Source organism: Pseudorca crassidens (assembly GCF_039906515.1).
Source record: "Pseudorca crassidens isolate mPseCra1 chromosome 1 unlocalized genomic scaffold, mPseCra1.hap1 SUPER_1_unloc_5, whole genome shotgun sequence".
Taxonomy (NCBI): Eukaryota; Metazoa; Chordata; class Mammalia; order Artiodactyla; family Delphinidae; genus Pseudorca; species Pseudorca crassidens.
In genome coordinates, this window is record NW_027135942.1 from 145048 (window position 1) to 217136 (window position 72089).

Consider the following 72089-nt stretch of genomic DNA (forward strand, 5'->3'; position numbering starts at 1 on the left):
CTATGTCATCAGACCAGTAGCAGCATAATGAGTGGATTCAGGTACGATGATTCTAAGTGAAATAAGTCACACAGAAAAAGAAACATCATAAGATATCACTAATACACGGAATGTAAACTTGGCTACACAGGAACTGAATTACAAAACAGAATAGGGTCTCAAATGCAGAAAACCAACTTATGCTTGCTTAAGGGGAAAGGTGAGTTGGGGTGCTGCATAAAACCAGAGATTGAAATTAGCACAGATACCTTTCCATAAGCCAAATACGTAATAGACAAGAGCTACTGCTTGCTCAACGAAGTGGATTCAACACCCCATATTAAACGCCTAAGAATATACCTGACTAGTAAAATCTTAAAACCTATGGATTTATACGTCTCCGAAAGAGAATCAAGCGTGTGTACAACGGCATAAACGCAGCAGTGATAGGATTGGTGAGGTTCGGTGAGCAAATGCAGACCCTTTGAAGTCATATTGCATGGTACCCATTCCATGGTTCTCAACTCTCCAGGTTTAAGGGATTCTTCCTTCAGCTAAAACATGCATGTGGAACCCAGAGGATGATCCACCGTGTGATCGGGAAACGTGTTCAAATGTGTCTCAGTTTTTGTCCCCTGGTACTCGGGTGCAACATTCCAGACGCTTTACTAACACTCTCCCCACTTGGAGAGTCAGTGCCTTTAACCTCCTGTTTGGCCCAGTTTGCAATTTCTGCGGAAAATGAACAGGAATAGGGAGAACCAATGAGAGACTAGCTGGAGGAGTCTGGATGGGTAAATTTAACTCTCATTTCCCACCAGGAAGAGGAATTAACCAAAGGCTCAGCGAGCCATGCCGGAACCACACTAGGGCCTGAAGCAATCCTGCGGTGTTGCGGCCAGCTCACAAGAAAGCGAGTTGAAGAAAGGAGCTCAGGGGCCCTGTAACTCACACACCTGCAGAGTTATACATGACAGCTATCGTCCAAAAATATATTGAAGTAAGGCTGCCAAGAGGACTTGAAAGCGGGGCAGAATTGCAGGAAACCGATTTCAGGAGGTAGACTGGAATTGCATGTAAAGCATAGGAAAAGAGGCAGAACGTCCACAATGATGCACTTGGCCAAAAAGGGCGTATGCGTTTTTTCCTGAATATATTCAGGAAAAAACGCATACGCCCTTTTTGGCCAACCAAGCAAGCTTGCAAAGGAAATCTGCACTACAATGAAGTCTCACTGCCCCCCGGTCAAAAGGGCCATCTGAAAAAAGTGTAAAATCCAGAAAGGCAGGACAGGCCATGGAGAACTGGGAGCCTTGTTATGCTGATGGGCGTGATGTAAATTGCCAACAGCCACTCTGGAGAAGTGTATGGTGTTTCCTGAAACATCTAAAAAACAAAGCAACAGAGCCTAGGGCACTTCCACTTATGGTCCTATAGCTTAGGGAAATTAAAATAAAGACACAGCCACCCCAAAGTTTGGGACAGCTCTGTTTACAAGAACCTCGTTTACGGTACAAGTTCAATATCGCAGAAAGCAAAAAATGGATAAAGAAGTTGTGGTACTTACGTACAATGCAATATCACTCAGCAATGAAATCTATGTCATCAGGCCAGTAGCAGCATAATGAGTGGATTCAGGTACGATGATTCTAAGTGAAATAAGTCACACAGAAAAAGAAACATCATAAGATATCACTAATACACGGAATGTAAACTTGGCTACACAGGAACTGAATTACAAAACAGAATAGGGTCTCAAATGTAGAAAACCAACTTATGCTTGCTTAAGGGGAAAGGTGAGTTGGGGTGCTGCAGAAAACCAGAGATTGACATTAGCACAGATACCTTTCCATAAGCCAAATATGTAATAGACAAGAGCTACTGCTTGCTCAACGAAGTGGACTCAACACCCCATATTAAACGCCTAAGAATATACCTGACTAGTAAGAATCTTAAAACCTATGGATTTATATGTCTCTGAAAGAGAATCAAGCGTGTGTACAGCGGCATAAACGCAGCAGTAATAGGATTGGTGAGGTTCGGTGAGCAAATGCAGACCCTTTGAAGTCGTATTGCATGGTACCCATTCCATGGGTGTCAACTCTCCAGGTTTAAGGGATTCTTCCTTCAGCTAAAACATGCATGTGGAACCCAGAGTATGATCCACCGTGTGATCGGGAAACGTGTTCAAATGTGTCTCAGTTTTCATCCCCTGGTACTCGGGTGCAACATTCCAGACGCTTTACTAACACTCTCCCCACTTGGAGAGTCAGTGCCTTTAACCTCCTGTTTGGCCCAGTTTGCAATTTCTGCGGAAAATGAACAGGAATAGGGAGAACCAATGAGAGACTAGCTGGAGGTGTCTGGACGGGTAAATTTAACTCTCATATCCCACCAAGAAGAGGAATTAACCAAAGGCTCAGCGAGCCATGCCGGAACCACACTAGGGCCTGAAGCAATCCTGCGGTGTTGCGGCCAGCTCACAAGAAAGAGAGTTGAAGAAAGGAGCTCAGGGGCCCTGTAATTCACACACCTGCAGAGTTATAAATGACAGCTATCATCCAAAAATATATTGAAGTAAGGCTGCCAAGAGGACTTGAAAGCGGGGCAGAATTGCAGGAAACCGATTTCAGGAGGTAGACTGGAATTGCATGTAAAGCATAGGAAAAGAGGCAGAACGTCCACAATGATGCACTTGGCCAAAAAGGGCGTATGCTTTTTTTCCTGAATATATTCAGGAAAAAAAGCATACGCCCTTTTTGGCCAACCAAGCAAGCTTGCAAAGAAATCTGCACTACAATGAAGTCTCACTGCCCCCCGGTCAAAAGGGACATCTGAAAAAAGTGTAAAATCCAGAAAGGCAGGACAGGCCATGGAGAAATGGGAGCCTTCTTATGCTGATGGGCGGGATGTAAATTGCCAACAGCCACTCTGGAGAAGTGTATGGTGTTTCCTGAAACATCTAAAAAACAAAGCAACAGAGCCTAGGGCACTTCCACTTATGGTCCTATAGATTAGGGAAATTAAAATCAAAAAGACACAGCCACCCCAAAGTTTGGGACGGCTCTGTTTACAAGAACCTCGTTTATGGTACAAGTTCAATATCGCAGAAAGCGAAAAATGGATAAAGAAGTTGTGGTACTTACGTACAATGCAATATCACTCAGCAATGAAATCTATGTCATCAGGCCAGTAGCAGCATAATGAGTGGATTCAGGTACGATGATTCTAAGTGAAATAAGTCACACAGAAAAAGAAACATCATAAGATATCACTAATACACGGAATGTAAACTTGGCTACACAGGAACTGAATTACAAAACAGAATAGGGTCTCAAATGTAGAAAACCAACTTATGCTTGCTTAAGGGGAAAGGTGAGTTGGGGTGCTGCATAAAACCAGAGATTGAAATTAGCACGGATACCTTTCCATAAGCCAAATATGTAATAGACAAGAGCTACTGCTTGCTCAACGAAGTGGACTCAACACCCCATATTAAACGCCTAAGAATATACCTGACTAGTAAGAATCTTAAAACCTATGGATTTATATGTCTCCAAAAGAGAATCAAGCGTGTGTACAGCGGCATAAACGCAGCAGTGATAGGATTGGTGAGGTTCGGTGAGCAAATGCAGACCCTTTGAAGTCATATTGCATGGTAACCATTCCATGGTTCTCAACTCTCCAGGTTTAAAGGATTCTTCCTTCAGCTAAAACATGCATGTGGAACCCAGAGTATGATCCACCGTGTGATCGGGAAACGTGTTCAAATGTGTCTCTGTTTTCGTCCCCTGGTACTCGGGTGCAACATTCCAGACGCTTTACTAACACTCTCCCCACTTGGAGAGTCAGTGCCTTTAACCTCCTGTTTGGCCCAGTTTCCAATTTCTGTGGAAAATTAACAGGAATAGGGAGAACGAATGACAGACTAGCTGGAGGAGTCTGGACGGGCAAATTTAACTCTCATTTCCCAACAGGAAGAGGAATTAACCAAACGCTCAGCGAGCCATGCCGGAACCACACTAGGGCCTGAAGCAATCCTGCGGTGTTGCAGCCAGCTCACAAGAAAGCGAGTTGAAGAAAGGAGCTCAGGGGCCCTGTAATTCACACACCTGCAGAGTTATAAATGACAGCTATCGTCCAAAAATATATTGAAGTAAGGTTGCCAAGAGGACTTGAAAGCGGGGCAGAATTGCAGGAAACCGATTTCAGGAGGTAGACTGGAATTGCATGTAAAGCATAGGAAAAGAGGCAGAACGTCCACAATGATGCACTTGGCCAAAAAGGGCGTATGCATTTTTTCCTGAATATATTCAGGAAAAAACGCATACGCCCTTTTTGGCCAACCAAGCAAGCTTGCAAAGGAAATCTGCACTACAATGAAGTCTCACTGCCCCCCGGTCAAAAGGGACATCTGAAAAAAGTGTAAAATCCAGAAAGGCAGGACAGGCCATGGAGAACTGGGAGCCTTGTTATGCTGATGGGCGTGATGTAAATTGCCAACAGCCACTCTGGAGAAGTGTATGGTGTTTCCTGAAACATCTAAAAAACAAAGCAACAGAGCCTAGGGCACTTCCACTTATGGTCCTATAGATTAGGGAAATTAAAATCAAAAAGACACAGCCACCCCAAAGTTTGGGACGGCTCTGTTTACAAGAACCTCGTTTACGGTACAAGTTCAATATCGCAGAAAGCAAAAAATGCATAAAGAAGTTGTGGTACTAACGTACAATGCAATATCACTCAGCAATGAAATCTCTTTCATCAGGCCCATAGCAGCATAATGAGTGGATTCAGGTACTATGATTCTAAGTGAAATATGTCACACAGAAAAAGAAACATCATAAGATATCACTAATACATGGAATGTAAACTTGGCTACACAGGAACTGAATTACAAAACAGAATAGGGTCTCAAATGTAGAAAACCAACTTATGCTTGCTTAAGGGGAAAGGTGAGTTGGGGTGCTGCATAAAACCAGAGATTGAAATTACCACAGATACCTTTCCATAAGCCAAATATGTAATAGACAAGAGCTACTGCTTGCTCAACGAAGTGGACTCAACACCCCATATTAAACGCCTAAGAATATACTTGACTAGTAAGAATCTTAAAACCTATAGATTTATATGTCTCCGAAAGAGAATCAAGCGTGTGTACAGCGGCATAAACGCAGCAGTGATACGATTGGTGAGGTTCGGTGAGCACATGCAGACCCTTTGAAGTCATATTGCATGGTACCCATTCCATGGGTCTCAACTCTCCAGGTTTAAGGGATTCTTCCTTCAGCTAAAACATGCATGTGGAACCCAGAGGATGATCCACCGTGTGATCGGGAAACGTGTTCAAATGTGTCTCAGTTTTCGTCCGCTGGTACTCGGGTGCAACATTCCAGACGCTTTACTAACACTCTCCCCACTTGGTGAGTCAGTGCCTTTAACCTCCTGTTTGGCCCAGTTTGCAATTTCTGCGGAAAATGAACAGGAATAGGGAGAACCAATGAGAGACTAGCTGGAGGTGTCTGGACGGGTAAATTTAACTCTCATTTCCCACCAAGAAGAGGAATTAACCAAAGGCTCAGCGAGCCATGCCGGAACCACACTAGGGCCTGAAGCAATCCTGCGGTGTTGCGGCCAGCTCACAAGAAAGCGAGTTGAAGAAAGGAGCTCAGGGGCCCTGTAATTCACACACCTGCAGAGTTCTAAATGACAGCTATCGTCCAAAAATATATTGAAGTAAGACTGCCAAGAGGACTTGAAAGCGGGGCAGAATTGCAGGAAACCGATTTCAGGAGGTAGACTGGAATTGCATGTAAAGCATAGGAAAAGAGGCAGAACGTCCACAATGATGCACTTGGCCAAAAAGGGCGTATGCGTTTTTTCCTGAATATATTCAGGAAAAAACGCATACGCCCTTTTTGGCCAACCAAGCAAGCTTGCAAAGGAAATCTGCACTACAATGAAGTCTCACTGCCCCCCGGTCAAAAGGGCCATCTGAAAAAAGTGTAAAATCCAGAAAGGCAGGACAGGCCATGGAGATCTGGGAGCCTTCTTATGCTGATGGGCGGGATGTAAATTGCCAACAGCCACTCTGGAGAAGTGTATGGTGTTTCCTGAAACATCTAAAATACAAAGCAACACAGCCTAGGGCACTTGCACTTATGGTCCTATAGCTTAGGGAAATTAAAATTAAAAAGACACAGCCACCCCAAAGTTTGGGACGGCTCTGTTTACAAGAACCTCGTTTCCGGTACAAGTTCAATATCGCAGAAAGCGAAAAATGGATAAAGAAGTTGTGGTACTAACGTACAATGCAATATCACTCAGCAATGAAATCTCTTTCATCAGGCTCATAGCAGCATAATGAGTGGATTCAGGTACGATGATTCTAAGTGAAATAAGTCACACAGAAAAAGAAACATCATAAGATATCACTAATACACGGAATGTAAACTTGGCTACACAGGAACTGAATTACAAAACAGAATAGGGTCTCAAATGTAGAAAAACAACTTATGCTTGCTTAAGGGGAAAGGTGAGTTGGGGTGCTGCATAAAACCAGAGATTGAAATTAGCACAGATACCTTTCCATAAGCCAAATATGTAATAGACAAGAGCTACTGCTTGCTCAACGAAGTGGACTCAACACCCCATATTAAACGCCTAAGAATATACCTGACTGGTAAGAATCTTAAAACCTGTGGATTTATATGTCTCCAAAAGAGAATCAAGCGTGTGTACAGCGGCATAAACGCAGCAGTGATAGGATTGGTGAGGTTCGGTGAGCAAATGCAGACCCTTTGAAGTCATATTGCATGGTAACCATTCCATGGTTCTCAACTCTCCAGGTTTAAAGGATTCTTCCTTCAGCTAAAACATGCATGTGGAACCCAGAGTATGATCCACCGTGTGATCGGGAAACGTGTTCAAATGTGTCTCTGTTTTCGTCCCCTGGTACTCGGGTGCAACATTCCAGACGCTTTACTAACACTCTCCCCACTTGGAGAGTCAGTGCCTTTAACCTCCTGTTTGGCCCAGTTTCCAATTTCTGTGGAAAATTAACAGGAATAGGGAGAACGAATGACAGACTAGCTGGAGGAGTCTGGACGGGCAAATTTAACTCTCATTTCCCAACAGGAAGAGGAATTAACCAAACGCTCAGCGAGCCATGCCGGAACCACACTAGGGCCTGAAGCAATCCTGCGGTGTTGCAGCCAGCTCACAAGAAAGCGAGTTGAAGAAAGGAGCTCAGGGGCCCTGTAATTCACACACCTGCAGAGTTATAAATGACAGCTATCGTCCAAAAATATATTGAAGTAAGGTTGCCAAGAGGACTTGAAAGCGGGGCAGAATTGCAGGAAACCGATTTCAGGAGGTAGACTGGAATTGCATGTAAAGCATAGGAAAAGAGGCAGAACGTCCACAATGATGCACTTGGCCAAAAAGGGCGTATGCGTTTTTTCCTGAATATATTCAGGAAAAAACGCATACGCCCTTTTTGGCCAACCAAGCAAGCTTGCAAAGGAAATCTGCACTACAATGAAGTCTCACTGCCCCCCGGTCAAAAGGGACATCTGAAAAAAGTGTAAAATCCAGAAAGGCAGGACAGGCCATGGAGAACTGGGAGCCTTGTTATGCTGATGGGCGTGATGTAAATTGCCAACAGCCACTCTGGAGAAGTGTATGGTGTTTCCTGAAACATCTAAAAAACAAAGCAACAGAGCCTAGGGCACTTCCACTTATGGTCCTATAGATTAGGGAAATTAAAATCAAAAAGACACAGCCACCCCAAAGTTTGGCACGGCTCTGTTTACAAGAACCTCGTTTACGGTACAAGTTCAATATCGCAGAAAGCAAAAAATGCATAAAGAAGTTGTGGTACTAACGTACAATGCAATATCACTCAGCAATGAAATCTCTTTCATCAGGCCCATAGCAGCATAATGAGTGGATTCAGGTACGATGATTCTAAGTGAAATATGTCACACAGAAAAAGAAACATCATAAGATATCACTAATACACGGAATGTAAACTTGGCTACACAGGAACTGAATTACAAAACAGAATAGGGTCTCAACTGTAGAAAACCAACTAATGCTTGCTTAAGGGGAAAGGTGAGTTGGGGTGCTGCATAAAACCAGAGATTGAAATTACCACAGATACCTTTCCATAAGACAAATATGTAATAGACAAGAGCTACTGCTTGCTCAACGAAGTGGACTCAACACCCCATATTAAACGCCTAAAAATATACCTGACTAGTAAGAATCTTAAAACCTATGGATTTATATGTCTCCGAAAGAGAATCCAGCGTGTGTACAGCGGCATAAACGCAGCAGTGATAGGATTGGTGAGGTTCGGTGAGCAAATGCAGACCCTTTGAAGTCGTATTGCATGGTACCCATTCCATGGTTCTCAACTCTCCAGGTTTAAGGGATTCTTCCTTCAGCTAAAACATGCATGTGGAACCCAGAGTATGATCCACCGTGTGATCGGGAAACGTGTTCAAATGTGTCTCAGTTTTCGTCCCCTGGTACTCGGGTGCAACATTCCAGACGCTTTACTAACACTCTCCCCACTTGGAGAGTCAGTGCCTTTAACCTCCTGTTTGGCCCAGTTTGCAATTTCTGCGGAAAATGAACAGGAATAGGGAGAACCAATGAGAGACTAGCTGGAGGTGTCTGGACGGGTAAATTTAACTCTCATTTCCCACCAAGAAGAGGAATTAACCAAAGGCTCAGCGAGCCATGCCGGAACCACACTAGGGCCTGAAGCAATCCTGCGGTGTTGCGGCCAGCTCACAAGAAAGCGAGTTGAAGAAAGGAGCTCAGGGGCCCTGTAATTCACACACCTGCAGAGTTGTAAATGACAGCTATCGTCCAAAAATATATTGAAGTAAGGCTGCCAAGAGGACTTGAAAGCGGGGCAGAATTGCAGGAAACCGATTTCAGGAGGTAGACTGGAATTGCATGTAAAGCATAGGAAAAGAGGCAGAACGTCCACAATGATGCACTTGGCCAAAAAGGGCGTATGCGTTTTTTCCTGAATATATTCAGGAAAAAACGCATACGCACTTTTTGGCCAACCAAGCAAGCTTGCAAAGGAAATCTGCACTACAATGAAGTCTCACTGCCCCCCGGTCAAAAGGGCCATCTGAAAAAAGTGTAAAATCCAGAAAGGCAGGACAGGCCATGGAGAACTGGGAGCCTTCTTATGCTGATGGGCGGGATGTAAATTGCCAACAGCCACTCTGGAGAAGTGTAAGGTGTTTCCTGAAACATCTAAAAAACAAAGCAACAGAGCCTAGGGCACTTCCACTTATGGTCCTATAGCTTAGGGAAATTAAAATCAAAAAGACACAGCCACCCCAAAGTTTGGGACGGCTCTGTTTACAAGAAGCTCGTTTATGGTACAAGTTCAATATCGCAGAAAGCGAAAAATGGATAAAGAAGTTGTGGTACTTTGGTACAATTCAATATCACTCAACTATGAAATCTATGTCATCAGGCCAGTAGCAGCATAATGAGTGGATTCAGGTACGATGATTCTAAGTGAAATAAGTCACACAGAAAAAGAAACATCATAAGATATCACTAATACACAGAATGTAAACTTAGCTACACAGGAACTGAATTACAAAACAGAATAGGGTCTCAAATGTAGAAAACCAACTTATGCTTGCTTAAGGGGAAAGGTGAGTTGGGGTGCTGCATAAAACCAGAGATTGAAATTAGCACAGATACCTTTCCATAAGCCAAATATGTAATAGACAAGAGCTACTGCTTGCTCAACAATGTGGACTCAACACCCCATATTAAACGCCTAAGAATATACCTGACTAGTAAGAATCTTAAAACCTATGGATTTATATTTCTCCGAAAGAGAAGGATGTGTGTGTACAGTGGCATAAACGCAGCAGAGAAAGGGTTGGTGATGTTCGGTGAGCAAATGCAGACCCTTTGAAGTCATATTGCATGGTACCCATTCCATGGTTCTCAACTCTCCAGGTTTAAGGGATTCTTCCTTCAGCTAAAACATGCATGTGGAACCCAGAGTATGATCCTCCGTGTGATCGGGAAACGTGTTCAAATGTGTCTCAGTTTTCGTCCCCTGGTACTCAGGTGCAACATTCCAGACGCTTTACTAACACTCTCCCCACTTGGAGAGTCAGTGCCTTTAACCTCCTGTTTGGCCCAGTTTGCAATTTCTGCGGAAAATGAACAGGAATAGGGAGAACCAATGAGAGACTAGCTGGAGGTGTCTGGACGGGCAAATTGACCTCTCATTTCCCACCAAGAAGAGGAATTAAGCAAAGGCTCAGCGAGCCATGCCGGAACCACACTAGGGCCTGAAGCAATCCTGCGGTGTTGCGGCCAGCTCACAAGAAAGCGAGTTGAAGAAAGGAGCTCAGGGGCCCTGTAATTCACAAACCTGCAGAGTTATACATGACAGCTATCGTCCAAAAATACATTGAAGTAAGGCTGCCAAGAGGACTTGAAAGCGGGGCAGAATTGCAGGAAACCGATTTCAGGAGGTAGACTGGAATTGCATGTAAAGCATAGGAAAAGAGGCAGAACGTCCACAATGATGCACTTGGCCAAAAAGGGCGTATGCGTTTTTTCCTGAATATATTCAGGAAAAAACGCATACGCCCTTTTTGGCCAACCAAGCAAGCTTGCAAAGGAAATCTACACTACAATGAAGTCTCACTGCCCCCCGGTCAAAAGGGCCATCTGAAAAAAGTGTAAAATCCAGAAAGGCAGGACAGTCCATGGAGAACTGGGAGCCTTGTTATGCTGATGGGCGAGATGTAAATTGCCAACAGCCACTCTGGAGAAGTGTATGGTGTTTCCTGAAACATCTAAAAAACAAAGCAACAGAGCCTAAGGCACTTCCACTTATGGTCCTATACCTTAGGGAAATTAAAATCAAAAAGACACAGCCACCCCAAAATTTGGGACGGCTCTGTTTACAAAACCTCGTTTACGGTAAAAGTTCAATATCACAGAAAGCGAAAAATGGATAAAGAAGTTGTGGTACTAATGTACAATGCAATATCACTCAGCAATGAAATCTATGTCATCAGGCCAGTAGCAGCATAATGAGTGGATTCAGGTACGATGATTCTAAGTGAAATAAGTCACACAGAAAAAGAAACATCATAAGATATCACTAATACACGGAATGTAAACTTGGCTACACAGGAACTGAATTACAAAACAGAATAGGGTCTCAAATGTAGAAAACCAACTTATGCTTGCTTAAGCGGAAAGGTGAGTTGGGGTGCTGCATAAAACCAGAGATTGAAATTAGCACAGATACCTTTCCATTAGCCAATTATGTAATAGACAAGAGCTACTGCTTGCTCAACGAAGTGGACTCAACACCCCATATTAAACGCCTAAAAATATACCTGACTAGTAAGAATCTTAAAACCTATGGATTTATATGTCTCCGAAAGAGAATCAAGCGTGTGTACAGCGGCATAAACGCAGCAGTGATACGATTGGTGAGGTTCGGTGAGCAAATGCAGACCCTTTGAAGTCATATTGCATGGTACCCATTCCATGGGTCTCAACTCTCCAGGTTTAAGGGATTCTTCCTTCAGCTAAAACATGCATGTGGAACCAAGAATATGATCCAACGTGTGATCGGGAAACGTGTTCAAATGTGTCTCAGTTTTCGTCCCCTGGTACTCGGGTGCAACATTACAGACGCTTTACTAACACTCTCCCCACTTGGAGAGTCAGTGCCTTTAACCTCCTGTTTGGCCCAGTTTGCAATTTCTGCAGAAAATGAACAAGAATAGGGAGAACCAATGAGAGGCTAGCTGGAGGTGTCTGGACGGGAAAATTTAACTCTCATTTCCCACCAGGAAGAGGAATTAACCAAAGGGTCAGCGTGCCATGCCGGTACCACACTAGGGCCTGAAGCAATCCTGCAGTGTTGCGACCAGCTCACAAGAAAGCGAGTTGAAGAAAGGAGCTCAGGGGCCCTGTAATTCACAAACATGCAGAGTTCTAAAAGACAGCTATCGTCCAAAAATATATTGAAGTAAGGCTGCCAAGAGGACTTGAAAGTGGGGCAGAATTGCAGGAAACTGATTTCAGGAGGTAGACTGGAATTGCATGTAAAGCATAGGAAAAGAGGCAGAACGTCCACAATGATGCACTTGGCCAAAAAGGGCGTATGCGTTTTTTCCTGAATATATTCAGGAAAAAACGCATATGCACTTTTTGGCCAACCAAGCAAGCTTGCAAAGGAAATCTGCACTACAATGAAGTCTCACTGCTCCCCGGTCAAAAGGGCCATCTGAAAAAAGAGTAAAATCCAGAAAGGCAGGACAGGCCATGGAGAACTGGGAGTTTTGTTATGCCAATGGGCGTGATGTAAATTGCCAACAGCCACTCTGGAGAAGTGTATGGTGTTTCCTGAAACATCTAAAAAACAAAGCAACAGAGCCTAGGGCACTTCCACCTATGGTGCTATAGCTTAGGGAAATTAAAATAAAAAAGACACAGCCACCCCAAAGTTTGGGACGGCTCTGTTTACAAGAACCTCGTTTACGGTACAAGTTCAATATCGCAGAAAGCGAAAAATGGATAAAGAAGTTGTTGTACTTACGTACAATGCAATATCACTCAGCAATGAAATCTATGTCATCAAGCCAGTAGCAGCATAATGAGTGGATTCAGGTACGATGATTCTAAGTGAAATAAGTCACACAGAAAAAGAAACATCATAAGATATCACTAATACACAGAATGTAAACTTGGCTACACAGGAACTGAATTACAAAACAGAATAGGGTCTCAAATGTAGAAAACCAACTTATGCTTGCTTAAGGGGAAAGGTGAGTTGGGGTGCTGCATAAAACCAGAGATTGAAATTAGCACAGATACCTTTCCATAAGACAAATATGTAATAGACAAGAGCTACTCCCTGCTCAACGAAGTGGACTCAACACCCCATATTAAACGCCTAAGAATATACCTGACTAGTAAGAATCTTAAAACCTATGGATTTATATGTCTCCGAAAGAGAATCAAGCGTGTGTACAGCGGCATAAACGCAGCAGTGAAAGGATTGGTGAGGTTCGGTGAGCAAATGAAGACCCTTTGAAGTCATATTGCATGGTTCCCATTCCATGGTTCTCAACTCTCCAGATTTAAGGGATTCTTCCTTCAGCTAAAACATGCATGTGGAACCCAGAGTATAATCCACCGTGTGAACGGGAAACGTGTTCAAATGTGTCTCAGTTTTCGTCCCCTGGTACTCGGGTGCAACATTCCAGACGCTTTACTAACACTCTCCCCACTTGGAGAGTCAGTGCCTTTAACCTCCTGTTTGGCCCAGTTTGCAATTTCTGCAGAAAAGGAACAGGAATAGGGAGAACCAATGAGAGACTAGCTGTAGGTGTCTGGACGGGCAAATTTAACTCTCATTTCCCACCAGGAAGAGGAATTAACCAAAGGCTCAGCGAGCCATGCCGGAACCACACTAGGGCCTGAAGCAATCCTGCGGTGTTGCGGCCAGCTCACAAGAAAGCAAGTTGAAGAAAGGAGCTCAGGGGCCCTGTAATTCACACACCTGCAGAGTTCTAAATGACAGCTATCGTCCAAAAATATATTGAAGTAAGGCTGCCAAGAGGACTTAAAAGCGGGGCAGAATTGCAGGAAACCAATTTCAGGAGGTAGATTGGAATTGCATGTAAAGCATAGGAAAAGAGGCAGAACGTCCACAATGATGCACTTGGCCAAAAAGGGCGTATGCGTTTTTTCCTGAATATATTCAGGAAAAAACGCATATGCACTTTTTGGCCAACCAAGCAAGCTTGCAAAGGAAATCTGCACTACAATGAAGTCTCACTGCTCCCCGGTCAAAAGGACCATCTGAAAAAATAGTAAAATCCAGAAAGGCAGGACAGGCCATGGAGAACTGGGAGTTTTGTTATTCCAATGGGCGTGATGTAAATTGCCAACAGCCACTCTGGAGAAGTGTATGGTGTTTCCTGAAACATCTAAAAAACAAAGCAACAGAGCCTAGGGCACTTCCACTTATGGTGCTATAGCTTAGGGAAATTAAAATCAAAAAGACACAGCCACCCCAAAGTTTGGGACGGCTCTGTTTACAAGAACCTCGTTTATGGTACAAGTTCAATATCGCAGAAAGCGAAAAATGGATAAAGAAGTTGTTGTACTTACGTACAATGCAATATCACTCAGCAATGAAATCTATGTCATCAGGCCAGTAGCAGCATAATGAGTGGATTCAGGTAAGATGATTCTAAGTGAAATAAGTCACACAGAAAAAGAAACATCATAAGATATCACTAATACACAGAATGTAAACTTGGCTACACAGGAACTGAATTACAAAACAGAATAGGGTCTCAAATGTAGAAAACCAACTTATGCTTGCTTAAGGGGAAAGGTGAGTTGGGGTGCTGCATAAAACCAGAGATTGAAATTAGCACAGATACCTTTCCATAAGCCAAATATGTAATAGACAAGAGCTACTGCTTGCTCAACGAAGTGGACTCAACACCCCATATTAAACGCCTAAGAATATACCTGACTAGTAAGAATCTTAAAACCTATGGATTTATATTTCTCCGAAAGAGAAGGATGTGTGTGTACAGTGGCATAAACGCAGCAGAGAAAGGGTTGGTGATGTTCGGTGAGCAAATGCAGACCCTTTGAAGTCATATTGCATGGTACCCATTCCATGGTTCTCAACTCTCCAGGTTTAAGGGATTCTTCCTTCAGCTAAAACATGCATGTGGAACCCAGAGTATGATCCTCCGTGTGATCGGGAAACGTGTTCAAATGTGTCTCAGTTTTCGTCCCCTGGTACTCGGGTGCAACATTCCAGACGCTTTACTAACACTCTCCCCACTTGGAGAGTCAGTGCCTTTAACCTCCTGTTTGGCCCAGTTTGCAATTTCTGCGGAAAATGAACAGGAATAGGGAGAACCAATGAGAGACTAGCTGGAGGTGTCTGGACGGGCAAATTGACCTCTCATTTCCCACCAAGAAGAGGAATTAAGCAAAGGCTCAGCGAGCCATGCCGGAACCACACTAGGGCCTGAAGCAATCCTGCGGTGTTGCGGCCAGCTCACAAGAAAGCGAGTTGAAGAAAGGAGCTCAGGGGCCCTGTAATTCACAAACCTGCAGAGTTATACATGACAGCTATCGTCCAAAAATACATTGAAGTAAGGCTGCCAAGAGGACTTGAAAGCGGGGCAGAATTGCAGGAAACCGATTTCAGGAGGTAGACTGGAATTGCATGTAAAGCATAGGAAAAGAGGCAGAACGTCCACAATGATGCACTTGGCCAAAAAGGGCGTATGCGTTTTTTCCTGAATATATTCAGGAAAAAACGCATACGCCCTTTTTGGCCAACCAAGCAAGCTTGCAAAGGAAATCTACACTACAATGAAGTCTCACTGCCCCCCGGTCAAAAGGGCCATCTGTAAAAAGTGTAAAATCCAGAAAGGCAGGACAGGCCATGGAGAACTGGGAGCCTTGTTATGCTGATGGGCGTGATGTAAATTGCCAACAGCCACTCTGGAGAAGTGTATGGTGTTTCCTGAAACATCTAAAAAACAAAGCAACAGAGCCTAGGGCACTTCCACTTATGGTCCTATACCTTAGGGAAATTAAAATCAAAAAGACACAGCCACCCCAAAATTTGGGACGGCTCTGTTTACAAAACCTCGTTTACGGTAAAAGTTCAAAATCACAGAAAGCGAAAAATGGATAAAGAAGTTGTGGTACTAATGTACAATGCAATATCACTCAGCAATGAAATCTATGTCATCAGGCCAGTAGCAGCATAATGAGTGGATTCAGGTACGATGATTCTAAGTGAAATAAGTCACACAGAAAAAGAAACATCATAAGATATCACTAATACACGGAATGTAAACTTGGCTACACAGGAACTGAATTACAAAACAGAATAGGGTCTCAAATGTAGAAAACCAACTTATGCTTGCTTAAGCGGAAAGGTGAGTTGGGGTGCTGCATAAAACCAGAGATTGAAATTAGCACAGATACCTTTCCATTAGCCAATTATGTAATAGACAAGAGCTACTGCTTGCTCAACGAAGTGGACTCAACACCCCATATTAAACGCCTAAAAATATACCTGACTAGTAAGAATCTTAAAACCTATGGATTTATATGTCTCCGAAAGAGAATCAAGCGTGTGTACAGCGGCATAAACGCAGCAATGATAGGATTGGTGAGGTTCGGTGAGCAAATGCAGACCCTTTGAAGTCATATTGCATGGTACCCATTCCATGGTTCTCAACTCTCCAGGTTTAAGGGATTCTTCCTTCAGCTAAAACATGCATGTGGAACCAAGAATATGATCCAACGTGTGATCGGGAAACGTGTTCAAATGTGTCTCAGTTTTCGTCCCCTGGTACTCGGGTGCAACATTACAGACGCTTTACTAACACTCTCCCCACTTGGAGAGTCAGTGCCTTTAACCTCTTGTTTGGCCCAGTTTGCAATTTCTGCAGAAAATGAACAAGAATAGGGAGAACCAATGAGAGGCTAGCTGGAGGTGTCTGGACGGGAAAATTTAACTCTCATTTCCCACCAGGAAGAGGAATTAACCAAAGGGTCAGCGTGCCATGCCGGTACCACACTAGGGCCTGAAGCAATCATGCAGTGTTGCGACCAGCTCACAAGAAAGCGAGTTGAAGAAAGGAGCTCAGGGGCCCTGTAATTCACAAACATACAGAGTTCTAAAAGACAGCTATCGTCCAAAAATATATTGAAGTAAGGCTGCCAAGAGGACTTGAAAGTGGGGCAGAATTGCAGGAAACTGATTTCAGGAGGTAGACTGGAATTGCATGTAAAGCATAGGAAAAGAGGCAGAACGTCCACAATGATGCACTTGGCCAAAAAGGGCGTATGCGTTTTTTCCTGAATATATTCAGGAAAAAACGCATATGCACTTTTTGGCCAACCAAGCAAGCTTGCAAAGGAAATCTGCACTATAATGAAGTCTCACTGCTCCCCGGTCAAAAGGGCCATCTGAAAAAAGAGTAAAATCCAGAAAGGCAGGAAAGGCCATGGAGAACTGGGAGTTTTGTTATGCCAATGGGCGTGATGTAAATTGCCAACAGCCACTCTGGAGAAGTGTATGGTGTTTCCTGAAACATCTAAAAAACAAAGCAACAGAGCCTAGGGCACTTCCACCTATGGTGCTATAGCTTAGGGAAATTAAAATAAAAAAGACACAGCCACCCCAAAGTTTGGGACGGCTCTGTTTACAAGAACCTCGTTTACGGTACAAGTTCAATATCGCAGAAAGCGAAAAATGGATAAAGAAGTTGTTGTACTTACGTACAATGCAATATCACTCAGCAATGAAATCTATGTCATCAGGCCAGTAGCAGCATAATGAGTGGATTGAGGTACGATGATTCTAAGTGAAATAAGTCACACAGAAAAAGAAACATCATAAGATATCACTAATACACAGAATGTAAACTTGGCTACACAGGAACTGAATTACAAAACAGAATAGGGTCTCAAATGTAGAAAACCAACTTATGCTTGCTTAAGGGGAAAGGTGAGTTGGGGTGCTGCATAAAACCAGAGATTGAAATTAGCACAGATACCTTTCCATAAGACAAATATGTAATAGACAAGAGCTACTCCCTGCTCAACGAAGTGGACTCAACACCCCATATTAAACGCCTAAGAATATACCTGACTAGTAAGAATCTTAAAACCTATGGATTTATATGTCTCCGAAAGAGAATCCAGCGTGTGTACAGCGGCATAAACGCAGCAATGATAGGATTGGTGAGGTTCAGTGAGCAAATGAAGACCCTTTGAAGTCATATTGCATGGTTCCCATTCCATGGTTCTCAACTCTCCAGGTTTAAGGGATTCTTCCTTCAGCTAAAACATGCATGTGGAACCCAGAGTATGATCCACCGTGTGATCGGGAAACGTGTTCAAATGTGTCTCAGTTTTCGTCCCCTGGTACTCGGGTGCAACATTCCAGACGCTTTACTAACACTCTCCCCACTTGCAGAGTCAGTGCCTTTAATCTGCTGTTGGGCCCAGTTTGCAATTTCTGCGGAAAATGAACAGGAATAGGGAGAACCAATGAGAGACTAGCTGGAGGTGTCTGGACGGGCAAATTTAACTCTGATTTCCCACCAGGAAGAGGAATTAACCAAAGGCTCAGCATGCCATGCCAGTATCACACTAGGGCCTGAAGCAATCATGCAGTGTTGCGGCCAGCTCACAAGAAAGCGAGTTGAAGAAAGGAGCTCAGGGGCCCTGTAATTCACAAACCTGCAGAGTTATACATGACAGCTATCGTCCAAAAATACATTGAAGTAAGGCTGCCAAGAGGACTTGAAAGCGGGGCAGAATTGCAGGAAACCGATTTCAGGAGGTAGACTGGAATTGCATGTAAAGCATAGGAAAAGAGGCAGAACGTCCACAATGATGCACTTGGCCAAAAAGGGCGTATGCGTTTTTTCCTGAATATATTCAGGAAAAAACGCATACGCCCTTTTTGGCCAACCAAGCAAGCTTGCAAAGGAAATCTACACTACAATGAAGTCTCACTGCCCCCCGGTCAAAAGGGCCATCTGTAAAAAGTGTAAAATCCAGAAAGGCAGGACAGGCCATGGAGAACTGGGAGCCTTGTTATGCTGATGGGCGTGATGTAAATTGCCAACAGCCACTCTGGAGAAGTGTATGGTGTTTCCTGAAACATCTAAAAAACAAAGCAACAGAGCCTAGGGCACTTCCACTTATGGTCCTATACCTTAGGGAAATTAAAATCAAAAAGACACAGCCACCCCAAAATTTGGGACGGCTCTGTTTACAAAACCTCGTTTACGGTAAAAGTTCAAAATCACAGAAAGCGAAAAATGGATAAAGAAGTTGTGGTACTAATGTACAATGCAATATCACTCAGCAATGAAATCTATGTCATCAGGCCAGTAGCAGCATAATGAGTGGATTCAGGTACGATGATTCTAAGTGAAATAAGTCACACAGAAAAAGAAACATCATAAGATATCACTAATACACGGAATGTAAACTTGGCTACACAGGAACTGAATTACAAAACAGAATAGGGTCTCAAATGTAGAAAACCAACTTATGCTTGCTTAAGCGGAAAGGTGAGTTGGGGTGCTGCATAAAACCAGAGATTGAAATTAGCACAGATACCTTTCCATTAGCCAATTATGTAATAGACAAGAGCTACTGCTTGCTCAACGAAGTGGACTCAACACCCCATATTAAACGCCTAAAAATATACCTGACTAGTAAGAATCTTAAAACCTATAGATTTATATGTCTCCGAAAGAGAATCAAGCGTGTGTACAGCGGCATAAACGCAGCAATGATAGGATTGGTGAGGTTCGGTGAGCAAATGCAGACCCTTTGAAGTCATATTGCATGGTACCCATTCCATGGTTCTCAACTCTCCAGGTTTAAGGGATTCTTCCTTCAGCTAAAACATGCATGTGGAACCAAGAATATGATCCAACGTGTGATCGGGAAACGTGTTCAAATGTGTCTCAGTTTTCGTCCCCTGGTACTCGGGTGCAACATTACAGACGCTTTACTAACACTCTCCCCACTTGGAGAGTCAGTGCCTTTAACCTCTTGTTTGGCCCAGTTTGCAATTTCTGCAGAAAATGAACAAGAATAGGGAGAACCAATGAGAGGCTAGCTGGAGGTGTCTGGACGGGAAAATTTAACTCTCATTTCCCACCAGGAAGAGGAATTAACCAAAGGGTCAGCGTGCCATGCCGGTACCACACTAGGGCCTGAAGCAATCATGCAGTGTTGCGACCAGCTCACAAGAAAGCGAGTTGAAGAAAGGAGCTCAGGGGCCCTGTAATTCACAAACATGCAGAGTTCTAAAAGACAGCTATCGTCCAAAAATATATTGAAGTAAGGCTGCCAAGAGGACTTGAAAGTGGGGCAGAATTGCAGGAAACTGATTTCAGGAGGTAGACTGGAATTGCATGTAAAGCATAGGAAAAGAGGCAGAACGTCCACAATGATGCACTTGGCCAAAAAGGGCGTATGCGTTTTTTCCTGAATATATTCAGGAAAAAACGCATATGCACTTTTTGGCCAACCAAGCAAGCTTGCAAAGGAAATCTGCACTATAATGAAGTCTCACTGCTCCCCGGTCAAAAGGGCCATCTGAAAAAAGAGTAAAATCCAGAAAGGCAGGAAAGGCCATGGAGAACTGGGAGTTTTGTTATGCCAATGGGCGTGATGTAAATTGCCAACAGCCACTCTGGAGAAGTGTATGGTGTTTCCTGAAACATCTAAAAAACAAAGCAACAGAGCCTAGGGCACTTCCACCTATGGTGCTATAGCTTAGGGAAATTAAAATAAAAAAGACACAGCCACCCCAAAGTTTGGGACGGCGCTGTTTACAAGAACCTCGTTTACGGTACAAGTTCAATATCGCAGAAAGCGAAAAATGGATAAAGAAGTTGTTGTACTTACGTACAATGCAATATCACTCAGCAATGAAATCTATGTCATCAGGCCAGTAGCAGCATAATGAGTGGATTGAGGTACGATGATTCTAAGTGAAATAAGTCACACAGAAAAAGAAACATCATAAGATATCACTAATACACAGAATGTAAACTTGGCTACACAGGAACTGAATTACAAAACAGAATAGGGTCTCAAATGTAGAAAACCAACTTATGCTTGCTTAAGGGGAAAGGTGAGTTGGGGTGCTGCATAAAACCAGAGATTGAAATTAGCACAGATACCTTTCCATAAGACAAATATGTAATAGACAAGAGCTACTCCCTGCTCAACGAAGTGGACTCAACACCCCATATTAAACGCCTAAGAATATACCTGACTAGTAAGAATCTTAAAACCTATGGATTTATATGTCTCCGAAAGAGAATCCAGCGTGTGTACAGCGGCATAAACGCAGCAATGATAGGATTGGTGAGGTTCGGTGAGCAAATGAAGACCCTTTGAAGTCATATTGCATGGTTCCCATTCCATGGTTCTCAACTCTCCAGGTTTAAGGGATTCTTCCTTCAGCTAAAACATGCATGTGGAACCCAGAGTATGATCCACCGTGTGAACGGGAAACGTGTTCAAATGTGTCTCAGTTTTCGTCCCCTGGTACTCGGTTGCAACATTCCAGACGCTTTACTAACACTCTCCCCACTTGCAGAGTCAGTGCCTTTAATCTGCTGTTGGGCCCAGTTTGCAATTTCTGCGGAAAATGAACAGGAATAGGGAGAACCAATGAGAGACTAGCTGGAGGTGTCTGGACGGGCAAATTTAACTCTGATTTCCCACCAGGAAGAGGAATTAACCAAAGGCTCAGCATGCCATGCCAGTATCACACTAGGGCCTGAAGCAATCATGCAGTGTTGCGGCCAGCTCACAAGAAAGCGAGTTGAAGAAAGGAGCTCAGGGGCCCTGTAATTCAAAAACCTGCAGAGTTATAAATGACAGCTATCGTCCAAAAATATATTGAAGTAAGGCTGCCAAGAGGACTTGAAAGCGGGGCAGAATTGCAGGAAACCGATTTCAGAAGGTAGACTGGAATTGCATGTAAAGCATAGGAAAACAGGCAGAACGTCCACAATGATGCACTTGGCCAAAAAGGGCGTATGCGTTTTTTCCTGAATATATTCAGGAAAAAACGCATACGCCCTTTTTGGCCTCCCAAGCAAGCTTGCAAAGAAATCTGCACTACAATGAAGTCTCACTGCCCCCGGGTCAAAAGGGCCATCTGAAAAAAGTGTAAAATCCAGAAAGGCAGGACAGGCCATGGAGAACTGGGAGCCTTCTTATGCTGATGGGCAGGATGTAAATTGCCAACAGCCACTCTGGAGAAGTGTATGGTGGTTCCTGAAATATCTAAAAAACAAAGCAACACAGCCTAGGGCACTTCCACTTATGGTCCTATAGCTTAGGGAAATTAAAATCAAAAAGACACAGCCACCCCAATGTTTGGGACGGCTCTGTTTACAAGAACCTCGTTTACGGTACAAGTTCAATATCGCAGAAGGCGAAAAATGGATAAAGAAGTTGTTGTACTTACGTACAATGCAATATCACTCAGCAATGAAATGTATGTCATCAGGCCAGTAGCAGCATAATGAGTGGATTCAGGTACGATGATTCTAAGTGAAATAAGTCACACAGAAAAAGAAACATCATAAGATATCACTAATACACAGAATGTAAACTTCTCTACATAGGAACTGAATTACAAAACAGAATAGGGTCTGAAATGTAGAAAACCAACTTATGCTTGCTTAAGGGGAAAGGTGAGTTGGCGTGCTGCATAATACCAGAGATTGAAATTAACACAGATACCTTTCCATAAGAAAAATATGTAATAGACAAGAGCTACTCCTTGCTCAACGAAGTGGACACAACACCCCATATTAAACGCCTAAGAATATGCCTGACTAGTAAGAATCTTAAAACCTATGGATATATATGTCTCCGAAAGAGAATCAAGCGTGTGTACAGCGGCATAAACGCAGCAGTGATAGGACTGGTGAGGTTCGGTGAGTAAATGAAGACCCTTTGAAGTCATATTGCATGGTACCCATTCCATGGTTCTCAACTCTCCAGGTTTAAGGGATTCTTCCTTCAGCTAAAACATGCATGTGGAACCCAGAGTATGATCCACCGTGTGATCGGGAAACGTGTTCAAATGTGTCTCAGTTTTCGTCCCCTGGTACTCGGGTGCAACATTCCAGACGCTTTACTAACACTCTCCCCACTTGGAGAGTCAGTGCCTTTAACCTCCTGTTTGGCCCAGTTGGCAATTTCTGCGGAAAATGAACAGGAATAGGGAGAACCAATGAGAGACTAGCTGGAGGTGTCTGGACGGGCAAATTTAACTCTCATTTCCCACCAGGAGGAGGAATTAACCAAAGGCTCAGCGAGCCATGCTGGAACCACACTAGGGCCTGAAGCAATCCTGCGGTGTTGCGGCCAGCTCACAAGAAAGCGAGTTGAAGAAAGGAGCTCAGGGGCACTGTAATTCACAAACCTGCAGAGTTATAAATGACAGCTATCGTCCACAAATATATTGAAGTAAGGCTGCCAAGAGGACTTGAAAGTGGGGCAGAATTGCAGGAAACCGATTTCAGGAGGTAGACTGGAATTGCATGTAAAGCATAGGAAAAGAGGCAGAACGTCCACAATGATGCACTTGGCCAAAAAGGGCGTATGCGTTTTTTCCTGAATATATTCAGGAAAAAGCGCATACGCCCTTTTTGGCCAACCAAGCAAGCTTGCAAAGGAAATCTGCACTACAATGAAGTCTCACTGCCCCCCGGTCAAAAGGGCCATCTGACAAAAGTGTAAAATCCAGAAAGGCAGGACAGGCCATGGAGAAGTGGGAGCCTAGTTAGGCTGATGGGCGGGATGTAAATTGCCAACAGCCACTCTGGAGAAGTGTATGGTGTTTCCTGAAACATCTAAAAAACAAAGCAACAGAGCCTAAGGCACTTCCACTTATGGTCTTATAGCTTAGGGAAATTAAAATCAAAAAGACTCAGCCACCCCAAAGTTTGGGACGGCTCTGTTTACAAGAACCTCGTTTACGGTACAAGTTCAATATCACAGAAAGCGAAAAATGGATAAAGAAGTTGTGGTACTTACGTACAATGCAATATCACTCAGCAATGAAATCTATGTCATCAGGCCCATAGCAGCATAATGAGTGGATTCAGGTACGATGATTCTAAGTGAAATAAGTCACACAGAAAAAGAAACATCATAAGATATCACTAATACACGGAATGTAAACTTGGCTACACAGGAACTGAATTACAAAACAGAATAGGGTCTCAAATGTAGAAAACCAACTTCTGCTTGCTTAAGGGGAAAGGTGAGTTGGGGTGCTGCATAAAACCAGAGATTGAAATTAGCACAGATACCTTTCCATAAGACAAATATGTAATAGACAAGAGCTACTCCCTGCTCAACGAAGTGGACTCAACACCCCATATTAAACGCCTAAGAATATACCTGACTAGTAAGAATCTTAAAACCTATGGATTTATATGTCTCCGAAAGAGAATCCAGCGTGTGTACAGCGGCATAAACGCAGCAATGATAGGATTGGTGAGGTTCGGTGAGCAAATGAAGACCCTTTGAAGTCATATTGCATGGTTCCCATTCCATGGTTCTCAACTCTCCAGGTTTAAGGGATTCTTCCTTCAGCTAAAACATGCATGTGGAACCCAGAGTATGATCCACCGTGTGATCGGGAAACGTGTTCAAATGTGTCTCAGTTTTCGTCCCCTGGTACTCGGGTGCAACATTCCAGACGCTTTACTAACACTCTCCCCACTTGCAGAGTCAGTGCCTTTAATCTGCTGTTGGGCCCAGTTTGCAATTTCTGCGGAAAATGAACAGGAATAGGGAGAACCAATGAGAGACTAGCTGGAGGTGTCTGGACGGGCAAATTTAACTCTGATTTCCCACCAGGAAGAGGAATTAACCAAAGGCTCAGCATGCCATGCCAGTATCACACTAGGGCCTGAAGCAATCATGCAGTGTTGCGGCCAGCTCACAAGAAAGCGAGTTGAAGAAAGGAGCTCAGGGGCCCTGTAATTCAAAAACCTGCAGAGTTATAAATGACAGCTATCGTCCAAAAATATATTGAAGTAAGGCTGCCAAGAGGACTTGAAAGCGGGGCAGAATTGCAGGAAACCGATTTCAGAAGGTAGACTGGAATTGCATGTAAAGCATAGGAAAACAGGCAGAACGTCCACAATGATGCACTTGGCCAAAAAGGGCGTATGCGTTTTTTCCTGAATACATTCAGGAAAAAACGCATACGCCCTTTTTGGCCTCCCAAGCAAGCTTGCAAAGAAATCTGCACTACAATGAAGTCTCACTGCCCCCGGGTCAAAAGGGCCATCTGAAAAAAGTGTAAAATCCAGAAAGGCAGGACAGGCCATGGAGAACTGGGAGCCTTGTTATGCTGATGGGCAGGATGTAAATTGCCAACAGCCACTCTGGAGAAGTGTATGGTGGTTCCTGAAATATCTAAAAAACAAAGCAACACAGCCTAGGGCACTTCCACTTATGGTCCTATAGCTTAGGGAAATTAAAATCAAAAAGACACAGCCACCCCAATGTTTGGGACGGCTCTGTTTACAAGAACCTCGTTTACGGTACAAGTTCAATATCGCAGAAGGCGAAAAATGGATAAAGAAGTTGTTGTACTTACGTACAATGCAATATCACTCAGCAATGAAATGTATGTCATCAGGCCAGTAGCAGCATAATGAGTGGATTCAGGTACGATGATTCTAAGTGAAATAAGTCACACAGAAAAAGAAACATCATAAGATATCACTAATACACAGAATGTAAACTTCTCTACATAGGAACTGAATTACAAAACAGAATAGGGTCTGAAATGTAGAAAACCAACTTATGCTTGCTTAAGGGGAAAGGTGAGTTGGCGTGCTGCATAAAACCAGAGATTGAAATTAACACAGATACCTTTCCATAAGAAAAATATGTAATAGACAAGAGCTACTCCTTGCTCAACGAAGTGGACACAACACCCCATATTAAACGCCTAAGAATATGCCTGACTAGTAAGAATCTTAAAACCTATGGATATATATGTCTCCGAAAGAGAATCAAGCGTGTGTACAGCGGCATAAACGCAGCAGTGATAGGACTGGTGAGGTTCGGTGAGTAAATGAAGACCCTTTGAAGTCATATTGCATGGTACCCATTCCATGGTTCTCAACTCTCCAGGTTTAAGGGATTCTTCCTTCAGCTAAAACATGCATGTGGAACCCAGAGTATGATCCACCGTGTGATCGGGAAACGTGTTCAAATGTGTCTCAGTTTTCGTCCCCTGGTACTCGGGTGCAACATTCCAGACGCTTTACTAACACTCTCCCCACTTGGAGAGTCAGTGCCTTTAACCTCCTGTTTGGCCCAGTTGGCAATTTCTGCGGAAAATGAACAGGAATAGGGAGAACCAATGAGAGACTAGCTGGAGGTGTCTGGACGGGCAAATTTAACTCTCATTTCCCACCAGGAGGAGGAATTAACCAAAGGCTCAGCGAGCCATGCTGGAACCACACTAGGGCCTGAAGCAATCCTGCGGTGTTGCGGCCAGCTCACAAGAAAGCGAGTTGAAGAAAGGAGCTCAGGGGCACTGTAATTCACAAACCTGCAGAGTTATAAATGACAGCTATCGTCCACAAATATATTGAAGTAAGGCTGCCAAGAGGACTTGAAAGCGGGGCAGAATTGCAGGAAACCGATTTCAGGAGGTAGACTGGAATTGCATGTAAAGCATAGGAAAAGAGGCAGAACGTCCACAATGATGCACTTGGCCAAAAAGGGCGTATGCGTTTTTTCCTGAATATATTCAGGAAAAAGCGCATACGCCCTTTTTGGCCAACCAAGCAAGCTTGCAAAGGAAATCTGCACTACAATGAAGTCTCACTGCCCCCCGGTCAAAAGGGACATCTGACAAAAGTGTAAAATCCAGAAAGGCAGGACAGGCCATGGAGAAGTGGGAGCCTAGTTAGGCTGATGGGTGGGATGTAAATTGCCAACAGCCACTCTGGAGAAGTGTATGGTGTTTCCTGAAACATCTAAAAAACAAAGCAACAGAGCCTAGGGCACTTCCACTTATGGTCTTATAGCTTAGGGAAATTAAAATCAAAAAGACTCAGCCACCCCAAAGTTTGGGACGGCTCTGTTTACAAGAACCTCGTTTACGGTACAAGTTCAATATCACAGAAAGCGAAAAATGGATAAAGAAGTTGTGGTACTTACGTACAATGCAATATCACTCAGCAATGAAATCTATGTCATCAGGCCCATAGCAGCATAATGAGTGGATTCAGGTACGATGATTCTAAGTGAAATAAGTCACACAGAAAAAGAAACATCATAAGATATCACTAATACACGGAATGTAAACTTGGCTACACAGGAACTGAATTACAAAACAGAATAGGGTCTCAAATGTAGAAAACCAACTTCTGCTTGCTTAAGGGGAAAGGTGAGTTGGGGTGCTGCATAATACCAGAGATTGAAATTAGCACAGATACCTTTCCATAAGCTAAATATGTAATAGACAAGAGCTACTGCTTGCTCAACGAAGTGGACTCAACACCCCATATTAAACGCCTAAGAATATACCTGACTAGTAATAATCTTAAAACCAATGGATTTATATGTCTCCGAAAGAGAATCAAGCGTGTGTACAGCGGCATAAATGCAGCAGTGATAGGATTGGTGAGGTTCGGTGAGCAAATGCAGATCCTTTGAAGTCATATTGCATGGTACCCATTCCATGGTTCTCAACTCTTCAGGTTTAAGGGATTCTTCCTTCAGCTAAAACATGCATGTGGAACCCAGAGTATGATCCACCATGTGATCGGGAAACGTGTTCAAATGTGTCTCAGTTTTCGTCCCCTGGTACTCGGGTGCAACATTCCAGATGCTTTACTAACACTCTCCCCACTTGGAGAGTCAGTGCCTTTAACCTCCTGTTTGGCCCAGTTTGCAATTTCTGCGGAAAATGAACAGGAAGAGGGAGAACCAATGAGAGACTAGCTGGAGATGTCTGGACGGGTAAATTTAACTCTCATTTCCCACCAAGAAGAGGAATTAACCAAAGGCTCAGCGAGCCATGCCGGAACCACACTAGGGCCTGAAGCAATCCTGCGGTGTTGCGGCCAGCTCACAAGAAAGCGAGTTGAAGAAAGGAGCTCAGGGGCCCTGTAATTCACAAACCTGCAGAGTTATAAATGACAGCTATCGTCCAAAAATATATTGAAGTAAGGCTGCCAAGAGGACTTGAAAGCGGGGCAGAATTGCAGGAAACCGATTTCAGGAGGTAGACTGGAATTGCATGTAAAGCATAGGAAAAGAGGCAGAACGTCCACAATGATGCACTTGGCCAAAAAGGGCGTATGCGTTTTTTCCTGAATATATTCAGGAAAAAACGCATACGCCCTTTTTGGCCAACCAAGCAAGCTTGCAAAGGAAATCTGCACTACAATGAAGTCTCACTGCCCCCCGGCCAAAAGGGCCATCTGAAAAAAGTGTAAAATCCAGAAAGGCAGGACAGGCCATGGAGAACTGGGAGCCTTCTTATGCTGATGGGCGGGATGTAAATTTCCAACAGCCACTCTGGAGAAGTGTATGGTGTTTCCTGAAACATCTAAAAAACAAAGAAACAGAGCCTAGGGCGCTTCTACTTATGGTCCTATAGCTTAGGGAAATTAAAATCAAAAAGAAACAGCCACCCCAAAGTTTGGGACGGCTCTGTTTACAAGAACCTCGTTTACGGTACAAGTTCAATATCGCAGAAAGCGAAAAATGGATAAAGAAGTTGTGGTCCTTACGTACAATGCAATATCACTCAGCAATTAAATCTATGTCATAAGGCCAGTAGCAGCATAATGAGTGGATTCAGGTACGATGATTCTAAGTGAAATAAGTCACACAGAAAAAGACGCATCATAAGATATCACCAATACACGGAAGGTAAACTTGGCTACACAGGAACTGAATTACAAAACAGAATAGGGTCTCAAATGTAGAAAACCAACTTATGCTTGCTTAAGGGGAAAGGTGAGTTGGGGTGCTGCATAAAACCAGAGATTGAAATTAGCACAGATACCTTTCCATAAGCCAAATACGTAATAGACAAGAGCTACTGCTTGCTCAACGAAGTGGACTCAACACCCCATATTAAACGCCTAAGAATATACCTGACTAGTAAGAATCTTAAAACCTATGGATTGATATGTCTCCGAAAGAGAATCAAGCGTGTGTACAGCGGCATAAACGCAGCAGTGATAGGAATGGTGAGGTTCGGTGAGCAAATGCAGACCCTTTGAATTCATATTGCATGGTACCCATTCCATGGGTCTCAACTCTCCAGGTTTAAGGGATTCTTCCTTCAGCTAAAACATGCATGTGGAACCCAGAGTATGATCCACCGTGTGATCGGGAAACGTGTTCAAATGTGTCTCAGTTTTCGTCCCCTGGTACTCGGGTGCAACATTACAGACGCTTTACTAACACTCTCCCCACTTGGAGAGTCAGTGCCTTTAACCTCCTGTTTGGCCCAGTTTGCAATTTCTGCGGAAAATGAACAGGAATAGGGAGAACCAATGAGAGACTAGCTGGAGGTGTCTGGACGGGCAAATTTAACTCTCATTTCCCACCAGGAGGAGGAATTAACCAAAGGCTCAGCGAGCCATGCCGGAACCACACTAGGGCCTGAAGCAATCCTGCGGTGTTGCGGCCAGCTCACAATAAAGCTAGTTGAAGAAAGGAGCTCAGGGGCACTGTAATTCACAAACCTGCAGAGTTATAAATGACAGCTATCGTCCACAAATATATTGAAGTAAGGCTGCCAAGAGGACTTGAAAGCGGGGCAGAATTGCAGGAAACCGATTTCAGGAGGTAGACTGGAATTGCATGTAAAGCATAGGAAAAGAGGCAGAACGTCCACAATGATGCACTTGGCCAAAAAGGGCGTATGCGTTTTTTCCTGAATATATTCAGGAAAAAACGCATACGCACTTTTTGGCCAACCAAGCAAGCTTGCAAAGGAAATCTGCACTACAATGAAGTCTCACTGCCCCCCGGTCAAAAGGGCCATCTGACAAAAGTGTAAAATCCAGAAAGGCAGGACAGGCCATGGAGAAGTGGGAGCCTAGTTAGGCTGATGGGCGGGATGTAAATTGCCAACAGCCACTCTGGAGAAGTGTATGGTGTTTCCTGAAACATCTAAAAAACAAAGCAACAGAGCCTAGGGCACTTCAACTTATGGTCTTATAGCTTAGGGAAATTAAAATCAAAAAGACTCAGCCACCCCAAAGTTTGGGACGGCTCTGTTTACAAGAACCTCGTTTACGGTACAAGTTCAATATCACAGAAAGCGAAAAATGGATAAAGAAGTTGTGGTACTTACGTACAATGCAATATCACTCAGCAATGAAATCTATGTCATCAGGCCCATAGCAGCATAATGAGTGGATTCAGGTACGATGATTCTAAGTGAAATAAGTCACACAGAAAAAGAAACATCATAAGATATCACTAATACACGGAATGTAATCTTGGCTACACAGGAACTGAATTACAAAACAGAATAGGGTCTCAAATGTAGAAAACCAACTTATGCTTGCTTAAGGGGAAAGGTGAGTTTGGGTGCTGCATAAAACCAGAGATTGAAATTAGCACAGATACCTTTCCATAAGCCAAATATGTAATAGACAAGAGCTACTCCTTGCTCAACGAAGTGGACTCAACACCCCATATTAAACGCCTAAGAATATACCTGACTAGTAAGAATCTTAAAACCTATGGATTTATATGTCTCCGAAAGAGAATCAGGCGTGTGTACAGTGGCATAAACGCAGCAGTGATAGGATTGGTGAGGTTCGGTGAGCAAATGCAGACCCTGTGAAGTCATATTGCATGGTACCCATTCCATGGTTCTCAACTCTCCAGGTTTAAGGGATTCTTCCTTCAGCTAAAACATGCATGTGGAACCCAGAGGATAATCCACCGTGTGATCGGGAAACGTGTTCAAATGTGTCTCAGTTTTCGTCCCCTGGTACTCGGGTGCAACATTCCAGACGCTTTACTAACACTCTCCCCACTTGGAGAGTCAGTGCCTTTAACCTCCTGTTTGGCCCAGTTTGCAATTTCTGCGGAAAATGAACAGGAATAGGGAGAACTAATGAGAGACTAGCTGGAGGTGTCTGGACGGGCAAATTTAACTCTCATTTCCCACCAAGAAGAGGAATTAACCAAAGGCTCAGCGAGCCATGCCGGAACCACACTAGGGCCTGAAGCAATCCTGCGGTGTTGCGGCCAGCTCACAAGAAAGCGAGTTGAAGAAAGGAGCTCAGGGGCCCTGTAATTCACAAACCTGCAGAGTTATAAATGACAGCTATCGTCCAAAAATATATTGAAGTAAGGCTGCCAAGAGGACTTGAAAGCGGGGCAGAATTGCAGGAAACCGATTTCAGGAGGTAGACTGGAATTCCATGTAAAGCATAGGAAAAGAGTCAGAACGTCCACAATGATGCACTTGGCCAAAAAGGGCGTATACGTTTTTTCCTGAATATATTCAGGAAAAAACACATACGCACTTTTTGGCCAACCAAGCAAGCTTGCAGAGGAAATCTGCACTACAATGAAGTCTCACTGCCCCCCGGTCAAAAGGGCCATCTGAAAAAAGTGTAAAATCCAGAAAGGCAGGACAGGCCATGGAGAACTGGGAGCCTAGTTAGGCTGATGGGCGGGATGTAAATTGCCAACAGCCACTCTGCAGAAGTGTATGGTGTTTCCTGAAACATCTAAAAAACAAAGCAACAGAGCCTAGGGTACTTCCACTTATGGTCCTATAGCTTAGGGAAATTAAAATCAAACAGACACAGCCACCACAAAATTTGGGATGGCTCTGTTTACAAGAACCTCATTTACGGTACAAGTTCAATATCAGAGAAAGCGAAAAATGGATAAAGATGTTGTGGTACTAACGTACAATGCAATATCACTCAGCAATGAAATCTATGTCATCAGGCCCATAGCAGGATAATGAGTGGATTCAGGTACGATGATTCTAAGTGAAATAAATCACACAGAAAAAGAAACATCATAAGATATCACTAATACACGGAATGTAAGCTTGGCTACACAGGAACTGAATTAGAAAACAGAACACGGTCTCAAATGCAGAAAACCAACTAATGCTTGCTTAAGGGGAAAGGTGAGTTGGGGTGCTGCATAAAACCAGAGATTGAAATTAACACAGATACCTTTCCATAAGACAAATATGTAATAGACAAGAGCTACTGCTTGCTCAACGAAGTGGACTCAACACCCCATATTAAACGCCTAAGAATATACCTGACTAGTAAGAATCTTAAAACCTATGGATTTATATGTCTCCGAAAGAGAATCAAGCATGTGTATAGCGGCATAAACGCAGCAGTGATAGGATTGGTGAGGTTCGGTGAGCAAATGCAGACCCTTTGAAGTCATATTGCATGGTACCCATTCCATGGGTCTCAACTCTCCAGGTTTAAGGGATTCTTCCTTCAGCTAAAACATGCATGTGGAACCCAGAGGATGATCCACCGTGTGATCGGGAAACATGTTCAAATGTGTCTCAGTTTTCGTCCCCTGGCACTCGGGTGCAACATTCCAGACGCTTTACTAACACTCTCCCCACTTGGAGAGTCAGTGCCTTAAACCTCCTGTTTGACCCAGTTTGCAATTTCTGCGGAAAATGAACAGGAATAGGGAGAACCAACGAGAGACTAGCTGGAGGTGTCTGGATGGGTAAATTTAACTCTCATTTCCCACCAAGAAGAGGAATTAACCAAAGGCTCAGCGAGCCATGCGGGAACCACACTAGGGCCTGAAGCAATCCTGCGGTGTTGCGGCCAGCTCACAAGAAAGCGAGTTGAAGAAAGGAGCTCAGGGGCCCTGTAATTCACAAACCTGCAGAGTTATAAATGACAGCTATCGTCCAAAAATATATTGAAGTAAGGCTGCCAAGAGGACTTGAAAGCGGGGCAGAATTGCAGGAAACCGATTTCAGGAGGTAGACTGGAATTGCATGTAAAGCATAGGAAAAGAGGCAGAACGTCCACAATGATGCACTTGGCCAAAAAGGGCGTATGCGTTTTTTCCTGAATATATTCAGGAAAAAACGCATACGCCCTTTTTGGGCAACCAAGCAAGCTTGCAAAGGAAATCTGCACTACAATGAAGTCTCACTGCCCCCCGGTCAAAAGGGCCATCTGAAAAAAGTGTAAAATCCAGAAAGGCAGGACAGGCCATGGAGAACTGGGAGCCTTGTTATGCTGATGGGCATGATGTAAATTGCCAACAGCCACTCTGGAGAAGTGTATGGTGTTTCCTGAAACATCTAAAAAACAAAGCAACAGAGCCTAGGGCACTTCCACTTATGGTCCTATAGGTTAGGGAAATTAAAATCAAAAAGACACAGCCACCAGTAAGTTTGGAACGGCTCTGTTTACAAGAACCTCGTTTCCGGTACAAGTTCAATATGGCAGAAAGCGAAAAATGGATAAAGAAGATGTGGTACTTACGTACAATGCAATATCACTCAGCAATGAAATCTATGTCATCAGGCCAGTAGCAGCATAATGAGTGGATTCAGGTACGATGATTCTAAGTGAAATAAGTCACACAGAAAAAGAAACATCATAAGATATCACTAATACACGGAATGTAAACTTGGCTACACAGGAACTGAATTACAAAACAGAATAGGGTCTCAAATGTAGAAAACCAACTTCTGCTTGCTTAAGGGGAAAGGTGAGTTGGGGTGCTGCATAAAACCAGAGGTTGAAATTAACACAGATACCTTTCCATAAGCCAAATATGTAATAGACAAGAGCTACTGCTTGCTCAACGAAGTGGACTCAACACCCCATATTATACGCCTAAGAATATACCTGACTAGTAAGAATCTTAAAACCTATGGATTTATATGTCTTCGAAAGAGAATCAAGCGTGTGTACAGCGGCATAAACGCAGCAGTGATAGGATTGGTGAGGTTCGGTGAGCAAATGCAGACCCTTTGAATTCATATTGCATGGTACCCATTCCATGGTTCTCAACTCTCCAGGTTTAAGGGATTCTTCCTTCAGCTAAAACATGCATGTGGAACCCAGAGGATAATCCACCGTGTGATCGGGAAACGTGTTCAAATGTGTCTCAGTTTTCGTCCCCTGGTACTCGGGTGCAACATTCCAGACGCTTTACTAACACTCTCCCCACTTGGAGCGTCAGTGCCTTTAACCTCCTGTTTGGCCCAGTTTGCAATTTCTGCGGAAAATGAACAGGAATAGGGAGAACTAATGAGAGACTAGCTGGAGGTGTCTGAACGGGCAAATTTAACTCTCATTTCCCACCAAGAAGAGGAATTAACCAAAGGCTCAGCGAGCCATGCCGGAACCACACTAGGGCCTGAAGCAATCCTGCGGTGTTGCGGCCAGCTCACAAGAAAGCGAGTTGAAGAAAGGAGCTCAGGGGCCCTGTAATTCACAAACCTGCAGAGTTATAAATGACAGCTATCGTCCAAAAATATATTGAAGTAAGGCTGCCAAGAGGACTTGAAAGCGGGGCAGAATTGCAGGAAACCGATTTCAGGAGGTAGACTGGAATTCCATGTAAAGCATAGGAAAAGAGTCAGAACGTCCACAATGATGCACTTGGCCAAAAAGGGCGTATACGTTTTTTCCTGAATATATTCAGGAAAAAACACATACGCACTTTTTGGCCAACCAAGCAAGCTTGCAGAGGAAATCTGCACTACAATGAAGTCTCACTGCCCCCCGGTCAAAAGGGCCATCTGAAAAAAGTGTAAAATCCAGAAAGGCAGGACAGGCCATGGAGAACTGGGAGCCTAGTTAGGCTGATGGGTGGGATGTAAATTGCCAACAGCCACTCTGCAGAAGTGTATGGTGTTTCCTGAAACATCTAAAAAACAAAGCAACAGAGCCTAGGGTACTTCCACTTATGGTCCTATAGCTTAGGGAAATTAAAATCAAACAGACACAGCCACCACAAAATTTGGGACGGCTCTGTTTACAAGAACCTCATTTACGGTACAAGTTCAATATCAGAGAAAGCGAAAAATGGATAAAGATGTTGTGGTACTAACGTACAATGCAATATCACTCAGCAATGAAATCTATGTCATCAGGCCCATAGCAGGATAATGAGTGGATTCAGGTACGATGATTCTAAGTGAAATAAGTCACACAGAAAAAGAAACATCATAAGATATCACTAATACACGGAATGTAAGCTTGGCTACACAGGAACTGAATTAGAAAACAGAACACGGTCTCAAATGCAGAAAACCAACTAATGCTTGCTTAAGGGGAAAGGTGAGTTGGGGTGCTGCATAAAACCAGAGATTGAAATTAACACAGATACCTTTCCATAAGACAAATATGTAATAGACAAGAGCTACTGCTTGCTCAACGAAGTGGACTCAACACCCCATATTAAACGCCTAAGAATATACCTGACTAGTAAGAATCTTAAAACCTATGGATTTATATGTCTCCGAAAGAGAATCAAGCATGTGTACAGCGGCATAAACGCAGCAGTGATAGGATTGGTGAGGTTCGGTGAGCAAATGCAGACCCTTTGAAGTCATATTGCATGGTACCCATTCCATGGGTCTCAACTCTCCAGGTTTAAGGGATTCTTCCTTCAGCTAAAACATGCATGTGGAACCCAGAGGATGATCCACCGTGTGATCGGGAAACATGTTCAAATGTGTCTCAGTTTTCGTCCCCTGGCACTCGGGTGCAACATTCCAGACGCTTTACTAACACTCTCCCCACTTGGAGAGTCAGTGCCTTAAACCTCCTGTTTGACCCAGTTTGCAATTTCTGCGGAAAATGAACAGGAATAGGGAGAACCAACGAGAGACTAGCTGGAGGTGTCTGGATGGGTAAATTTAACTCTCATTTCCCACCAAGAAGAGGAATTAACCAAAGGCTCAGCGAGCCATGCCGGAACCACACTAGGGCCTGAAGCAATCCTGCGGTGTTGCGGCCAGCTCACAAGAAAGCGAGTTGAAGAAAGGAGCTCAGGGGCCCTGTAATTCACAAACCTGCAGAGTTATAAATGACAGCTATCGTCCAAAAATATATTGAAGTAAGGCTGCCAAGAGGACTTGAAAGCGGGGCAGAATTGCAGGAAACCGATTTCAGGAGGTAGACTGGAATTGCATGTAAAGCATAGGAAAAGAGGCAGAACGTCCACAATGATGCACTTGGCCAAAAAGGGCGTATGCGTTTTTTCCTGAATATATTCAGGAAAAAACGCATACGCCCTTTTTGGGCAACCAAGCAAGCTTGCAAAGGAAATCTGCACTACAATGAAGTCTCACTGCCCCCCGGTCAAAAGGGACATCTGAAAAAAGTGTAAAATCCAGAAAGGCAGGACAGCCCATGGAGAACTGGGAGCCTTGTTATGCTGATGGGCGGGATGTAAATTGCCAACAGCCACTCTGGAGAAGTGTATGGTGTTTCCTGAAACATCTAAAAAACAAAGCAACAGAGCCTAGGGCACTTCCACTTATGGTCCTATAGATTAGGGAAATTAAAATCAAAAAGACACAGCCACCCCAAAGTTTGGGACGGCTCTGTTTACAAGAACCTCGTTTACGGTACAAGTTCAATATCGCAGAAAGCGAAAAATGGATAAAGAAGTTGTGGTACTTACGTACAATGCAATATCACTCAGCAATGAAATCTATGTCATCAGGCCAGTAGCAGCATAATGAGTGGATTCAGGTACGATGATTCTAAGTGAAATAAGTCACACAGAAAAAGAAACATCATAAGATATCACTAATACACGGAATGTAAACTTGGCTACACAGGAACTGAATTACAAAACAGAATAGGGTCTCAAATGTAGAAAACCAACTTATGCTTGCTTAAGGGGAAAGGTGAGTTGGGGTGCTGCATAAAACCAGAGATTGAAATTAGCACAGATACCTTTCCATAAGCCAAATATGTAATAGACAAGAGCTACTGCTTGCTCAACGAAGTGGACTCAACATCCCATATTAAACACCTAAGAATATACCTGACTAGTAAGAATCTTAAAACCTATGGATTTATAAGTCTCCGAAAGAGAATCAAGCGTGTGTACAGCGGCATAAACGCAGCAGTGATAGGATTGGTGAGGTTCGGTGAGCAAATGCAGACCCTTTGAAGTCATATTGCATGGTACCCATTCCATGGTTCTCAACTCTCCAGGTTTAAGGGATTCTTCCTTCAGCTAAAACATGCATGTGGAACCCAGAGGATGATCCACCATGTGATCGGGAAACGTGTTCAAATGTGTCTCAGTTTTTGTCCCCTGGTACTCGGGTGCAACATTCCAGACGCTTTACTAACACTCTCCCCACTTGGAGAGTCAACGCCTTTAACCTCCTGTTTGGCCCAGTTTGCAATTTCTGCGGAAAATGAACAGGAATAGGGAGAACCAATGAGAGACTAGCTGGAGGAGTCTGGACGGGCAAATTTAATGCTCATTTCCCAAGAGGAAGAGGAATTAACCAAAGGCTCAGCGAGCCATGCCGGAACCACACTAGGGCCTGAAGCAATCCTGCGGTGTTGCGGCCAGCTCACAAGAAAGCGAGTTGAAGAAAGGAGCTCAGGGGCCCAGTAATTCACACACCTTCAGAGTTATAAATGACAGCTATCATCCAATAATATATTGAAGTAAGGCTGCCAAGAGGACTTGAAAGCGGGGCAGAATTGCAGGAAACCGATTTCAGGAGGTAGACTGGAATTGCATGTAAAGCATAGGAAAAGAGGCAGAACGTCCACAATGATGCACTTGGCCAAAAAGGGCGTATGCTTTTTTTCCTGAATATATTCAGGAAAAAAAGCATACGCCCTTTTTGGCCAACCAAGCAAGCTTGCAAAGAAATCTGCACTACAATGAAGTCTCACTGCCCCCCGGTCAAAAGGGACATCTGAAAAAAGTGTAAAATCCAGAAAGGCAGGACAGGCCATGGAGAAATGGGAGCCTTCTTATGCTGATGGGCGGGATGTAAATTGCCAACAGCCACTCTGGAGAAGTGTATGGTGTTTCCTGAAACATCTAAAAAACAAAGCAACAGAGCCTAGGGCACTTCCACTTATGGTCCTATAGCTTAGGGAAATTGAAATCAAAAAGACACAGCCACCCCAAAGTTTGGGTCGTCTCTGTTTACAAGAACCTTGTTTACGGTACAAGTTCAATATCACAGAAAGCGAAAAATGGATAAAGAAGTTGTGGTACTTACGTACACTGCAATATCACTCAGCAATGAAATCTATGTCATCAGGCCAGTAGCAGCATAATGAGTGGATTCAGGTACGATAATTCTAAGTGAAATAAGTCACACAGAAAAAGAAACATCATAAGGTATCACTAATACATGGAATGTAAACTTGGCTACACAGGAACTGAATTACAAAACAGAACAGGGTCTCAAATGTAGAAAACCAACTTCTGCTTGCTTAAGGGGAAAGGTGAGTTGGGGTGGTGCATAAAACCAGAGATAGAAATTAGCACAGATACCGTTCCATAAGCCAAATATGTAATAAACAAGAGCTACTCCTTGCTCAACGAAGTAGACCCAACACCCGATATTAAACGCCTAAGAATATACCTGACTAGTAAGAATCTTAAAACCTATGGATTTATATGTCTCCGAAAGAGAAACCAGCATGTGTACAGCGGCATAAACTCAGCAGTGATAGGATTGGTGAGGTTCGGTGAGCAAACGCAGACCCTTTGAAGTCATATTTCATGGTACCCATTCCATGGATCTCAACTCTCCAGGTTTAAGGGATTCTTCCTTCAGCTAAAACATGCATGTGGAACCCAGAGGATGATCCACCGTGTGATCGGGAAACGTGTTCAAATGTGTCTCAGTTTTCGTCCCCTGGTACTCGGGTGCAACATTCCAGACGCTTTACTAACACTCTCCCCACTTGGAGAGTCAGTGCCTTTAACCTCCTGTTTGGCCCAGTTTGCAATTTCTGCGGAAAATGAACAGGAATAGGGAGAACCAATGAGAGACTAGCTGGAGGTGTCTGGACAGGTAAATTTAACTCTCATTTCCCACCAGGAAGAGGAATTAACCAAAGGCTCAGCGAGCCATGCCGGAACCACACTAGGGCCTGAAGCAATCCTGCGGTGTTGCGGCCAGCTCACAAGAAAGCGAGTTGAAGAAAGGAGCTCAGGGGCCCTGTAATTCACACACCTGCAGAGTTGTAAATGACAGCTATCATCCAAAAATATATTGAAGTAAGGCTGCCAAGAGGACTTGAAAGCGGGGCAGAATTGCAGGAAACCGATTTCAGGAGGTAGACTGGAATTGCATGTAAAGCATAGGAAAAGAGGCAGAACGTCCACAATGATGCACTTGGCCAAAAAGGGCGTATGCGTTTTTTCCTGAATATATTCAGGAAAAAACGCATACGCCCTTTTTGGCCAACCAAGCAAGCTTGCAAAGGAAATCTGCACTACAATGAAGTCTCACTGCCCCCCGGTCAAAAGGGCCATCTGAAAAAAGTGTAAAATCCAGAAAGGCAGGACAGGCCATGGAGAACTGGGAGCCTTGTTATGCTGATGGGCATGATGTAAATTGCCAACAGCCACTCTGGAGAAGTGTATGGTGTTTCCTGAAACATCTAAAAAACAAAGCAACAGAGCCTAGGGCACTTCCACTTATGGTCCTATAGATTAGGGAAATTAAAATCAAAAAGACACAGCCACCAGTAAGTTTGGGACGGCTCTGTTTACAAGAACCTCATTTACGGTACAAGTTCAATATCGCAGAAAGCGAAAAATGGATAAAGAAGTTGTGGTACTTACGTACAATGCAATATCACTCAGCAATGAAATCTATGTCAGGCCAGTAGCAGCATAATGAGTGGATTCAGGTACGATGATTCTAAGTGAAATAAGTCACACAGAAAAAGAAACATCATAAGATATCACTAATACACGGAATGTAAACTTGGCTACACAGGAACTGAATTACAAAACAGAATAGGGTCTCAAATGTAGAAAACCAACTTATGCTTGCTTAAGGGGAAAGGTGAGTTGGGGTGCTGCATAAAACCAGAGATTGAAATTACCACAGATACCTTTCCATAAGCCAAATATGTAATAGACAAGAGCTACTGCTTGCTCAACGAAGTGGACTCAACACCCCATATTAAACGCCTAAGAATATACCTGACTAGTAAGAATCTTAAAACCTATGGATTTATATGTCTTCGAAAGAGAATCAAGCGTGTGTACAGTGGCATAAACGCAGCAGTGATAGGATTGGTGAGGTTCGGTGAGCAAATGCAGACCCTTTGAAGTCATATTGCATGGTACCCATTCCATGGTTCTCAACTCTCCAGGTTTAAGGGATTCTTCCTTCAGCTAAAACATGCATGTGGAACCCAGAGGATGATCCACCGTGTGATCGGGAAACGTGTTCAAATGTGTCTCAGTTTTCGTCCCCTGGTACTCGGGTGCAACATTCCAGACGCTTTACTAACACTCTCCCCACTTGGAGAGTCAGTGCCTTTAACCTCCTGTTTGGCCCAGTATGCAATTTCTGCGGAAAATGAACAGGAATAGGGAAAACCAATGAGAGACTAGCTGGAGGAGTCTGGACGGGCAAATTTAACTCTCATTTCCCAACAGGAAGAGGAATTAACCAAAGGCTCAGCGAGCCATGCCGGAACCACACTAGGGCCTGAAGCAATCCTGCGGTGTTGCGGCCAGCTCACAAGAAAGCGAGTTGAAGAAAGGAGCTCAAGGGCCCTGTAATTCACACACCTGCAGAGTTCTAAATGACAGCTATCGTCCAAAAATATATTGAAGTAAGGCTGCCAAGAGGACTTGAAAGCGGGGCAGAATTGCAGGAAACCGATTTCAGGAGGTAGACTGGAATTGCATGTAAAGCATAGGAAAAGAGGCAGAACGTCCACAATGATGCACTTGGCCAAAAAGGGCGTATGCGTTTTTTCCTGAATATATTCAGGAAAAAACGCATACGCCCTTTTTGGCCAACCAAGCAAGCTTGCAAAGGAAATCTGCACTACAATGAAGTCTCACTGCCCCCCGGTCAAAAGGGCCATCTGAAAAAAGTGTAAAATCCAGAAAGGCAGGACAGGCCATGGAGAACTGGGAGCCTTGTTATGCTGATGGGCGTGATGTAAATTGCCAACAGCCACTCTGCAGAAGTGTATGGTGTTTCCTGAAACATCTAAAAAACAAAGCAACAGAGCCTAGGGCACTTCCACTTATGGTCCTATAGCTTAGGGAAATTAAAATCAAAAAGACACAGCCACCCCAAAGTTTGGGACGGCTCTGTTTACAAGAACCTCGTTTCCGGTACAAGTTCAATATCGCAGAAAGCGAAAAATGGATAAAGAAGTTGTGGTACTAACGTACAATGCAATATCACTCAGCAATGAAATCTCTGTCATCAGGCCCATAGCATCATAATGAGTGGATTCAGGTACGATGATTCTAAGTGAAATAAGTCACACAGAAAAAGAAACATCATAAGATATCACTAATACACGGAATGTAAACTTGGCTACACAGGAACTGAATTACAAAACAGAATAGGGTCTCAAATGTAGAAAACCAACTTATGCTTGCTTAAGGGGAAAGGTGAGTTGGGGTGCTGCATAAAACCAGAGATTGAAATTACCATAGATACCTTTCCAAAAGTCAAATATGTAATAGACAAGAGCTACTGCTTGCTCAATGAAGTGGACTCAACACCCCATATTAAACGCCTAAGAATATACCTGACTAGTAAGAATCTTAAAACCTATGGATTTATATGTCTCCGAAAGAGAATCAAGCGTGTGTACAGCAGCATAAACGCAGCAGTTATAGGATTGGTGAGGTTCGGTGAGCAAATGCAGACCCTTTGAAGTCATATTGCATGGTACCCATTCCATGCGTCTCAACTCTCCAGGTAAGGGATTCTTCCTTCAGCTAAAACATGCATGTGGAACCCAGAGTATGATCCACCGTGTGATCGGGAAACGTGTTCATATGTGTCTCAGTTTTCGTCCCCTGGTACTCGGGTGCAACATTCCAGACGCTTTACTAACACTCTCCCCACTTGGAGAGTCAGTGCCTTTAACCTCCTGTTTGGCCCAGTTTGCAATTTCTGCGGAAAATGAACAGGAATAGGGAGAACCAATGAGAGACTAGCTGGAGGTGTCTGGACAGGTAAATTTAACTCTCATTTCCCACCAAGAAGAGGAATTAACCAAAGGCTCAGCGAGCCATGCCGGAACCACACTAGGGCCTGAAGCAATCCTGCGGTGTTGCGGCCAGCTCACAAGAAAGCGAGTTGAAGAAAGGAGCTCAGGGGCCCTGTAATTCACACACCTGCAGAGTTCTAAATGACAGCTATCGTCCAAAAATATATTGAAGTAAGGCTGCCAAGAGGACTTGAAAGCGGGGCAGAATTGCAGGAAACCGATTTCAGGAGGTAGACTGGAATTGCATGTAAAGCATAGGAAAAGAGGCAGAACGTCCACAATGATGCACTTGGCCAAAAAGGGCGTATGCGTTTTTTCCTGAATATATTCAGGAAAAAACGCATACGCCCTTTTTGGCCAACCAAGCAAGCTTGCAAAGGAAATCTGCACTACAATGAAGTCTCACTGCCCCCCGGTCAAAAGGGCCATCTGAAAAAAGTGTAAAATCCAGAAAGGCAGGACAGGCCATGGAGAACTGGGAGCCTTGTTATGCTGATGGGCATGATGTAAATTGCCAACAGCCACTCTGGAGAAGTGTATGGTGTTTCCTGAAACATCTAAAAAACAAAGCAACAGAGCCTAGGGCACTTCCACTTATGGTCCTATAGATTAGGGAAATTAAAATCAAAAAGACACAGCCACCAGTAAGTTTGGAACGGCTCTGTTTACAAGAACCTCGTTTACGGTACAAGTTCAATATGGCAGAAAGCGAAAAATGGATAAAGAAGTTGTGGTACTTACGTACAATGCAATATCACTCAGCAATGAAATCTATGTCATCAGGCCTGTAGCAGCATAATGAGTGGATTCAGGTACGATGATTCTAAGTGAAATAAGTCACACAGAAAAAGAAACATCATAAGATATCACTAATACACGGAATGTAAACTTGGCTACACAGGAACTGAATTACAAAACAGAATAGGGTCTCAAATGTAGAAAACCAACTTCTGCTTGCTTAAGGGGAAAGGTGAGTTGGGGTGCTGCATAAAACCAGAGGTTGAAATTACCACAGATACCTTTCCATAAGCCAAATATGTAATAGACAAGAGCTACTGCTTGCTCAACGAAGTGGACTCAACACCCCATATTATACGCCTAAGAATATACCTGACTAGTAAGAATCTTAAAACCTATGGATTTATATGTCTTCGAAAGAGAATCAAGCGTGTGTACAGCGGCATAAACGCAGCAGTGATAGGATTGGTGAGGTTCGGTGAGCAAATGCAGACCCTTTGAATTCATATTGCATGGTACCCATTCCATGGTTCTCAACTCTCCAGGTTTAAGGGATTCTTCCTTCAGCTAAAACATGCATGTGGAACCCAGAGGATAATCCACCGTGTGATCGGGAAACGTGTTCAAATGTGTCTCAGTTTTCGTCCCCTGGTACTCGGGTGCAACATTCCAGACGCTTTACTAACACTCTCCCCACTTGGAGAGTCAGTGCCTTTAACCTCCTGTTTGGCCAAGTTTGCAATTTCTGCGGAAAATGAACAGGAATAGGGAGAACTAATGAGAGACTAGCTGGAGGTGTCTGGACGGGCAAATTTAACTCTCATTTCCCACCAAGAAGAGGAATTAACCAAAGGCTCAGCGAGCCATGCCGGAACCACACTAGGGCCTGAAGCAATCCTGCGGTGTTGCGGCCAGCTCACAAGAAAGCGAGTTGAAGAAAGGAGCTCAGGGGCCCTGTAATTCACAAACCTGCAGAGTTATAAATGACAGCTATCGTCCAAAAATATATTGAAGTAAGGCTGCCAAGAGGACTTGAAAGCGGGGCAGAATTGCAGGAAACCGATTTCAGGAGGTAGACTGGAATTGCATGTAAAGCATAGGAAAAGAGTCAGAACGTCCACAATGATGCACTTGGCCAAAAAGGGCGTATACGTTTTTTCCTGAATATATTCAGGAAAAAACACATACGCACTTTTTGGCCAACCAAGCAAGCTTGCAGAGGAAATCTGCACTACAATGAAGTCTCACTGCCCCCCGGTCAAAAGGGCCATCTGAAAAAAGTGTAAAATCCAGAAAGGCAGGACAGGCCATGGAGAACTGGGAGCCTAGTTAGGCTGATGGGCGGGATGTAAATTGCCAACAGCCACTCTGCAGAAGTGTATGGTGTTTCCTGAAACATCTAAAAAACAAAGCAACAGAGCCTAGGGTACTTCCACTTATGGTCCTATAGCTTAGGGAAATTAAAATCAAACAGACACAGCCACCACAAAATTTGGGACGGCTCTGTTTACAAGAACCTCATTTACGGTACAAGTTCAATATCAGAGAAAGCGAAAAATGGATAAAGATGTTGTGGTACTAACGTACAATGCAATATCACTCAGCAATGAAATCTATGTCATCAGGCCCATAGCAGGATAATGAGTGGATTCAGGTACGATGATTCTAAGTGAAATAAGTCACACAGAAAAAGAAACATCATAAGATATCACTAATACACGGAATGTAAGCTTGGCTACACAGGAACTGAATTAGAAAACAGAACACGGTCTCAAATGCAGAAAACCAACTAATGCTTGCTTAAGGGGAAAGGTGAGTTGGGGTGCTGCATAAAACCAGAGATTGAAATTAACACAGATACCTTTCCATAAGACAAATATGTAATAGACAAGAGCTACTGCTTGCTCAACGAAGTGGACTCAACACCCCATATTAAACGCCTAAGAATATACCTGACTAGTAAGAATCTTAAAACCTATGGATTTATATGTCTCCGAAAGAGAATCAAACATGTGTACAGCGGCATAAACGCAGCAGTGATAGGATTGGTGAGGTTCGGTGAGCAAATGCAGACCCTTTGAAGTCATATTGCATGGTACCCATTCCATGGGTCTCAACTCTCCAGGTTTAAGGGATTCTTCCTTCAGCTAAAACATGCATGTGGAACCCAGAGGATGATCCACCGTGTGATCGGGAAACATGTTCAAATGTGTCTCAGTTTTCGTCCCCTGGCACTCGGGTGCAACATTCCAGACGCTTTACTAACACTCTCCCCACTTGGAGAGTCAGTGCCTTTAACCTCCTGTTTGGCCCAGTTTGCAATTTCTGCGGAAAATGAACAGGAATAGGGAGAACCAATGAGAGACTAGCTGGAGGTGTCTGGACAGGTAAATTTAACTCTCATTTCCCACCAAGAAGAGGAATTAACCAAAGGCTCAGCGAGCCATGCCGGAACCACACTAGGGCCTGAAGCAATCCTGCGGTGTTGCGGCCAGCTCACAAGAAAGCGAGTTGAAGAAAGGAGCTCAGGGGCCCTGTAATTCACACACCTGCAGAGTTCTAAATGACAGCTATCGTCCAAAAATATATTGAAGTAAGGCTGCCAAGAGGACTTGAAAGCGGGGCAGAATTGCAGGAAACCGATTTCAGGAGGTAGACTGGAATTGCATGTAAAGCATAGGAAAAGAGGCAGAACGTCCACAATGATGCACTTGGCCAAAAAGGGCGTATGCGTTTTTTCCTGAATATATTCAGGAAAAAACGCATACGCCCTTTTTGGCCAACCAAGCAAGCTTGCAAAGGAAATCTGCACTACAATGAAGTCTCACTGCCCCCCGGTCAAAAGGGACATCTGAAAAAAGTGTAAAATCCAGAAAGGCAGGACAGCCCATGGAGAACTGGGAGCCTTGTTATGCTGATGGGCGGGATGTAAATTGCCAACAGCCACTCTGGAGAAGTGTATGGTGTTTCCTGAAACATCTAAAAAACAAAGCAACAGAGCCTAGGGCACTTCCACTTATGGTCCTATAGATTAGGGAAATTAAAATCAAAAAGACACAGCCACCCCAAAGTTTGGGACGGCTCTGTTTACAAGAACCTCGTTTACGGTACAAGTTCAATATCGCAGAAAGTGAAAAATGGATAAAGAAGTTGTGGTACTTACGTACAATGCAATATCACTCAGCAATGAAATCTATGTCATCAGGCCAGTAGCAGCATAATGAGTGGATTCAGGTACGATGATTCTAAGTGAAATAAGTCACACAGAAAAAGAAACATCATAAGATATCACTAATACACGGAATGTAAACTTGGCTACACAGGAACTGAATTACAAAACAGAATAGGGTCTCAAATGTAGAAAACCAACTTATGCTTGCTTAAGGGGAAAGGTGAGTTGGGGTGCTGCATAAAACCAGAGATTGAAATTAGCACAGATACCTTTCCATAAGCCAAATATGTAATAGACAAGAGCTACTGCTTGCTCAACGAAGTGGACTCAACATCCCATATTAAACACCTAAGAATATACCTGACTAGTAAGAATCTTAAAACCTATGGATTTATAAGTCTCCGAAAGAGAATCAAGCGTGTGTACAGCGGCATAAACGCAGCAGTGATAGGATTGGTGAGGTTCGGTGAGCAAATGCAGACCCTTTGAAGTCATATTGCATGGTACCCATTCCATGGTTCTCAACTCTCCAGGTTTAAGGGATTCTTCCTTCAGCTAAAACATGCATGTGGAACCCAGAGGATGATCCACCATGTGATCGGGAAACGTGTTCAAATGTGTCTCAGTTTTCGTCCCCTGGTACTCGGGTGCAACATTCCAGACGCTTTACTAACACTCTCCCCACTTGGAGAGTCAACGCCTTTAAACTCCTGTTTGGCCCAGTTTGCAATTTCTGCGGAAAATGAACAGGAATAGGGAGAACCAATGAGAGACTAGCTGGAGGTGTCTGGATGGGCAAATTTAACTCTCATTACCCACCAAGAAGAGGAATTAACCAAAGGCTCAGCGAGCCATGATGGAACCACACTAGGGCCTGAAGCAATCCTGTGGTGTTGCAGCCAGCTCACAAGAAAACGAGTTGAAGAAAGGAGCTCAGGGGCCCTGTAATTCACACACCTGCAGAGTTCTAAATGACAGCTATCGTCCAAAAATATATTGAAGTAAGACTGCCAAGAGGACTTGAAAGCGGGGCAGAATTGCAGGAAACCGATTTCAGGAGGTAGACTGGAATTGCATGTAAAGCATAGGAAAAGAGGCAGAACGTCCACAATGATGCACTTGGCCAAAAAGTGCGTATGCGTTTTTTCCTGAATATATTCAGGAAAAAACGCATACGCCCTTTTTGGCCAACCAAGCAAGCTTGCAAAGGAAATCTGCACTACAATGAAGTCTCACTGCCCCCCGGTCAAAAGGGCCATCTGAAAAAAGTGTAAAATCCAGAAAGGCAGGACAGGCCATGGAGAACTGGGAGCCTTGTTATGCTGATGGGCGGGATGTAAATTGCCAACAGCCACTCTGGAGAAGTGTATGGTGTTTCCTGAAACATCTAAAAAACAAAGCAACAGAGCCTAGGGCACTTCCACTTATGGTCCTATAGATTAGGGAAATTAAAATCAAAAAGACACAGCCACCCCAAAGTTTGGGACGGCTCTGTTTACAAGAACCTCGTTTACGGTAAGAGTTCAATATCACAGAAAGCGAAAAATGGATAAAGAAGTTGTGGTACTAACGTACAATGCAATATCACTCAGCAATGAAATCTATGTCATCAGGCCAGTAGCAGCATAATGAGTGGATTCAGGTACGATGATTCTAAGTGAAATAAGTCACACAGAAAAAGAAACATCATAAGATATCACTAATACACGGAATGTAAACTTGGCTACACAGGAACTGAATTACAAAACAGAATAGGGTCTCAAATGTAGAAAACCAACTTATGCTTGCTTAAGGGGAAAGGTGAGTTGGGGTGCTGCATAAAACCAGAGATTGAAATTACCACAGATACCTTTCCATAAGCCAAATATGTAATAGACAAGAGCTACTGCTTGCTCAACGAAGTGGACTCAACATCCCATATTAAACACCTAAGAATATACTTGACTAGTAAGAATCTTAAAACCTATGGATTTATAAGTCTCCGAAAGAGAATCAAGCGTGTGTACAGCGGCATAAACGCAGCAGTGATAGGATTGGTGAGGTTCGGTGAGCAAATGCAGACCCTTTGAAGTCATATTGCATGGTACCCATTCCATGGTTCTCAACTCTCCAGGTTTAAGGGATTCTTCCTTCAGCTAAAACATGCATGTGGAACCCAGAGGATGATCCGCCGTGTGATCGGGAAACGTATTGAAATGTGTCTCAGTTTTCGTCCCCTGGTACTCGGGTGCAACATTCCAGATGCTTTACTAACACTCTCCCCACTTGGAGAGTCAGTGCCTTTAACCTCCTGTTTGGACCAGTTTGCAATTTCTGCGGAAAATGAACAGGAATAGGGAGAACCAATGAGAGACTAGCTGGAGGAGTCTGGACGGGCAAATTTAATGCTCATTTCCCAAGAGGAAGAGGAATTAACCAAAGGCTCAGCGAGCCATGCCGGAACCACACTAGGGCCTGAAGCAATCCTGCGGTGTTGCGGCCAGCTCAGAAGAAAGCGAGTTGAAGAAAGGAGCTCAGGGGCCCAGTAATTCACACACCTGCAGAGTTCTAAATGACAGCTATCATCCAATAATATATTGAAGTAAGGCTGCCAAGAGGACTTGAAAGCGGGGCAGAATTGCAGGAAACCGATTTCAGGAGGTAGACTGGAATTGCATGTAAAGCATAGGAAAAGAGGCAGAACGTCCACAATGATGCACTTGGCCAAAAAGGGCGTATGCGTTTTTTCCTGAATATACTCAGGAAAAAACTCATATGCACTTTTTGGCCAACCAAGCAAGCTTGCAAAGGAAATCTGAACTACAATGAAGTCTAACTGCCCCCCGGTCAAAAGGGCCATCTGAAAAAAGTGTAAAATCCAGAAAGGCAGGACAGGCCATGGAGAACTGGGAACCTTGTTATGCTGATGGGCGGGATGTAAATTGCCAACAGCCACTCTGGAGAAGTGTATGGTGTTTCCTGAAACATCTAAAAAACAAAGCAACAGAGCCTAGGGCACTTCCACTTATGGTCCTATAGCTTAGGGAAATTGAAATCAAAAAGACACAGCCACCCCAAAGTTTGGGTCGTCTCTGTTTACAAGAACCTTGTTTACGGTACAAGTTCAATATCGCAGAAAGCGAAAAATGGATAAAGAAGTTGTGGTACTTACGTACAATGCAATATCACTCAGCAATGAAATCTATGTCATCAGGCCAGTAGCAGCATAATGAGTGGATTCAGGTACGATGATTCTAAGTGAAATAAGTCACACAGAAAAAGAAACATCATAAGATATCACTAATACACGGAATGTAAACTTGGCTACACAGGAACTGAATTACAAAACAGAATAGGGTCTCAAATGTAGAAAACCAACTTATGCTTGCTTAAGGGGAAAGGTGAGTTGGGGTGCTGCATAAAACCAGAGATTGAAATTACCACAGATACCTTTCCATAAGCCAAATATGTAATAGACAAGAGCTACTGCTTGCTCAACGAAGTGGACTCAACACCCCATATTAAACGCCTAAGAATATACCTGACTAGTAAGAATCTTAAAACCTATGGATTTATATGTCTTCGAAAGAGAATCAAGCATGTGTACAGTGGCATAAACGCAGCAGTGATAGGATTGGTTAGGTTCGGTGAGCAAATGCAGACCCTTTGAATTCATATTGCATGGTACCCATTCCATGGTTCTCAACTCTCCAGGTTTAAGGGATTCTTCCTTCAGCTAAAACATGCATGTGGAACCCAGAGGATGATCCACCGTGTGATCGGGAAACGTGTTCAAATGTGTCTCAGTTTTCGTCCCCTGGTACTCGGGTGCAACATTCCAGACGCTTTACTAACACTCTCCCCACTTGGAGAGTCAGTGCCTTTAACCTCCTGTTTGGCCCAGTTTGCAATTTCTGCGGAAAATGAACAGGAATAGGGAGAACCAATGAGAGACTAGCTGGAGGTGTCTGGACAGGTAAATTTAACTCTCATTTCCCACCAGGAAGAGGAATTAACCAAAGGCTCAGCGAGCCATGCCGGAACCACACTAGGGCCTGAAGCAATCCTGCGGTGTTGCGGCCAGCTCACAAGAAAGCGAGTTGAAGAAAGGAGCTCAGGGGCCCTGTAATTCACACACCTGCAGAGTTCTAAATGACAGCTATCGTCCAAAAATATATTGAAGTAAGGCTGCCAAGAGGACTTGAAAGTGGGGCAGAATTGCAGGAAACCGATTTCAGGAGGTAGACTGGAATTGCATGTAAAGCATAGGAAAAGAGGCAGAACGTCCACAATGATGCACTTGGAAAAAAAGGACGTATGCGTTTTTTCCTGAATATATTCAGGAAAAAACGCATACGCCCTTTTTGGCCAACCAAGCAAGCTTGCAAAGGAAATCTGCACTACAATGAAGTCTCACTGCCCCCCGGTCAAAAAGGCCATCTTAAAAAAGTGTAAAATCCAGAAAGGCAGGACAGGCCATGGAGAACTGGGAGCCTTGTTATGCTGATGGGCATGATGTAAATTGCCAACAGCCACTCTGGAGAAGTGTATGGTGTTTCCTGAAACATCTAAAAAACAAAGCAACAGAGCCTAGGGCACTTCCACTTATGGTCCTATAGATTAGGGAAATTAAAATCAAAAAGACACAGCCACCAGTAAGTTTGGAACGGCTCTGTTTACAAGAACCTCATTTACGGTACAAGTTCAATATCGCAGAAAGCGAAAAATGGATAAAGAAGTTGTGGTACTTACGTACAATGCAATATCACTCAGCAATGAAATCTATGTCAGGCCAGTAGCAGCATAATGAGTGGATTCAGGTACGATGATTCTAAGTGAAATAAGTCACACAGAAAAAGAAACATCATAAGATATCACTAATACACGGAATGTAAACTTGGCTACACAGGAACTGAATTACAAAACAGAATAGGGTCTCAAATGTAGAAAACCAACTTATGCTTGCTTAAGGGGAAAGGTGAGTTGGGGTGCTGCATAAAACCAGAGATTGAAATTACCACAGATACCTTTCCATAAGCCAAATATGTAATAGACAAGAGCTACTGCTTGCTCAACGAAGTGGACTCAACACCCCATATTAAACGCCTAAGAATATACCTGACTAGTAAGAATCTTAAAACCTATGGATTTATATGTCTTCGAAAGAGAATCAAGCGTGTGTACAGTGGCATAAACGCAGCAGTGATAGGATTGGTGAGGTTCGGTGAGCAAATGCAGACCCTTTGAAGTCATATTGCATGGTACCCATTCCATGGTTCTCAACTCTCCAGGTTTAAGGGATTCTTCCTTCAGCTAAAACATGCATGTGGAACCCAGAGGATGATCCACCGTGTGATCGGGAAACGTGTTCAAATGTGTCTCAGTTTTCGTCCCCTGGTACTCGGGTGCAACATTCCAGATGCTTTACTAACACTCTCCCCACTTGGAGAGTCAGTGCCTTTAACCTCCTGTTTGGCCCAGTTTGCAATTTCTGCGGAAAATGAACAGGAATAGGGAGAACCAATGAGAGACTAGCTGGAGGAGTCTGGACGGGCAAATTTAACTCTCATTTCCCAACAGGAAGAGGAATTAACCAAAGGCTCAGCGAGCCATGCCGGAACCACACTAGGGCCTGAAGCAATCCTGCGGTGTTGCGGCCAGCTCACAAGAAAGCGAGTTGAAGAAAGGAGCTCAAGGGCCCTGTAATTCACACACCTGAAGAGTTCTAAATGACAGCTATCGTCCAAAAATATATTGAAGTAAGGCTGCCAAGAGGACTTGAAAGCGGGGCAGAATTGCAGGAAACCGATTTCAGGAGGTAGACTGGAATTGCATGTAAAGCATAGGAAAAGAGGCAGAACGTCCACAATGATGCACTTGGCCAAAAAGGGCGTATGCGTTTTTTCCTGAATATATTCAGGAAAAAACGCATACGCCCTTTTTGGCCAACCAAGCAAGCTTGCAAAGGAAATCTGCACTACAATGAAGTCTCACTGCCCCCCGGTCAAAAGGGCCATCTGAAAAAAGTGTAAAATCCAGAAAGGCAGGACAGGCCATGGAGAACTGGGAGCCTTGTTATGCTGATGGGCGGGATGTAAATTGCCAACAGCCACTCTGGAGAAGTGTATGGTGTTTCCTGAAACATCTAAAAAACAAAGCAACAGAGCCTAGGGCACTTCCACTTATGGTCCTATAGCTTAGGGAAATTAAAATCAAAAAGACACAGCCACCCCAAAGTTTGGGACGGCTCTGTTTACAAGAACCTCGTTTCCGGTACAAGTTCAATATCGCAGAAAGCGAAAAATGGATAAAGAAGTTGTGGTACTAACGTACAATGCAATATCACTCAGCAATGAAATCTCTGTCATCAGGCCCATAGCAGCATAATGAGTGGATTCAGGTACGATGATTCTAAGTGAAATAAGTCACACAGAAAAAGAAACATCATAAGATATCACTAATACACGGAATGTAAACTTGGCTACACAGGAACTGAATTACAAAACAGAATAGGGTCTCAAATGTAGAAAACCAACTTATGCTTGCTTAAGGGGAAAGGTGAGTTGGGGTGCTGCATAAAACCAGAGATTGAAATTAGCACAGATACCTTTCCATAAGCCAAATATGTAATAGACAAGAGCTACTGCTTGCTCAATGAAGTGGACTCAACACCCCATATTAAACGCCTAAGAATATACCTGACTAGTAAGAATCTTAAAACCTATGGATTTATATGTCTCCGAAAGAGAATCCAGCGTGTGTACAGTGGCATAAACGCAGCAGTGATAGGATTGGTGAGGTTCGGTGAGCAAATGCAGACCCTTTGAAGTCATATTGCATGGTACCCATTCCATGGTTCTCAACTCTCCAGGTTTAAGGGATTCTTCCTTCAGCTAAAACATGCATGTGGAACCCAGAGTATGATCCAACTTGTGATCGGGAAACGTGTTCCAATGTGTCTCAGTTTTCGTCCCCTGGTACTCGGGTGCAACATTCCAGATGCTTTACTAACACTCTCCCCACTTGGAGAGTCAGTGCCTTTAACTTCCTGTTTGGCCCAGTTTGCAATTTCTGCGGAAAATGAACAGGAATAGTGAGAACCAATGAGAGACTAGCTGGAGGAGTCTGGACGGGCAAATTTAACTCTCATTTCCCACCAGGAAGAGGAATTAACCAAAGGCTCAGCGAGCCATGCCGGAACCACACTAGGGCCTGAAGCAATCCTACGGTGTTGCGGCCAGCTCACAAGAAAGCCAGTTGAAGAAAGGAGCTCAGGGTCCCTGTAATTCACACACCTGCAGAGTTATAAATGACAGCTATCGTCCAAAAATATATTGAAGTAAGGTTGCCAAGAGGACTTGAAAGCGGGGCAGAATTGCAGGAAACCGATTTCAGGAGGTAGACTGGAATTGCATGTAAAGCATTGGAAAAGAGGCAGAACGTCCACAATGATGCACTTGGCCAAAAAGTGCGTATGCGTTTTTTCCTGAATATATTCAGGAAAAAACGCATACGCCCTTTTTGGCCAACCAAGCAAGCTTGCAAAGGAAATCTGCACTACAATGAAGTCTCACTGCCCCCCTGTCAAAAGGGCCATCTGAAAAATGTGTAAAATCCAGAAAGGCAGGACAGACCATGGAGAACTGGGAGCCTTGTTATGCTGATGGGCGTGATGTAAATTGCCAACAGCCACTCTGGAGAAGTGTATGGTGTTTCCTGAAATATCTAAAAAACAAAGCAACAGAGCCTAGGGCACTTCCACTTATGGTCCTATAGCTTAGGGAAATTAAAATCAAAAACACACAGCCACCCCAAAGTTTGGGACGGCTCTGTTTACAAGAACCTCGTTTCCGGTAAAAGTTCAATATCGCAGAACGCGAAAAATGGATAAAGAAGTTGTGGTACTAACGTACAATGCAATATCACTCAGCAATGAAATCTCTTTCATCAGGCCCACAGCAGCATAATGAGTGGATTCAGGTACGATGATTCTAAGTGAAATATGTCACACAGAAAAAGAAACATCATAAGATATCACTAATACATAGAATGTAAACTTGGCTACAGAGGAACTGAATTACAAAACAGAATAGGGTCTCAAATGTAGAAAACCAACTTATGCTTGCTTAAGGGGAAAGGTGAGTTGGGGTGCTGCATAAAACCAGAGATTGAAATTAGCTCAGATACCTTTCCATAAGCCAAATATGTAATAGACAAGAGCTACTGCTTTCTCAATGAAGTGGACTCAACACCCCATATTAAACGCCTAAGAATATACCTGACTAGTAAGAATCTTAAAGCCTATGGATTTATATGTCTCCGAAAGAGAATCAAGCATGTGTACAGCGGCATAAACGCAGCAGTGATAGGATTGGTGAGGTTCGGTGAGCAAATGCAGACCCTTTGAAGTCGTATTGCATGGTACCCATTCCATGGGTCTCAACTCTCCAGGTGTAAGGGATTCTTCCTTCAGCTAAAACATGCATGTGGAACCCAGAGGATGATCCACCGTGTGATCGGGAAACGTGTTCAAATGTGTCTCAGTTTTCGTCCCCTGGTACTCGGGTGCAACATTCCAGACGCTTTACTAACACTCTCCCCACTTGGAGAGTCAGTGCCTTTAACCTCCTGTTTGGCCCAGTTTGCAATTTCTGCGGAAAATGAACAGGAATAGGGAGAACCAATGAGAGGCTAGCTGGAGGTGTCTGGACGGGCAAATTTAACTCTCATTTCCCACCAGGAAGAGGAATTAACCAAAGGCTCAGCGAGCCATGCCGGAACCACACTAGGGCCTGAAGCAATCCTGCGGTGTTGCGGCCAGCTCACAAGAAAGCGAGTTGAAGAAAGGAGCTCAGGGGCCCTGTAATTCACACACCTGCAGAGTTGTAAATGACAGCTATCGTCCAAAAATATATTGAAGTAAGGCTGCCAAGAGGACTTGAAAGCGGGGCAGAATTGCAGGAAACCGATTTCAGGAGGTAGACTGGAATTGCATGTAAAGCATAGGAAAAGAGGCAGAACGTCCACAATGATGCACTTGGCCAAAAAGGGCGTATGCGTTTTTTCCTGAATATATTCAGGAAAAAACGCATACGCCCTTTTTGGCCAACCAAGCAAGCTTGCAAAGGAAATCTGCACTACAATGAAGTCTCACTGCCCCCCGGTCAAAAGGGCGATCTGAAAAAAGTGTAAAATCCAGAAAGGCAGGACAGGCCATGGAGAACTGGGAGCCTTGTTATGCTGATGGGCGTGATGTAAATTGCCAACAGCCACTCTGGAGAAGTGTATGGTGTTTCCTGAAACATCTAAAAAACAAAGCAACAGAGCCTAGGGCACTTCCACTTATGGTCCTATAGCTTAGGGAAATTAAAATAAAGACACAGCCACCCCAAAGTTTGGGACAGCTCTGTTTACAAGAACCTCGTTTACGGTACAAGTTCAATATCGCAGAAAGCAAAAAATGGATAAAGAACTTGTGGTACTTACGTACAATGCAATATCACTCAGCAATGAAATCTATGTCATCAGGCCAGTAGCAGCATAATGAGTGGATTCAGGTACGATGATTCTAAGTGAAATAAGTCACACAGAAAAAGAAACATCATAAGATATCACTAATACACGGAATGTAAACTTGGCTACACAGGAACTGAATTACAAAACAGAATAGGGTCTCAAATGCAGAAAACCAACTTATGCTTGCTTAAGGGGAAAGGTGAGTTGGGGTGCTGCATAAAACCAGAGATTGAAATTAGCACAGATACCTTTCCATAAGCCAAATATGTAATACACAAGAGCTACTCCTTGCTCAACGAAGTGAACTCAACACCCCATATTAAACGCCTAAGAATATACCTGACTATTAAGAATCTTAAAACCTATGGATTTATATCTCTCCGAAAGAGAATCAAGCGTGTGTACAGTGGCATAAACGCAGCAGTGATAGGATTGGTGAGGTTTGGTGAGCAAATACAGACCCTTTGAAGTCATATTGCATGGTACCCATTCCATGGTTCTCAACTCTCCAGGTTTAAGGGATTCTTCCTTCAGCTAAAACATGCATGTGGAACCCAGAGTATGATCCACTGTGTGATCGGGAAACGTGTTCAAATGCGTCTCAGTTTTCATCCCCTGGTACTCGGGTGCAACATTCCAGACGCTTTACTAACACTCTCCCCACTTGGAGAGTCAGTGCCTTTAACCTCCTGTTTGGCCCAGTTGGCAATTTCTGCGGAAAATGAACAGGAATAGGGAGAACCAATCAGAGACTAGCTGGAGGTGTCTGGACGGGCAAATTTAACTCTCATTTCCCACCAGGAAGAGGAATTAACCAAAGGCTCAGCAAGCCATGCCAGAACCACACTAGGGCCTGAGGCAATCCTGGGGTGTTGCGGGCAGCTCACAAGAAAGCGAGTTGAAGAAATGAGCTCAGGGGCACTGTAATTCACAAACCTGCAGTGTTATAAATGACAGCTATCGTCCAAAAATATATTGAAGTAAGGCTGTCAAGAGGACTTGAAAGCTGGGCAGAATTGCAGGAAACCGATTTCAGGAGGTAGACTGGAATTGCATGTAAAGCATAGGAAAAGAGGCATAACGTCCACAATGATGCACTTGGCCAAAAAGGGCGTATGCGTTTTTTCCTGAATATATTCAGGAAAAAACGCATACGCCCTTTTTGGCCAACCAAGTAAGCTTGCAAAGGAAATCTGCACTACAATGAAGTCTCACTGCCCCCCGGTCAAAAGGGCCATCTGAAAAAAGTGTAAAATCCAGAAAGGCAGGACAGGCCATGGAGAACTGGGAGCCTTCTTATGCTGAAGGACGGGATGTAAATTGCCAACAGCCACTCTGGAGTAGTGTATGGTGTTTCCTGAAACATCTAAAAAACAAAGCAACAGAGCCTAGGGCAATTCCAGTTATGGTCCTATAGCTTAGGGAAATTAAAATAAAAAAGACACAGCCACCCCAAAGTTTGGGACGGCTCTGTTTACAAGAACCTCGTTTACGGTACAAGTTCAATATCGCAGAATGCGAAAAATGGATAGAGAAGTTGTGGGACTTACGTACAATGCAATATCATTCAGCAATGAAATCTATGTCATCATGCCCGTAGCAGCATAATGAGTGGATTCAGGTACGATGATTCTAAGTGAAATAAGTCACACAGAAAAAGAAACACCATAAGATATCACTAATACACGGAATGTAAACTTGGCTACACAGGAACTGAATTACAAAACAGAATAGGGTCTCAAATGTAGAAAACCAACTTATGCTTGCTTAAGGGGAAAGGTGAGTTGAGGTGCTGCATAAAACCAGAGATTGAAATTAGCACAGATACCTTTCCATAAGCCAAATACGTAATAGACAAGAGCTACTGCTTGCTCAACGAAGTGGACTCAACACCCGATATTAAACGCCTAAGAATATACCTGACTAGTAAGAATCTTAAAACCTATGGATTTATACGTCTCCGAAAGAGAATCAAGCGTGTGTACAGCGGCATAAACACAGCAGTGATAGGATTGGTGAGGTTCGGTGAGCAAATGCAGACCCTTTGAAGTCATGTTGCATGGTACCCTTTCCATGGGTCTCAACTCTCCAGGTTTAAGGGATTCTTCCTTCAGCTAAAACATGCATGTGGAACCCAGAGTATGATCCACCGTGTGATCGGGAAACGTGTTCAAATGTGTCTCAGTTTTCGTCCCCTGGTACTCGGGTGCAACATTCCAGATGCTTTACTAACACTCTCCCCACTTGGAGAGTCAGTGCCTTTAACCTCCTGTTTGGCCCAGTTTGCAATTTCTGCGGAAAATGAACAGGAATAGGGAGAACCAACGAGAGACTAGCTGGAGGTGTCTGGACGGGTAAATTTAACTCTCATATCCCACCAAGAAGAGGAATTAACCAAAGGCTCAGCGAGCCATGCCGGAACCACACTAGGGCCTGAAGCAATCCTGCGGTGTTGCGGCCAGCTCACAAGAAAGCGAGTTGAAGAAAGGAGCTCAGGGGCCCTGTAATTCACACACCTGCAGAGTTATAAATGACAACTATCATCCAAAAATATATTGAAGTAAGGCTGCCAAGAGGACTTGAAAGCGGGGCAGAATTGCAGGAAACCGATTTCAGGAGGTAGACTGGAATTGCATGTAAAGCATAGGAAAAGAGGCAGAACGTCCACAATGATGCACTTGGCCAAAAAGGGCGTATGCGTTTTTTCCCAGGAAAAAACGCATACGCCCTTTTTGGCCAACCAAGCAAGCTTGCAAAGGAAATCTGCACTACAATGAAGTCTCACTGCCCCCCGGTCAAAAGGGCCATTAGAAAAAAGTGTAAAATCCAGAAAGGCAGGACAGGCCATGGAGAACTGGGAGCCTTCTTATGCTGATGGGCGTGATGTAAATTGCCAAAAGCCACTCTGGAGAAGTGTATGGTGTTTCCTGAAACATCTAAGAAGCAAAGCAACAGAGCCTAGGGCACTTCCACTTATGGTCCTATAGATTAGGGAAGTAAAATCAAAAAGACACAGGCACCCCAACGTTTGGGACGGCTCTGTTTACAAGAAGCTCGTTTACGGTACAAGTTCAATATCGCAGAAAGCGAAAAATGGATAAAGAAGTTGTGGTACTTACGTACAATGCAATATCACTCAGCAATGAAATCTATGTCATCAGGCCAGTAGCAGCATAATGAGTGGATTCAGGTACGATGATTCTAAGTGAAATAAGTCACACAGAAAAAGAAACATCATAAGATATCACTAATACACGGAATGTAAACTTGGCTACACAGGAACTGAATTACAAAACAGAATAGGGTCTCAAATGCAGAAAACCAACTTATGCTTGCTTAAGGGGAAAGGTGAGTTGGGGTGCTGCATAAAACCAGAGATTGAAATTAGCACAGATACCTTTCCATAAGCCAAATACGTAATAGACAAGAGCTACTGCTTGCTCAACGAAGTGGATTCAACACCCCATATTAAACGCCTAAGAATATACCTGACTAGTAAAATCTTAAAACCTATGGATTTATACGTCTCCGAAAGAGAATCAAGCGTGTGTACAACGGCATAAACGCAGCAGTGATAGGATTGGTGAGGTTCGGTGAGCAAATGCAGACCCTTTGAAGTCGTATTGCATGGTACCCATTCCATGGGTCTCAACTCTCCAGGTGTAAGGGATTCTTCCTTCAGCTAAAACATGCATGTGGAACCCAGAGGATGATCCACCGTGTGATCGGGAAACGTGTTCAAATGTGTCTCAGTTTTCGTCCCCTGGTACTCGGGTGCAACATTCCAGACGCTTTACTAACACTCTCCCCACTTGGAGAGTCAGTGCCTTTAACCTCCTGTTTGGCCCAGTTTGCAATTTCTGCGGAAAATGAACAGGAATAGGGAGAACCAATGAGAGGCTAGCTGGAGGTGTCTGGACGGGCAAATTTAACTCTCATTTCCCACCAAGAAGAGGAATTAACCAAAGGCTCAGCGAGCCATGCCGGAACCACACTAGGGCCTGAAGCAATCCTGCGGTGTTGCGGCCAGCTCACAAGAAAGCGAGTTGAAGAAAGGAGCTCAGGGGCCCTGTAATTCACACACCTGCAGAGTTGTAAATGACAGCTATCGTCCAAAAATATATTGAAGTAAGGCTGCCAAGAGGACTTGAAAGCGGGGCAGAATTGCAGGAAACCGATTTCAGGAGGTAGACTGGAATTGCATGTAAAGCATAGGAAAAGAGGCAGAACGTCCACAATGATGCACTTGGCCAAAAAGGGCGTATGCGTTTTTTCCTGAATATATTCAGGAAAAAACGCATACGCCCTTTTTGGCCAACCAAGCAAGCTTGCAAAGGAAATCTGCACTACAATGAAGTCTCACTGCCCCCCGGTCAAAAGGGCGATCTGAAAAAAGTGTAAAATCCAGAAAGGCAGGACAGGCTATGGAGAACTGGGAGCCTTGTTATGCTGATGGGCGTGATGTAAATTGCCAACAGCCACTCTGGAGAAGTGTATGGTGTTTCCTGAAACATCTAAAAAACAAAGCAACAGAGCCTAGGGCACTTCCACTTATGGTCCTATAGCTTAGGGAAATTAAAATAAAGACACAGCCACCCCAAAGTTTGGGACAGCTCTGTTTACAAGAACCTCGTTTACGGTACAAGTTCAATATCGCAGAAAGCAAAAAATGGATAAAGAACTTGTGGTACTTACGTACAATGCAATATCACTCAGCAATGAAATCTATGTCATCAGGCCAGTAGCAGCATAATGAGTGGATTCAGGTACGATGATTCTAAGTGAAATAAGTCACACAGAAAAAGAAACATCATAAGATATCACTAATACACGGAATGTAAACTTGGCTACACAGGAACTGAATTACAAAACAGAATAGGGTCTCAAATGCAGAAAACCAACTTATGCTTGCTTAAGGGGAAAGGTGAGTTGGGGTGCTGCATAAAACCAGAGATTGAAATTAGCACAGATACCTTTCCATAAGCCAAATATGTAATACACAAGAGCTACTCCTTGCTCAACGAAGTGAACTCAACACCCCATATTAAACGCCTAAGAATATACCTGACTATTAAGAATCTTAAAACCTATGGATTTATATCTCTCCGAAAGAGAATCAAGCGTGTGTACAGTGGCATAAACGCAGCAGTGATAGGATTGGTGAGGTTTGGTGAGCAAATACAGACCCTTTGAAGTCATATTGCATGGTACCCATTCCATGGTTCTCAACTCTCCAGGTTTAAGGGATTCTTCCTTCAGCTAAAACATGCATGTGGAACCCAGAGTATGATCCACTGTGTGATCGGGAAACGTGTTCAAATGTGTCTCAGTTTTCATCCCCTGGTACTCGGGTGCAACATTCCAGACGCTTTACTAACACTCTCCCCACTTGGAGAGTCAGTGCCTTTAACCTCCTGTTTGGCCCAGTTGGCAATTTCTGCGGAAAATGAACAGGAATAGGGAGAACCAATCAGAGACTAGCTGGAGGTGTCTGGACGGGCAAATTTAACTCTCATTTCCCACCAGGAAGAGGAATTAACCAAAGGCTCAGCAAGCCATGCCAGAACCACACTAGGGCCTGAGGCAATCCTGGGGTGTTGCGGGCAGCTCACAAGAAAGCGAGTTGAAGAAATGAGCTCAGGGGCACTGTAATTCACAAACCTGCAGAGTTATAAATGACAGCTATCGTCCAAAAATATATTGAAGTAAGGCTGTCAAGAGGACTTGAAAGCTGGGCAGAATTGCAGGAAACCGATTTCAGGAGGTAGACTGGAATTGCATGTAAAGCATAGGAAAAGAGGCATAACGTCCACAATGATGCACTTGGCCAAAAAGGGCGTATGCGTTTTTTCCTGAATATATTCAGGAAAAAACGCATACGCCCTTTTTGGCCAACCAAGTAAGCTTGCAAAGGAAATCTGCACTACAATGAAGTCTCACTGCCCCCCGGTCAAAAGGGCCATCTGAAAAAAGTGTAAAATCCAGAAAGGCAGGACAGGCCATGGAGAACTGGGAGCCTTCTTATGCTGAAGGACGGGATGTAAATTGCCAACAGCCACTCTGGAGTAGTGTATGGTGTTTCCTGAAACATCTAAAAAACAAAGCAACAGAGCCTAGGGCAATTCCAGTTATGGTCCTATAGCTTAGGGAAATTAAAATAAAAAAGACACAGCCACCCCAAAGTTTGGGACGGCTCTGTTTACAAGAACCTCGTTTACGGTACAAGTTCAATATCGCAGAATGCGAAAAATGGATAGAGAAGTTGTGGGACTTACGTACAATGCAATATCACTCAGCAATGAAATCTATGTCATCAGGCCAGTAGCAGCATAATGAGTGGATTCAGGTACGATGATTCTAAGTGAAATAAGTCACACAGAAAAAGAAACATCATAAGATATCACTAATACACGGAATGTAAACTTGGCTACACAGGAACTGAATTACAAAACAGAATAGGGTCTCAAATGTAGAAAACCAACTTATGCTTGCTTAAGGGGAAAGGTGAGTTGAGGTGCTGCATAAAACCAGAGATTGAAATTAGCACAGATACCTTTCCATAAGCCAAATACGTAATAGACAAGAGCTACTGCTTGCTCAACGAAGTGGACTCAACACCCGATATTAAACGCCTAAGAATATACCTGACTAGTAAGAATCTTAAAACCTATGGATTTATACGTCTCCGAAAGAGAATCAAGCGTGTGTACAGCGGCATAAACACAGCAGTGATAGGATTGGTGAGGTTCGGTGAGCAAATGCAGACCCTTTGAAGTCATGTTGCATGGTACCCTTTCCATGGGTCTCAACTCTCCAGGTTTAAGGGATTCTTCCTTCAGCTAAAACATGCATGTGGAACCCAGAGTATGATCCACCGTGTGATCGGGAAACGTGTTCAAATGTGTCTCAGTTTTCGTCCCCTGGTACTCGGGTGCAACATTCCAGATGCTTTACTAACACTCTCCCCACTTGGAGAGTCAGTGCCTTTAACCTCCTGTTTGGCCCAGTTTGCAATTTCTGCGGAAAATGAACAGGAATAGGGAGAACCAACGAGAGACTAGCTGGAGGTGTCTGGACGGGTAAATTTAACTCTCATATCCCACCAAGAAGAGGAATTAACCAAAGGCTCAGCGAGCCATGCCGGAACCACACTAGGGCCTGAAGCAATCCTGCGGTGTTGCGGCCAGCTCACAAGAAAGCGAGTTGAAGAAAGGAGCTCAGGGGCCCTGTAATTCACACACCTGCAGAGTTATAAATGACAACTATCATCCAAAAATATATTGAAGTAAGGCTGCCAAGAGGACTTGAAAGCGGGGCAGAATTGCAGGAAACCGATTTCAGGAGGTAGACTGGAATTGCATGTAAAGCATAGGAAAAGAGGCAGAACGTCCACAATGATGCACTTGGCCAAAAAGGGCGTATGCGTTTTTTCCCAGGAAAAAACGCATACGCCCTTTTTGGCCAACCAAGCAAGCTTGCAAAGGAAATCTGCACTACAATGAAGTCTCACTGCCCCCCGGTCAAAAGGGCCATTAGAAAAAAGTGTAAAATCCAGAAAGGCAGGACAGGCCATGGAGAACTGGGAGCCTTCTTATGCTGATGGGCGTGATGTAAATTGCCAAAAGCCACTCTGGAGAAGTGTATGGTGTTTCCTGAAACATCTAAGAAGCAAAGCAACAGAGCCTAGGGCACTTCCACTTATGGTCCTATAGATTAGGGAAGTAAAATCAAAAAGACACAGGCACCCCAACGTTTGGGACGGCTCTGTTTACAAGAAGCTCGTTTACGGTACAAGTTCAATATCGCAGAAAGCGAAAAATGGATAAAGAAGTTGTGGTACTTACGTACAATGCAATATCACTCAGCAATGAAATCTATGTCATCAGGCCAGTAGCAGCATAATGAGTGGATTCAGGTACGATGATTCTAAGTGAAATAAGTCACACAGAAAAAGAAACATCATAAGATATCACTAATACACGGAATGTAAACTTGGCTACACAGGAACTGAATTACAAAACAGAATAGGGTCTCAAATGCAGAAAACCAACTTATGCTTGCTTAAGGGGAAAGGTGAGTTGGGGTGCTGCATAAAACCAGAGATTGAAATTAGCACAGATACCTTTCCATAAGCCAAATACGTAATAGACAAGAGCTACTGCTTGCTCAACGAAGTGGATTCAACACCCCATATTAAACGCCTAAGAATATACCTGACTAGTAAAATCTTAAAACCTATGGATTTATACGTCTCCGAAAGAGAATCAAGCGTGTGTACAACGGCATAAACGCAGCAGTGATAGGATTGGTGAGGTTCGGTGAGCAAATGCAGACCCTTTGAAGTCATATTGCATGGTACCCATTCCATGGTTCTCAACTCTCCAGGTTTAAGGGATTCTTCCTTCAGCTAAAACATGCATGTGGAACCCAGAGGATGATCCACCGTGTGATCGGGAAACGTGTTCAAATGTGTCTCAGTTTTTGTCCCCTGGTACTCGGGTGCAACATTCCAGACGCTTTACTAACACTCTCCCCACTTGGAGAGTCAGTGCCTTTAACCTCCTGTTTGGCCCAGTTTGCAATTTCTGCGGAAAATGAACAGGAATAGGGAGAACCAATGAGAGACTAGCTGGAGGTGTCTGGACGGGTAAATTTAACTCTCATATCCCACCAAGAAGAGGAATTAACCAAAGGCTCAGCGAGCCATGCCGGAACCACACTAGGGCCTGAAGCAATCCTGCGGTGTTGCGGCCAGCTCACAAGAAAGAGAGTTGAAGAAAGGAGCTCAGGGGCCCTGTAATTCACACACCTGCAGAGTTATAAATGACAGCTATCATCCAAAAATATATTGAAGTAAGGCTGCCAAGAGGACTTGAAAGCGGGGCAGAATTGCAGGAAACCGATTTCAGGAGGTAGACTGGAATTGCATGTAAAGCATAGGAAAAGAGGCAGAACGTCCACAATGATGCACTTGGCCAAAAAGGGCGTATGCTTTTTTTCCTGAATATATTCAGGAAAAAAAGCATACGCCCTTTTTGGCCAACCAAGCAAGCTTGCAAAGAAATCTGCACTACAATGAAGTCTCACTGCCCCCCGGTCAAAAGGGACATCTGAAAAAAGTGTAAAATCCAGAAAGGCAGGACAGGCCATGGAGAAATGGGAGCCTTCTTATGCTGATGGGCGGGATGTAAATTGCCAACAGCCACTCTGGAGAAGTGTATGGTGTTTCCTGAAACATCTAAAAAACAAAGCAACAGAGCCTAGGGCACTTCCACTTATGGTCCTATAGATTAGGGAAATTAAAATCAAAAAGACACAGCCACCCCAAAGTTTGGGACGGCTCTGTTTACAAGAACCTCGTTTATGGTACAAGTTCAATATCGCAGAAAGCGAAAAATGGATAAAGAAGTTGTGGTACTTACGTACAATGCAATATCACTCAGCAATGAAATCTATGTCATCAGGCCAGTAGCAGCATAATGAGTGGATTCAGGTACGATGATTCTAAGTGAAATAAGTCACACAGAAAAAGAAACATCATAAGATATCACTAATACACGGAATGTAAACTTGGCTACACAGGAACTGAATTACAAAACAGAATAGGGTCTCAAATGTAGAAAACCAACTTATGCTTGCTTAAGGGGAAAGGTGAGTTGGGGTGCTGCATAAAACCAGAGATTGAAATTAGCACGGATACCTTTCCATAAGCCAAATATGTAATAGACAAGAGCTACTGCTTGCTCAACGAAGTGGACTCAACACCCCATATTAAACGCCTAAGAATATACCTGACTAGTAAGAATCTTAAAACCTATGGATTTATATGTCTCCAAAAGACAATCAAGCGTGTGTACAGCGGCATAAACGCAGCAGTGATAGGATTGGTGAGGTTCGGTGAGCAAATGCAGACCCTTTGAAGTCATATTGCATGGTAACCATTCCATGGTTCTCAATTCTCCAGGTTTAAAGGATTCTTCCTTCAGCTAAAACATGCATGTGGAACCCAGAGTATGATCCACCGTGTGATCGGGAAACGTGTTCAAATGTGTCTCTGTTTTCGTCCCCTGGTACTCGGGTGCAACATTCCAGACGCTTTACTAACACTCTCCCCACTTGGAGAGTCAGTGCCTTTAACCTCCTGTTTGGCCCAGTTTCCAATTTCTGTGGAAAATTAAAAGGAATAGGGAGAACGAATGACAGACTAGCTGGAGGAGTCTGGACGGGCAAATTTAACTCTCATTTCCCAACAGGAAGAGGAATTAACCAAACGCTCAGCGAGCCATGCCAGAACCACACTAGGGCCTGAAGCAATCCTGCGGTGTTGCAGCCAGCTCACAAGAAAGCGAGTTGAAGAAAGGAGCTCAGGGGCCCTGTAATTCACACACCTGCAGAGTTATAAATGACAGCTATCGTCCAAAAATATATTGAAGTAAGGTTGCCAAGAGGACTTGAAAGCGGGGCAGAATTGCAGGAAACCGATTTCAGGAGGTAGACTGGAATTGCATGTAAAGCATAGGAAAAGAGGCAGAACGTCCACAATGATGCACTTGGCCAAAAAGGGCGTATGCGTTTTTTCCTGAATATATTCAGGAAAAAACGCATACGCCCTTTTTGGCCAACCAAGCAAGCTTGCAAAGGAAATCTGCACTACAATGAAGTCTCACTGCCCCCTGGTCAAAAGGGACATCTGAAAAAAGTGTAAAATCCAGAAAGGCAGGACAGGCCATGGAGAACTGGGAGCCTTGTTATGCTGATGGGCGTGATGTAAATTGCCAACAGCCACTCTGGAGAAGTGTATGGTGTTTCCTGAAACATCTAAAAAACAAAGCAACAGAGCCTAGGGCACTTCCACTTATGGTCCTATAGATTAGGGAAATTAAAATCAAAAAGACACAGCCACCCCAAAGTTTGGGACGGCTCTGTTTACAAGAACCTCGTTTACGGTACAAGTTCAATATCGCAGAAAGCAAAAAATGCATAAAGAAGTTGTGGTACTAACGTACAATGCAATATCACTCAGCAATGAAATCTCTTTCATCAGGCCCATAGCAGCATAATGAGTGGATTCAGGTACGATGATTCTAAGTGAAATATGTCACACAGAAAAAGAAACATCATAAGATATCACTAATACACGGAATGTAAACTTGGCTACACAGGAACTGAATTACAAAACAGAATAGGGTCTCAAATGTAGAAAACCAACTTATGCTTGCTTAAGGGGAAAGGTGAGTTGGGGTGCTGCATAAAACCAGAGATTGAAATTACCACAGATACCTTTCCATAAGCCAAATATGTAATAGACAAGAGCTACTGCTTGCTCAACGAAGTGGACTCAACACCCCATATTAAACGCCTAAGAATATACTTGACTAGTAAGAATCTTAAAACCTATGGATTTATATGTCTCCGAAAGAGAATCAAGCGTGTGTACAGCGGCATAAACGCAGCAGTGATACGATTGGTGAGGTTCGGTGAGCACATGCAGACCCTTTGAAGTCATATTGCATGGTACCCATTCCATGGGTCTCAACTCTCCAGGTTTAAGGGATTCTTCCTTCAGCTAAAACATGCATGTGGAACCCAGAGGATGATCCACCGTGTGATCGGGAAACGTGTTCAAATGTGTCTCAGTTTTCGTCCGCTGGTACTCGGGTGCAACATTCCAGACGCTTTACTAACACTCTCCCCACTTGGTGAGTCAGTGCCTTTAACCTCCTGTTTGGCCCAGTTTGCAATTTCTGCGGAAAATGAACAGGAATAGGGAGAACCAATGAGAGACTAGCTGGAGGTGTCTGGACGGGTAAATTTAACTCTCATTTCCCACCAAGAAGAGGAATTAACCAAAGGCTCAGCGAGCCATGCCGGAACCACACTAGGGCCTGAAGCAATCCTGCGGTGTTGCGGCCAGCTCACAAGAAAGCGAGTTGAAGAAAGGAGCTCAGGGGCCCTGTAATTCACACACCTGCAGAGTTCTAAATGACAGCTATCGTCCAAAAATATATTGAAGTAAGACTGCCAAGAGGACTTGAAAGCGGGGCAGAATTGCAGGAAACCGATTTCAGGAGGTAGACTGGAATTGCATGTAAAGCATAGGAAAAGAGGCAGAACGTCCACAATGATGCACTTGGCCAAAAAGGGCGTATGCGTTTTTTCCTGAATATATTCAGGAAAAAACGCATACGCCCTTTTTGGCCAACCAAGCAAGCTTGCAAAGGAAATCTGCACTACAATGAAGTCTCACTGCCCCCCGGTCAAAAGGGCCATCTGAAAAAAGTGTAAAATCCAGAAAGGCAGGACAGGCCATGGAGATCTGGGAGCCTTCTTATGCTGATGGGCGGGATGTAAATTGCCAACAGCCACTCTGGAGAAGTGTATGGTGTTTCCTGAAACATCTAAAATACAAAGCAACACAGCCTAGGGCACTTGCACTTATGGTCCTATAGCTTAGGGAAATTAAAATTAAAAAGACACAGCCACCCCAAAGTTTGGGACGGCTCTGTTTACAAGAACCTCGTTTCCGGTACAAGTTCAATATCGCAGAAAGCGAAAAATGGATAAAGAAGTTGTGGTACTAACGTACAATGCAATATCACTCAGCAATGAAATCTATGTCATCAGGCTCATAGCAGCATAATGAGTGGATTCAGGTACGATGATTCTAAGTGAAATAAGTCACACAGAAAAAGAAACATCATAAGATATCACTAATACACGGAATGTAAACTTGGCTACACAGGAACTGAATTACAAAACAGAATAGGGTCTCAAATGTAGAAAACCAACTTATGCTTGCTTAAGGGGAAAGGTGAGTTGGGGTGCTGCATAAAACCAGAGATTGAAATTACCACAGATACCTTTCCATAAGCCAAATATGTAATAGACAAGAGCTACTGCTTGCTCAACGAAGTGGACTCAACACCCCATATTAAACGCCTAAGAATATACTTGACTAGTAAGAATCTTAAAACCTATGGATTTATATGTCTCCGAAAGAGAATCAAGCGTGTGTACAGCGGCATAAACGCAGCAGTGATACGATTGGTGAGGTTCGGTGAGCACATGCAGACCCTTTGAAATCATATTGCATGGTACCCATTCCATGGGTCTCAACTCTCCAGGTTTAAGGGATTCTTCCTTCAGCTAAAACATGCATGTGGAACCCAGAGGATGATCCACCGTGTGATCGGGAAACGTGTTCAAATGTGTCTCAGTTTTCGTCCGCTGGTACTCGGGTGCAACATTCCAGACGCTTTACTAACACTCTCCCCACTTGGTGAGTCAGTGCCTTTAACCTCCTGTTTGGCCCAGTTTGCAATTTCTGCGGAAAATGAACAGGAATAGGGAGAACCAATGAGAGACTAGCTGGAGGTGTCTGGACGGGTAAATTTAACTCTCATTTCCCACCAAGAAGAGGAATTAACCAAAGGCTCAGCGAGCCATGCCGGAACCACACTAGGGCCTGAAGCAATCCTGCGGTGTTGCGGCCAGCTCACAAGAAAGCGAGTTGAAGAAAGGAGCTCAGGGGCCCTGTAATTCACACACCTGCAGAGTTGTAAATGACAGCTATCGTCCAAAAATATATTGAAGTAAGACTGCCAAGAGGACTTGAAAGCGGGGCAGAAATGCAGGAAACCGATTTCAGGAGGTAGACTGGAATTGCATGTAAAGCATAGGAAAAGAGGCAGAACGTCCACAATGATGCACTTGGCCAAAAAGGGCGTATGCGTTTTTTCCTGAATATATTCAGGAAAAAACGCATACGCCCTTTTTGGCCAACCAAGCAAGCTTGCAAAGGAAATCTGCACTACAATGAAGTCTCACTGCCCCCCGGTCAAAAGGGCCATCTGAAAAAAGTGTAAAATCCAGAAAGGCAGGACAGGCCATGGAGAACTGGGAGCCTTGTTATGCTGATGGGCGTGATGTAAATTGCCAACAGCCACTGTGGAGAAGTGTATGGTGTTTCCTGAAACATCTAAAAAACAAAGCAACAGAGCCCAGGGCACTTCCACTTATGGTCCTATAGCTTAGGGAAATTAAAATCAAAAAGACACAGCCACCCCAAAGTTTGGGACGGCTCTGTTTACAAGAAGCTCGTTTATGGTACAAGTTCAATATCGCAGAAAGCGAAAAATGGATAAAGAAGTTGTGGTACTATGGTACAATGCAATGTCACTCAACAATGAAATCTATGTCATCAGGCCAGTAGCAGCATAATGAGTGGATTCAGGTACGATGATTCTAAGTGAAATAAGTCACACAGAAAAAGAAACATCATAAGATATCACTAATACACGGAATGTAAACTTGGCTACACAGGAACTGAATTACAAAACAGAATAGGGTCTCAAATGTAGAAAACCAACTTATGCTTGCTTAAGGGGAAAGGTGAGTTGGGGTGCTGCATAAAACCAGAGATTGAAATTAGCACAGATACCTTTTCATAAGCCAAATATGTAATAGACAAGAGCTACTGCTTGCTCAACGAAGTGGACTCAACACCCCATATTAAACGCCTAAGAATATACCTGACTAGTAAGAATCTTAAAACCTATGGATTTATATGTCTCCGAAAGAGAATCCAGCGTGTGTACAGCGGCATAAACGCAGCAGTGATAGGATTGGTGAGGTTCGGTGAGCAAATGCAGACCCTTTGAAGTCGTATTGCATGGTACCCATTCCATGGTTCTCAACTCTCCAGGTTTAAGGGATTCTTCCTTCAGCTAAAACATGCATGTGGAACCCAGAGGATGATCCACCGTGTGATCGGGAAACGTGTTCAAATGTGTCTCAGTTTTCGTCCCCTGGTACTCGGGTGCAACATTCCAGACGCTTTACTAACACTCTCCCCACTTGGAGAGTCAGTGCCTTTAACCTCCTGTTTGGCCCAGTTTGCAATTTCTGCGGAAAATGAACAGGAATAGGGAGAACCAATGAGAGACTAGCTGGAGGTGTCTGGACGGGTAAATTTAACTCTCATTTCCCACCAAGAAGAGGAATTAACCAAAGGCTCAGCGAGCCATGCCGGAACCACACTAGGGCCTGAAGCAATCCTGCGGTGTTGCGGCCAGCTCACAAGAAAGCGAGTTGAAGAAAGGAGCTCAGGGGCCCTGTAATTCACACACCTGCAGAGTTGTAAATGACAGCTATCGTCCAAAAATATATTGAAGTAAGGCTGCCAAGAGGACTTGAAAGCGGGGCAGAATTGCAGGAAACCGATTTCAGGAGGTAGACTGGAATTGCATGTAAAGCATAGGAAAAGAGGCAGAACGTCCACAATGATGCACTTGGCCAAAAAGGGCGTATGCGTTTTTTCCTGAATATATTCAGGAAAAAACGCATACGCACTTTTTGGCCAACCAAGCAAGCTTGCAAAGGAAATCTGCACTACAATGAAGTCTCACTGCCCCCCGGTCAAAAGGGCCATCTGAAAAAAGTGTAAAATCCAGAAAGGCAGGACAGGCCATGGAGAACTGGGAGCCTTCTTATGCTGATGGGCGGGATGTAAATTGCCAACAGCCACTCTGGAGAAGTGTAAGGTGTTTCCTGAAACATCTAAAAAACAAAGCAACAGAGCCTAGGGCACTTCCACTTATGGTCCTATAGCTTAGGGAAATTAAAATCAAAAAGACACAGCCACCCCAAAGTTTGGGACGGCTCTGTTTACAAGAAGCTCGTTTATGGTACAAGTTCAATATCGCAGAAAGCGAAAAATGGATAAAGAAGTTGTGGTACTTTGGTACAATTCAATATCACTCAACTATGAAATCTATGTCATCAGGCCAGTAGCAGCATAATGAGTGGATTCAGGTACGATGATTCTAAGTGAAATAAGTCACACAGAAAAAGAAACATCATAAGATATCACTAATACACGGAATGTAAACTTAGCTACACAGGAACTGAATTACAAAACAGAATAGGGTCTCAAATGTAGAAAACCAACTTATGCTTGCTTAAGGGGAAAGGTGAGTTGGGGTGCTGCATAAAACCAGAGATTGAAATTAGCACAGATACCTTTCCATAAGCCAAATATGTAATAGACAAGAGCTACTGCTTGCTCAACAATGTGGACTCAACACCCCATATTAAACGCCTAAGAATATACCTGACTAGTAAGAATCTTAAAACCTATGGATTTATATTTCTCCGAAAGAGAAGGATGTGTGTGTACAGTGGCATAAACGCAGCAGAGAAAGGGTTGGTGATGTTCGGTGAGCAAATGCAGACCCTTTGAAGTCATATTGCATGGTACCCATTCCATGGTTCTCAACTCTCCAGGTTTAAGGGATTCTTCCTTCAGCTAAAACATGCATGTGGAACCCAGAGTATGATCCTCCGTGTGATCGGGAAACGTGTTCAAATGTGTCTCAGTTTTCGTCCCCTGGTACTCGGGTGCAACATTCCAGACGCTTTACTAACACTCTCCCCACTTGGAGAGTCAGTGCCTTTAACCTCCTGTTTGGCCCAGTTTGCAATTTCTGCGGAAAATGAACAGGAATAGGGAGAACCAATGAGAGACTAGCTGGAGGTGTCTGGACGGGCAAATTGACCTCTCATTTCCCACCAAGAAGAGGAATTAAGCAAAGGCTCAGCGAGCCATGCCGGAACCACACTAGGGCCTGAAGCAATCCTGCGGTGTTGCGGCCAGCTCACAAGAAAGCGAGTTGAAGAAAGGAGCTCAGGGGCCCTGTAATTCACAAACCTGCAGAGTTATACATGACAGCTATCGTCCGAAAATACATTGAAGTAAGGCTGCCAAGAGGACTTGAAAGCGGGGCAGAATTGCAGGAAACCGATTTCAGGAG